This window comes from Vanellus vanellus (genome assembly GCF_965231255.1).
Source record: "Vanellus vanellus genome assembly, chromosome: 2".
NCBI classification, from domain to species: domain Eukaryota; kingdom Metazoa; phylum Chordata; class Aves; order Charadriiformes; family Charadriidae; genus Vanellus; species Vanellus vanellus.
In genome coordinates this window covers 116,680,306-116,732,996 of record NC_138906.1, presented here as the reverse complement: position 1 = coordinate 116,732,996, position 52,691 = coordinate 116,680,306, and the positions used below count along the sequence as shown (strand labels likewise).

The 52,691-nt window shown below is 42.2% G+C and overlaps 1 protein-coding gene across 1 annotated transcript; it reads left to right on the top strand.

Annotated features, from left to right (window-relative positions):
- Positions 1-14,749: 14,749 nt before the first annotated feature.
- On the top strand, positions 14,750-52,401 carry EMILIN2 (elastin microfibril interfacer 2; the record flags this gene model as incomplete). The annotated part of the gene is made up of 8 exons (XM_082479450.1): positions 14,750-14,874; positions 15,041-15,163; positions 29,079-29,254; positions 33,693-35,627; positions 43,346-43,678; positions 44,260-44,298; positions 50,485-50,616; positions 51,467-52,401. 8 exons carry the CDS (start codon positions 14,750-14,752, stop codon positions 51,802-51,804), a joined length of 3,201 nt encoding a protein of 1,066 aa, XP_082335576.1. The 3' UTR covers positions 51,805-52,401.
- Between the last annotated feature and the right edge of the window lie 290 nt (positions 52,402-52,691).

The following is a 52,691-nucleotide window of genomic DNA, read 5'->3' as shown; positions in this document are numbered from 1 at the left end:
AATCCTCTGCAATATATACATTTAAGTAAAGGACTGAGAAAGATTTGTGAGTGGTAAATGTAAAATTTTCCTCTCAAAAGAAAAAAGGAAAAACGGAAATCTTTAGGATGAAAAAGAACTATCAGATTATCTCTGCCAAAGGGTCTGGAGGCTTTGAAGATGAAGTGCTGGATGTCACTCCACACAATTAATTTTTTCTTTCCTAAACTACAGGTTAAGTGTGCTGGTATAAATTCCTCCAGGATGGAAATAAAGATGATTAAATAGGATTCTTTCCTGTAGGCAGTGATGCTGTAGATTTCTGTGGGAACTGCTTCTGTACTACTGAAAATCAAGCCCTCAGAACACAATCTGGTGGCTCTCTTTCAGTACCCATTTGTGTACACGATGGAGATGACAAATAGACTTGATCTGTTATAGCTGCAAAATCTGGTTCTTTTGGATGATCTAAGTGTCATTTAGTAATCTACACTCAAGGTTTTAAACCCCTTCTTGTTTATTTAAAATATCAGAAAAAGAACCAAGGTTCTAACAATTATTAGAGAACAGCTGTGGGTGGGTCTTGTCTTTTTCAACTGTCTGGTCCTCTACTACACTGGATAAATGGGCTTGACTAGAGGTAGGCACCATCATTCATTTATGTGTGTATAATTTTGAATGTTCCAAAAGTCTGTATTTTCAGCAACAGCAGGTCCATGCGGCCACATCAGATGCTAACACCTTAAAGCACAGACGCAGGGGGACAGAATTCAGGCTTCCCATCTAAAAATGGTTCCCAGGATCTACCAGTACAAACTGATTCCCTGTATTGTACAATCAAATGCACTGTCCGGTAGGAAAATCAAATAAAAATGTGTTTTGTTGGTATTTTGCCTAGTTTCACAGCAATTGCCCACTTTTCTCAATACCCTGCAGACCAGTCTGCTAGTCATCTAAGAACCACAAACAGATATTGTGCATTATCAACCATCTCAGCTACAGCACCGAATGCCCGTGCACCGAGCAACTTTGTACTTACTGCTCTTGCTCTCTTTCACAGACAGTGCGTGCTTCTCACAGAGCGTGGAACCTGCAGAAGCCTCTCGCCTTCAAAAGGCCCAAGCCAACCTTGTCTGCAAGAGCAGTGAGGTTTTGTTGTCAGTGTAGTATCTTTTATAACCATTTTTTGCCAATTGCAAAACAGGATCAGACCCTAGAGACAGTCTGTAGAAAAGGATTGTTTTGTTTCCACCCCTGGATCTGTGTCCAACCTATGTTGCAATGTTTGGCTGTGGACCCTTTTTTTTTTTCCCCTTTTTTTTGTTAACTGCCTAAAAACAAAAGAGTGTACCCATACAAAGGATCTAGGCTTGAATTTTAAGCTGAGCTCCTCACACTTATAATCACTAAAGCCTGGAAGCAATTATGAAGCCTGAACACTTACTCATCTCAGAAGTGCAAGTCACCAAGCAATGAGTCAGGCATGAAGTGCTGTCTATACATTCAGGGGGCAGCTGGAATATAAATACCCAGTTACCACAGACTGAATTGAGGGAAAAGAAGGGAAAGTTTCATGCCAATAACTCAACCCAGATAAATGACCTGTACCAGAGAAATCTTACATGCAAGTAACATGGAATAAAGCAATTGTAAAGGAAGGCCGAACACTAAGATAGACGAGTGAAGAATTCTGATTCCATAATTGGATAGAGCAGTTAAAGTCTTTGTTGTCTTTTAATATGCCACATAGCAAATAGTGCTGTAAAATAATCTGCATTGCCAACTCCAGAACAGCAACTCCAGAGGACTCCTGAAAGTCAGAAGCGGTTTGATAAAGACAGTAAGTTACTGCAAAGCTCTAGCAAGAAAAAAAATCCGGAGACTGGCTTAAAAGACATGAGATTTTAAAAGTATACAATTCTTTGTACTTGCCTTTTTGTTTCTCAGTCTGTAGGATGGTTTTGAGTCAGGTTTTCAAATTACTCTCTGCAAAGGAATGCCAGAACTAACTTTTTCTTGCAATACAATCTGAAGTGCTCAAATCACACTGGAATTCCAGGAACTGGAGCTTGAATGAAAAAGCAAAATGTATGAGATGCTGCAATACTAAAGAAAAATGTAAAGACAAATGAAGCACAGTAGTTGCAGAGATTATTTTTTCTGCCTCGTTTTTTTTGAAGACTGATATAACAGAATACATCCCATAATATAAGAAAGATAAGACATTCCTCCTCCATCAGGGTTTCACTGTTTTAACTTGTAAAGTCCGTTGAACTGATCAGACCTCTCTAGGAATAAAGGTCTTGGGAGCATTCCCACTCTTTCAGGGTAAAAAGGACAACTCATGCATGAGGCAAAGTTTTGGCTGTCTCAGGATAGAGTCAGTGAAGTGGCTCTTCTGAGTTATCTAAAACTAATCTAAATCTCTTCAATTATACACAATGTTTCTAGACATTTGGCTTGCTTTATATGCTCTGGATACAAATGTCCTCTGTGAAAGAGAATTGTCCCCATAATTCTTGCTAATTTTCTACAGTATACTATTTGCAGTGAAATTGCAGTGTGTAAATTTGCAGTGAATTCCTTGACGTCCCATTAGCAAACATCCTAATGTGCTTCAGACAATTTATTTTCCCCTAGTGCAGTTTAAAAATATGTCTACAGCTACAGCTTCTGTGATGTTATTTCTTTATTAATGACCAACTTGAGGGAAACAGTAGGAATGAGCCGGTGTAACTTATTAATTGAATGTTTGCCTTCAAGTGGCCTATTGTTGGTAACATTGGAAAACTGTCCAAACTGAATGTGTAGACTGACATGAAGTAAGGCAGCATCTCACAGCAGAGATTGTCCTGTTTCTCCCCAATTCACTTTGAAAGGATAGAAACGATAGCCAATATATTTCTAAACAGCAATGACAAATATAAGCTTTTAATTTCTTTCAGGAAGAGCTATACAACATGAAAGAAAAGACAAAACCTCCCTACTCCTTTTCTGCTCCCTTCCCACTGCCTCCCCCTCCATCCCAACATCAGCTGGACTAGAGCACTTAGCATGGATGCTGTTATTACTGGAATATTTCATCTGGCACAGAGTTTAACCACTTCCCAAACTGCACTAGGCTATACCAGTTTATGCACGATAACCACATCTGTATCTAGAGATCTTTGTCTGGCTTCAACACTTAGTATAACTGAAGTGGCAAAATTCTCTGTAGACACCAGGCCTTGGCACAAAGCTTGTGACTGTATAATACTGAAGACAACAAAGCTCTGATTTTTTTCATCTTCTCCATCATCATTGCCAGCTACTTATAAAACAACAGGATTTCTTCCTTAATCATTTCTCATCCTAGAGCAGTAATGACCCCACTGCACTATTCTGTAAGTGGCTAAAAGGAATAAAAAGAGAAGCCTAACACCAACGGGGACAAAGAGTATCAACAATCCCCAACAGAGTTCATCCTAAAGTTTGAGTTCCATTTTAACTGTCATGAAAAAGTATTTTAAATAACACTCTAAGAGCCTGAGATTCTGTGCTCCTAAAAGTAAAAGCAAATGCTGTAAATAATGCCAGATGCCCTGAACGGAGTCCATGACTGAGTTCATTCTTGAACACATGCTGCTATACATAAATTCTTCATATCTTATGTTCTCTTAAGTAAATTCTGAAACCATGAGTTCATTTTACCACTACTGCATTCTGTCTTGTTGTTCAGAGAAAGTATCACAGTCATTTGATCCCCTGGTTTTCAATCCACCACACAGGAAACACACCAGCAACGTTCAAAATTTTTAACTTCTCCATCAACCATCATTCCTGTAGATGTTGCTCTTCCAAAATGATATAAAAGACACGCCCTCCTTTGGCAATGGATATTTCCTTTTAACAATAAAAGAAATTAAAGAGGATGCAAGTCCGTGGCTGATCAAAAACGCTCATCTGTACAGCCTGCAGCAGGAAGGGTGCTGAAGTGTAGGGTGTGTCTGAAAGAATCAGAGGAAATGGTGTCACCACGAAGTTTTGATCTCAGGTGGGAAAAAGGAAATTCAAGACTGAGCTGGACTCATTGCATAAATAACTTACAGATACTACTGAACTCTCTGAGATCTTCTAAAATCTAAAGATTTATCAATATCAATAAATACTTAGCTAAAGGATGTTATGATGCAGAATGAAAATTTCAGTGGTTAGCTATGAGACCGTTTAAATATATATTTAGATATTCCTCATTTTCTACTAATTGTAATTAACTACAAGGTCCACTACTTGTTAGGAGGCATGTATTCAAACCTTCCTACCCACCTTTCCCAGTACTGGGAAGAAACAATCAACAAGGCCATCGTATGTGGAAAACACTTCTGTACTTCCCTGTTCTCCACGGACTTCGCTAACCCAGTCATGGCATTGCTTTAACCCAGCATGTCTGAACAAAAGAATATTTGGTTTTGTTTAATTAAGCTATTGATTGTTGCCTGAGATTTTCAAGAGAAGGTGACAGAGTGAGGCATACAATGAATACAGATGGTATCCACTGATGTTACCCAGCAGAGGTTGGGTGGAAACAAATCTTGGGTTCTTAGCCTCTAGTTTTCATGGAGATGCACAATTTTAACTGCCATCAAAATCGGTGGGAGTGAAGTACTTATCTACCTTAACAATGTTGCCCTCGGCTCATTTAGATTGCTTAACTGATCAAACCAGAGCGCTGCTATCACCAGTTTATTTAATTGCAGCCCTGGGAAATTCAACACAAATGGTTTGCACAGTCTAACACACAATTAGGACAAAATGAGAAACATTTCTTGAGAATAATTTCTAGAACAATATCTAGAGTAAACACATAATTTTTTGTAGACTGTGAACAACATAAGGTATAAACTTTCCTTTTTTCCAGTGCAATATGCTCCTTGGTATATCTGTCTTTACAACCTGCAGAAGGTATTCAGGGTTCAAAAGGGGAAAATTTACGGACAGCCTCTCCCAAGATACAGAGGGCCTGAAGAAGAACAAACACTTTCCCCTCAGCCTCAACTAATTGGAATTCATGTTACAGTACATGAAGTACAAGAAAGTACAATACAATAACGCAATTGTTTGAATAACAATGTTTCACAGGATTTGAACATACGATCACAGCAAGATGCTGCCCATTCTTACACCATGGAGCTCCTGACCTCCTCTTTCCACACCTTCTTGGCAAGGTAGACACGCTGGAGGGGAGGGATGCCATCCAGAGGAACCTGGACAGGCTGGAGAGGTGGGCCCAAACCAACCTCATGAAGTTAACAAGGTCAAGTGCAAGGTCTTACATCTGGGTCAGGGCAATCCCAAGCACAAATACAGGCTCGGTGGGGAATGGCTGGAGAGCAGCCATGAGGAGAAGGACCTGGGGGTGCTGATTGACGAGAAGCTCAACATGAGCCAGCAGTGTGCGATCGCAGCCCAGAAGGCCAACCGTATCCTGGGCTGCATCAAAAGAAGTGTGGCCAGCAGGTCAAAGGAGGTGATTCTGCCCCTCTACTCCACTCTCGTGAGACCCCACCTGGAGTACTGCATCCAGCTCTGGAGTGCCCAACAGAAGAAGGACATGGACCTGCTGGAGCGTGTCCAGAGGAGAGCCTCAAGGATGATCCGAGGGCAGGAGCACCTCTCCTATGAGGAGAGGCTGAGAGAGTTGGGGCTGTTCAGCGTGGAGAAGAGAAGGCTCCGGGGAGATCTTATTGCAGCCTTCCAGTACCTAAAGGGGGCCTACAGGAGAGCTGGGGAAGGACTTTTTACTAGGGCATGTAGCGATAGGACAAGGGGGAATGGCTTTAAACTGGAAGAGGGCAGGTTCAGATTAAACATTAGGAAGAAGTTTTTCACTTTAAGGGTGGTAAGGCACTGGCACAGGTTGCCCAGAGAGGTTGTTGAGGCCCCATCCCTGGAGGTGTTCAAGGCCAGGCTGGATGTGGCCTTGGGCAGCCTGGTCTAGTGGGAGGTGTCCCTGCCTACGGCAAGGGGGCTGGAACTTGATGATCTTCAAGGTCCTTTCCAACCTAAACCATTCTATGATTCTATGATTCTTACCTCTAACAGCTTTTTGTGTTTTATCCCCAGTTACACTCTTGTGCAGCCTCTTACATTTTCTTCCTTCTTTTGTTTAACTTCTCATCTTCTAAAATTGCCATCTCCTTTGATACTCTTGAATGATAAACAGAGAATCAAAAGCAACTTCAGAAAATGATCAGACAGTTTCCTTTGCATTTCCTGTTATGACTAAACAAGCTATGATTTGCCACAATACAATACTGGAGCTTACAGTTGTGCTGAGAAACAGGCAGCATATAATTTGCTCCCTGAGTCTGATTTGACAGTAAACACTTTTGGGTAGCAGCTGCAAGTTCATTTTGATGAACTGGATTGTGATAGCCTTACTAGTATATAGGAAGTCCTGCTCCTTTAATAGGCCTGTGCACATAAAAGTACTATAGCCTCATCTTGTATTTGTAGGAGGTTGCCAGTGTCATTCTACACGAAAGCACCACGGGGTACTGCGCAGGGGGGAGGAAATTGCCTTGGGGAAGGGTGACAAGAGTGATCTGCTTAAAGGAACTCTCCACCCCCCTTCCTCCCCACAGTTTTGCATTTCTGGTGAGCAATCTCACTGCCTGCAGGCACCAGGGCCTGGAGCTGTCATTTCGCTTTGTTCACTAGAAGCTGCAGTCATACATTTTGAGTTGTGGTTTTTGAGATTAAGGACAGCTAGATACCATCATTATGCTGTGAAAATATAAGATTGGAGAAAGCAGATGAAAAGAGGTTTTGGTTTTGTTCTTGTGTTTTATTTGGGTTTTTGTACCTGTGAGCTGCTATAACCTTAATGAGAATTTACAGGACAAATAATGAGCACCACCTTCTACCAGGGAGAAACTAGAGAAACTGAAGAAATTTGCTCAGTGTCCAAATGGGGGAATCAGAAAAATGAACTAGCCTATATAAATCCTCTTCTAAAAACACAATGTGACTGCAGAGAGGCATGAAATATTTGTGGCCATGGTCTTTACCTAATGAGGTCTTATTTAAAATATTCCTGGCATTTTTGTGTTTGGTTAGCTCACTTTGAGACACAATATTTCTTTAAGAACCCTAAATCTTCTTTACAGTGTGCAAATTGAGCAGAAGTTAAATTTAAGCTTCCTTTTTTTTTTTTTTTAATTTAACTAAAATAGATAAGAATCAGAAGTGTACAGAAGGCTTCCTAAAAAATAGTGGTCTTTTTTTTTTTTTTACTGGGACATGATTAGTCCAGGAGTTATTTTTTCCAAGGAAGCAAGAATGATGGTGTGAATTACAGTATTAGATCTTACCGACATCAAGAATTTCCGCCTCTTGTTTTGAGGGAGAGCTTCTTATTTTAATATTAAGTGGACTTACTGCATTTTTAATCAATTCCTTGAAATAAACCAACCCCTATTATACCTGAACTGAGATTATAATATCTGCATAGAAAGTTACACCTGTTGTGGTTAAACTCATGTAACGTTCTTGCTTAGTTAAAGCACTGGGAACTTCAGCAAGAGACTGGAAAAACTGATGAACAAGGAAATAAAGCTTCAGAATCATGTAATTTTCTATCAGGAACAATGTAATTGTTTAAAATTCTGTTGACAACTTTGTCCCAAACACTGTAAAATCATGTGCCACTCCCTTTCTCTCCTTTCCAGCTCATCTCTAAAAACTCGTGAAAGCTGAAATCTGACACATTCAGTCAGAGAGAAGCACATAAACAAGGGCAGTGCATGCTGTGAAACTCTGGAAGCTGCCCTGTATTGGAGGTAAAGACTGCACAATAATTAATGCCCTCAGTTTTATTCTTTATTCTGAAATATTGCATTACCATCACAGGTGAGATACCAAAACCTCATGATGTTCAATGAGGCCGAGTGCAAGGTCCTGCACATGGGTCAGGGCAATCCCAAACACAAATGCAGGCTGGGTGGAGAATGGATTGAGAGCAGCCCTGAGGAGAAGGACTTGGGGGTGTTGGTTGATGAGAAGCTCAACGCGAGCTGGCAATGTGTACTCACAGCCCAAAAGGCCAACCGCATCCTGGGCTGCATCAAAAGAAGTGTGGCCAGAAGGTCAAAGGAGGTGATTCTGCCCCTCTACTCCACTCTCATGAGACCCCACCTGGAATACTGCATCCAGCTCTGGACTCCCCAACATAAGAGGCACATGGACCTGTTGTAGCGAGTCCAGAGGAGAGCTATGATGATGATCACAGGGCAGGAGCACCTCTCCTATGAGGACAGGCTGAGACAGTTGAGGCTGTTCAGCCTGGAGAAGAGAAGGCTCCGGGGAGACCTTATTGTGGCCTTCCAGTACTTAAAGGGGGGCTACAGGAAAGATGGGGAGGGATTCTTTATGAGGGAGTGTAGTGATAGGACAAGGGGTAATGGTTTCAAACTGCAGGAGGGTAGATTTAGATTTGATATTAGGAAGAAATTCTTTACTGTGAGGTTGGTGAGGCTCTGTAACAGGTTGCCCAGAGAAGCTCTGGATACCCCATCCCTGGAAGTGTTCAAGGCCAGGCTGGATGAGGCTTTGAGCAACCTGGTCTAGTGGAAGGTGGGAGTCAGATCTAGATGATCTTTAAGGTCCCTTCCAACTCTAACCATTCTATGATTCTATGAAAACCAGAGTAACCAGTATGACTGTAACCAAACATGACAATTTTTGATTTCATAACAAGCAAGATTGGAAGAAACTCTTTACGGCAAGTGTAAACAATGCATGCAGTGTCAGACTCAGTCTTCAAGCACACTTCAGCAATTTGCCCACAGGTTTTTTGAAGGGTCTGTGTGCCGGTAGCTTTGTATGAACCATCTTTGTCCTACTGTATTTGCAGGTTAGAGCAGTAGTAGCTGTGGAAAGAAAAAGAGTATTATGCACCTTCTCCATTGAAGTCACTTGGCAATTCCACCACATCAAAGATAAGCAGACACAAAGGAAACCTCTTCCTCATACCTCCTCTACCCTCCCACCCCTAACCTGTCTGCCAGAAAATGTTGATCTCCTCTGATCTTTCCAATGCTTCTTTCACCTTTGTGCACGTGTCAGCCAGCCTCAGGCTCTTCACCCAAAAACCTTGTGGAGTATAAAAATGTTTTCTTCTGACTGTCGTCCTATATTCTGACGTCTTCTCTCTGCACAGGCTCCAGACTTGCTGTGCTTGGAAATCCATGGTAACAGTGGATGATACAACATTCAGTCTTCTCACATCATATAGCAAGTAATATGAGAGAGTGATTATCTTTCCTATGGAAGCAGTGTAGACCTTAATCACTATTTCTTTAGTTGTCATGACTATTCAACACAAAGTAGGTAGGACATTCCACAGACATGGCATACTTGTGGTTTACAATGCTCCAACACTCAGGCAGATTATTCTTCCTGGTGGAGAATAATGTATATTGATCTCTGCTGTCCTGCCTTGAATCCTTGAGCAAATTTTAATAGTGTACTCAGATAGCTGTTCCCAGGGACTAGCCTTTGCTTATTTTGTTCTCTAGCCAAAACCATAACTATGACAATAAAGAACATCAGTTTTGATACAAACACTTAATGCATGCCACAGCTGGGCAATGTTTGGGCTGTTTGTAATACACTGATTTGTTTTTTCTGTTTAAGTAAATAAACTTAGCACGTTTTCCCTCAAAAAGGAAATAACACCAAGGAGGAAAAGGCTGGAGTTGCCAGGTTGCCCACCCATGCACTGAAACATCCCCGAGCCTGTTCCATGGAGCTCACATGACATGACACCATCAGCACCTAGATAGGCAAATACAGCACTTCAGCTAGGTGAATATGTGGCCTGAGCACCCGTCAGGACCACATTGGCTTTTTCTCTGCATACTCCAAAGCTGCTAGAGTGTACCTCCACTACAGACCTTTTTTTGTGGAATTAACAAAATCTTCATAGTTGTGTAACTGCTATGGCCCTCCAAGGTGGCTCTCCAGTAAAAAGGAAACCAAAATCTTCTGATCTCCCTCCTCTACTTGGTTTACTTATTCACTGCTAACTAGGGCTTGGATTCTTCAAGTTAACATGTTTATAAATAGCAACTTTATTGACATCTTTTATTTACTTTTCATTCAGACATTAATTTTCATTAAACATTCACAGCTAAATATGTGTCTGGCTGACTTTAGAGAGGTGATTACATATAAAAATTTCCAAATTGAAACCTGACTCTTGCAGTGGGGAATAATTTTTTAAAAGATATTGCAAAAAAAGTTCATGATCTGATCTGAGAGGGGAGATGTTTGAGGACACCAATCCTAGACTTGAATTAGAAATGTTAATGTTAATATTAATGTTAAGATTACTATGTAGTGAAATATACACCAGGAAAAATGGTGATATGATACAGAGCTGTATCATGTCTCTGCAAAACAGTATTCAAACTCCTCTTTCCCCACGGAGTGCTTTTCCTGGTACATCCAAACCAGCATGCGTCATACAACTCAATCCAAGCCTTCCTCTGTTAGCTTGGAGTTTCCTACAGCTTCCTTTCAAACTTTTCTTTGTTCCCTAATACCAATTTCATCTTTCCAGAGGGACACTGTGACCTGCTTTGACTCATTGACGGAGTTAATACAGTGCCAAATTTAAAGCCAGACTACGCACAGCTGTAGGCTGGCTTCTCGCGTCTGACGGCCAGGTGAGGAGTACCTGAGAGATCTTCTGTGCCACAGACAATATTTCTAGATGAGAGAGCTTTTTTGTTAAAGAGAAGCATCAAGGGAGTACAAACAGCTCTCTAAAACCCACTCATCTCAGGTTATTACAGCAATTTTTTGAGGTAGTGAACTTGAAGAAAAGGAACCCAGAATTCACAAAGCATTTTATTGCTGAAATCTACAGGAAGAGCTGATACACAAGAGAGGTAAACTGCAGGGAGAACACCATTTCCTGTCTATACACCACACTATTAAAGACAAATTTCTCTTTTGGAGTTCTGCAGTAAATACTCTGATAATATTTTTGCTATTTATTCTGCCCATCCACTCTGTCCACCTTTCTTTCCTTGGCAGACCCTTACGCGTGGCCCTAGTTGTTTCCCTATCATTATCCTGTTATGAAGTATGAAAGTGCAGTTCATCTTGGTGCTGAAAACACAGCCAGACTGCTTGGTACAGAAACAAGAACTTTAAAATGATTTAAAAGGATTTATGGACTCACATCTCTGAGCTCCATCTCCAGAGAAAGCATGTACTGACTTCGCCAGTCATCGAAGTGCTCCTCAGTGCACTCGCAGACTACGCGCTCCATTTGGAGGGAGGGGTGGAGGGATGCTTTCCATGCACTGTAAGAATCATCTGCCTTGGGATTTCTGTGAATTTTAGGGATGAGAGGATATAGCACAGAAAAATAAAGCGTGAGCATTGCTGTCTCCTTGAGAGCACTATTAACCTTCATATTTACACTCTGAAATAAAACTAGTTACACCCATAGAAAAAATGCAGCCATGAGCAGAGCTTGGACCACATGTTCAGTGAGCACCTGAGCTGAAGATTCTCCTGGCAGAGCCCAGTTTCTGTTCTGGTTGTTGTTGAATCAGCTGATATCATAGGCCCAGTGTGAATATCAGAGGAGTTGAGGTCAACCCTATGCATCTGCCCAGATTCATCCATTTCTATTCAGCTCAATACTTCTCAGCACAAGTCATCCTCTGCTGTTACTCCTTACTGAGCCATCCCGCAGCCACGCATAAAACTTCACTCCCTGCAAGAGCGCCTACATTCAAGTTCCCACAGAGCTCTGGTTTCAACAAGGAGAAGCAAATGGTCCTGCAGGATTTTGGTTTTTATTGTTAATGGTTTATTTTAAATGAAACAAACTCAAAAATACACTGTGCTTTGCAGTGGAAGAAGTCTCACATACGCTTTTAAAGTAATGGCAGCAAAAGTCCTGTTTCATAATATTTACAAAGTAGTTGATCCAGTCAGTAAAGGGACAACTCTTCTATATCAGAAAACAGGCAAGACACTTTCTTGCACTGTTCTTGAATGAACAGACATTTTTCCAAGGACAGAGTCCTGAAGTTACAAGCAACTCCTGACTTATTATCTGCTGTATCCATAGTGTAAGCGAAAGGCTGTAATGACTCTCCTTCTAACAATGCCCTGAGTTGTGTTTGATCATGTGAGTCTGCGGATTGCGGGTTAGAAAGGTGCCCTCATGGCAAATCAGGTAACATCTGCTATACCTCCCTTCACCAAGGTATAAGCTCAGTGTTTTGTGCATGGAAACATACCAATGCTTCATGTTCATTTTGTTTAAATCAGCCTATTAATTTTTGTACTATGCAGTCATTCTCAAGTTGGGCATGACCTCAGTCTTTCATTACTTAATGACTTTCCCTTTGTGGGACAACGTACAGCTCTTCCATGTTGCTCATCACTTTTGGAAAAACGCCAGCTTCATAAGTTCCTTGACTGGATGAGGAGGGGAAAAAGGAAGAAAGAGCCTTCTTCGTTGCTTTTTAGGGACTGAATTGTAGTCTTGCTTTCTTCAGGCTGGAGAAACTCCAAATAATTGCTGCCGGCACAAATAATGATGCCTGAATGGCATGCTCCTACAAATGTAAACAGTGGAGCAGCAAATTGTTTAACCTTTGCCTGAAGCATAATTTCTTAGACAGTGAGGTGCTACCCTCTCCAAAGCAGCTGCAGAACTTTAGGAGGGTGCCGTTTTTTCAAGTGAAACGGGAACAGTAATAATCTCATATTTTCCCACCGCTACTTATCACCAGCAAAGTGTTCCTATGCATCTGTAACTGAACACATTTCTCTCGGGGGCAGAAACCTTTAGTGTATGTTTCCAGTGAAACAATTACTAAAAAGCAGTCTGAAAGAGTAATTTTGACCTCAGCAAGTAAAGCTTATTTCCCTGGCAGACTCGGATGCCGAGTGAAGTCGTTGGGCAAGACTGACTGCAAGGCTGGCCGATGAAACCTGCCTGTTTCAGCAGCTCAGGGCAGATGATGAGGTCCAGGTTCAGCTCAGGCAGGCCGCTGCCTATAGCAGAAAGAAAGATCCTGGCCCTGCTGCCTGCTTTGCCTGCATGTGAGACCTAGAAAGCCCGAGTGGCTGCTGTGGCCACGGGAGGCCTGGGAGCACGTGGGCAGGGTTGGGACTGGTCAGGTTCGGCAGCAGCAGCAGACACTGCTGCTGAATCTCCCGCCTGACCTCTTCTCCACGCAAGCACCGCTCTCTCTGGAGCGTGTCCAGAGAAGGGCAACAAAGCTGGTGAAAGGTCTAGAGAACAAGTCTTATGAGGAGTGGCTGAGGGAACTGGGGTTGTTTAATTTGGAGAAAAGGAGGCTGAGGGGAGACCTTATCGCTCCCTACAACTATCTGAAAGGAGGTTGTAGCCAGGTGGGGGTCCGTCTCTTCTCCCAACTAACAATTGATAGGACAAGAGGAAATGGCCTCAAGTTGTGCCAGGGTAGGTTTAGATTGGATATTAGGAAAACTTTTTTCACAGAAAGGGTTATCAAACATTGGAACAGGCTGCCCAGGGAAGTGGTAGAATTGCCATCCCTAGAGGTATTTAAAAGATGGGTAGACGTGGTGCTGAGGGACGTGGTTTAGTGGTGGTTTTGGCAGTGTTAGGTTAATAGTTGGACTCAATGATCTTAAAGGTCCCTTCCAACCTAGACAATTCTGATTCTATGATTCTCCCTTCCCTTCCTTCCCTCTGGCGGGAGCAGCCTGCCCTGGCCCAGCCTTGACGCTTTGTTCAGTTTTGCCTGAATCCAAAGCAACCATTTCAAAAGAGCAGGAGCTGAGGAGGATGGCGGGGCCTCCCTGTGCTCTGGACCACGGTGGGACCTACCACAGTTGGCCTCACAGGGGCAGGTCACCCACTCAACGTGCCCGAGTTAGATTTTAACACCTGAGTGACTCTGAATACCCGCTGCTCTCTCTGCCCAGCGAACGGTTCTCCTGACGAATAATGGCCTACTGTGCATTGCTAGCAGAGGCAGCTGCCAGCAGCCCTCCCAGGCCCAAGGGTCGGAATGAGCCACGTTGGCCCACGCAAGGGAGCATCGACCATGTCACAGCAGCAGTGTCCAGAGCGACCACAGGGCCGCCGCGTGGCAGCAAGCCCACCACGGCCTCCCTCACATGCACCACGAGTCCACCGGGCCTGCGCCAGCCCCACTTGCCCGCAGTTTGGGGGCTGCCCTCTGCCCCAGGACCCCAGGCCCCGGGAGGAGGCACAGCCCCCTGCCTGCCCCGCTCTTCCCCAGGGGCCCGACCCTCTCCCCCCATCAGCTTTCCAGTGGGAAAAACATGCTCGGGGGCGACCGCCAGCCAGCTCGGGCAGGGGACAGGGCGCGGGGGCTGCCCTCGGGGAGGGGGACTCCGCTCATGGCGGCCGGGCGCCATGTGGGGCCAGCGGCTGCCCCTCAGCCGGCGCGCAGCGCCGCTCCTCCTCGGCCGGGGGGCGAGAGGGGAGCGGGGGGCCGGCAGCGAGCGGGGCCGGGGCCGGGGCCGGCCGGGCGGGGGTGGAGGGGAGCGACGCCTCGGCCGGAGGGGGGTGCGGAGCCGCCGTGGAGGGCGGAAACGGGGTGGGGGGGGGATTTGCGTCAGTGAGGGAGCTGGGAGCGGGCGAGGGCGGGCGGGACGGACGGAGGGACAGACGGACGGAGGGAGCCCGCGGAGAGGGACCGGCCCTCCCCGCTCGCCCGCCGCCGCTGCCCGTCGTCGCCCCATGGAGTTGTGCCCGGGGTCCCCGGCGCCTTCGGGCTGGGCGCTGTCGCTCCTCCTCGCCCTGGGCGCCGGGCTCAGCCACGCCACCCCGCACCTGCGGTACACCCGACCGGGCTCCCGCAGCAAGTGAGTACCGCCCGCCCCGGAGGGGGTTGCGGAGTCGCTGCCGGCGGCGGGGCGAACCGGGGCGGGCTGAAGCGGGCGGGCTGGGGCAGCCGGGGCGGGCGGGCTGGGGCGGTGTGTGGGCTCCCTCATGCCCTGACGGCCGTTGTCTTCCTCCCCCTCCCTCCAGGAACTGGTGCGCCTACATAGTGAACAAGAACGTGAGCTGCTCGGTGCTGGACGGGACAGAGAGCTACGTCCAGGCCCAGTACAAGTGCGCCTGGAACCAGTTCCCCTGCCAGCCCACCCCAGTGTAAGTAGCTGAGGAGGCGACCACGGGAGGGGAAACACTCGGCCACCCCCTGCCAAATCCCGGTGGAGAAGTGGTTGCTGCCGCTTCGCTCGGGCTGTTCCCAGCACCCCAAAAAGCCTACAGGGCCTGGGGCAGGAGGGCGCGTACCGCTTTCTGGTCCCCAGCACGCCCCGAACAAAGCGCTCGCTCTCCTTGTGAACAGAAGGCTCTGCTGGAGCTAATTAGAGCCAGATTGAGCGTGTTGTTGGTCCGTACGGCCAGTCCGCTGCGCAGAGCTGAAAGGGAGCTGCGCTGGCGCGCCTCGTCCCCCGGCACTGGCGCGCCTCGTCCCCCGGCGCTGGCACACCTCGTCACCCCGTGGGGCGTGCAGAGGGGGCGGTGAGCGCACAGGCAGCTTTCCGTGGGCGGCGGGGGAGCATCAGCACCTGCCGAGAGTGCACTTACGCACCCTGGTCCAGATTTGCCAGGGTACTGCCGGCGCTCAAAACCGGTTTTATGGTTTGCTGTGTGTTGCTGGATGGGTGCGTAACAGCGAGGGAGAGCCAGGAACGTGAGCCAGCACATTCGCAATCTGTGGGTGCCTGTCGGTTGTCCAGCAAGGAGAGTGGCCAGTGCAGAGATTTTTACAGGAGGTCATACAAAGTTACTTGTTTGATTTTAAGCTTCATACGATTGAGTGTGACCACATGGTAGTCTGTAGAGTGAGCGCCTACAGCACAGTGTGCTGTAGCAAGGCTGTGTGAGCCTGCAGGTACAGCAGGAGTCAGACAACAGCTGCATCTTGCTTACCTTCAGGCTACTCTCAGGAGAATCCCCTTTCGTCAATTTCCCCACTTGAAAAGCAGTAATAGTTGCACTTTTATTTGAAAGCTGTAGGTGATAAGCACTCTGTGAAACCATTTCACCTCCTCCAGAAGTCAGCAGAAAGACACCCATAGATTTTCACAGGATTAGGCTCAGAGTTGGACTGAGGTGATGGTGAGGATGCTTTTACAACAAAGAATAAGTAGTTCTTATTTTGATGTGAAACAGTGAGGATGAGACTGGTACTGCAAGGTCCTGGGTTCTGCTGAAGTAGACTGCGGACATCAATGACGACAATGCTCTGGGGCCTGTGAAAATAGGTGTTGGGTGTTTGGCATTCAAATGCACTGTTTTCTGTTTGTTTAGGTTGTTATTTTTGTTAAAAAAAATAGCCTTTCTCTGTTGGAATATATAAACACTGGAATTTGAGGGAAATAACAAAGGCAGCGAACAGCTGAGTAACACTGTCTTGTGTAATTTCCCTTGTTTCTCTTTGGAGTGTCGAACTGGCCATTTTGGACTTCTGACTGAGCTTATGGGCTGTGTAATGGGGTGTGCCCTCTGTTGTGCAGAGTCTCTGTAGTGGAGCTATGAGGAGTGAGAAGGGGTTGAAACTGAGGTCTTTGAGCACATAAATCACCAGGCGTTAAGATAAGGAATTTCAGAGGCGGTACATTAGGATTTTCTTGGAATATCTGCTAGCAGATAATGAATAAAGTGCAAAGGTAGCGCTTCTAGCTCGGGAAATTCCTGAACCAAGAACTGCTTGAGCGGGTAAGATCTTTGGCAGGAGTCAGAAGGGGAAGCCCAACTTGAGCAGGGGGCTGGACTGGATGACCTCCAGAAGTCCCATCCATTCCAGATTACTCTGTGGTTCTTTGTCTGTCCTTGCGCGTCTTCTAAACATCTGGAGTTGGCTGCTGTCAGAGAGAGAATATAGGGCTAAACAGACATTTTTTCTCGCCTGCTGTGGCCAATCTCATGGGGTTTTTTTGTTCTTTTGAGAATGGAATTAGATACTTATCATAAGCCTTTGTTTCCTCAATTTGACTTTCTTTGGTGAACATAACTGTTATTTTCTTCATAACCATAATGGCAACTGCAAAATAATTCCTTATTCTTAACATAAAATATTTTAAGTACCTAACACTAAAAGCAGCTGGAATATCAAAATCCTGTAATGTTATTGTGTTCAAAATGCTGCTTATAGGCTGTGACTTTTATTTTTCTATCTGTTGCTGGTATATACATTCTTTTAGTGGCAGAGTAAGAAAGGAACTAATCCAAAGCATTTGAAATACACAGTTAAAATCCTGCAAACCCCTGCAAACAGGAGTAACTTCATTCCTCTGAAAAGTATTGTTTAATTCAGTAGGAGTAGTGGTCTGAATAACAAAATGTGTTTATATATGTTTGTTAGCTAATGTTGACAAAAATAGGACAGGAAAGAGCTACAAAAGAAACAAAGAAATTACTATGAGGGCTTTTCTGAAATTATTCTCTTTTTTCCTTTATACACTTACATAGAGAAGTTAAAAATGAACTAAATAGCAGATATTCATCGGAATGAACTACAGTCCCTGTGTAGTCTCCTTCTGATACCCGTGGTTCATCTAAGAGCTCATTCTGCTGCAGATAGTGGGGACAGTGAGATCCAAATCAAACAAAGAGTTTGTTAACTGTATCATAGATGCACGGGGTTTATTAGTACTTAAGTACTATTAGGGTTTTTTTTTTTGGTCAGTCAGTAGACTTACTATTAATTTAAATTAGTTTAAGACTAGGTTTAAAGAGCCATTCTAGTGTTTATTTACGGTCTAGGTTATGCATAACAATTACTTAAATAGCTCACTGCATTTTATATGGGAGTGTTTCACTGCCTTAAACATACAGTGTACTACTGAATTCCACATGTTCTTTACATACAAGAGAGTGTATTGCAGATACGGATTATTGTCAGCACTGTTTTGATTTTTTTTTTAATTTATTTTTGTTTTAGAAATAGAAAGCTTTGGTGATTAAGCCTAAAAATCATATGAATGCCTGAACCCTTTTTATCTACCCTCTAGACCCATTAAAATACTGTTTGTCTGAAAAAAAAACAACCCACTGTTGGACTGACCGCATTTCTAGGAGTCTTAACTGTAAATTCAGTTTGGCTACAAGGCTTATTTCCTGAAATGTTAAGTTGAAATTCAGGAAATCATTACAGTTCATTGTTTAAGTGTTTTATAGGTGTTTGGGCTTGATAGTGCATTTCCTCACTGAAAAGTTAGTGAATGCTTTGGCCGATTAAGGTGTCAAGGATAAATGTGAGTTGAAGTGTGGCTGCTTAAGAGATAGGAGGAGAGGGAGTAGAAAGAAAAAGCAGAAGGGCACTTTGAAGTATATTGCCTTTGAAGTGTGAGGGGCTCCTGATTTATTTTTCTTAAAACTGTAACTAGCAAAGGAGGGAGGAACTTTGTTATTAGTGGGTCATTGGACTGAAAGATACTTATACAAAAATATTAGTGTTTTTACCCACTAAAAAGAATTTGTATGTTTTGAAATTTAATAGTGCTTTATAAATAAGTGACCCCTTGCTACTTCTTCTGTTGTGAATTTCCTTTACTAGCTTTCTTATGAATGGTTTAGTAACTTATTAGCATTATTAGCAATTTGTAACTACAAGCATTGTCTGAATTTAAAAACAAAATGTATTGCCCTTCTGGCTAGATCCTACATGCTTTTTTGGGCTGTGGCTTCTCTTGGACATCCTCTGGTCAGTGTAGCTGTTTCAGGGTAGGATGTTGTTATACCAGTTATGTGTTTTGCCTCTTGTGCTGTAGGGTATGTTAGGACAGCTGGCTGTACCATAGGTGCTCCAATTTATGGCCCCGCACGTTTGGGCAAAGCCTCTTTCACTAGTAAGGTTTTAATTTTGAAGTTGGAAGTGAACTAAAGTAGAGGGATGTTTTCTGGCTTTCCATCTTTGCTACAGAACGGGCAAATGGGACCTCCCTGTACGAGGTAGTAAATCAAATAGGAAAAAATTTAGATTGGGGAGAACCTCTGGAGGTCATGTAATCCCCCTGTAGCCCCCAGCTAACAGCAGAGCCAGCTTCAAAGTTAGATCAGGTTGCTTAGAGACTTGAAGAAAGGATGTTTTATCAGATCCCTTAATTCAAGTACCGGCCCCCATTAATTCTGCTCATGTGAGTAAAGATGTTTGTGTGCTCGAGCGTGTAACAAGTCAGGTCACCTGTCCTTAGCTTGTGGGGAGTGGATTTAATGATTTAATGTGAACTTCTCGACAGTGTTGATAAATGTATAATAAGCAAACCCATTATTTCACTAGGTTGCGCATACTTAAAAAATGGTCAAGAAAATGATGAATGAATCAATAGGTAAATTAGCAAGCCTCTCCAAATCTCGCATTGAGCAATATTTTCCAACTTCTTGTCATTTAATGTTTTCAAATGACTGTAAATAAGCCCACTGCAAAACTAATCACGGTTTTAATCATTGCCAAGATGAAGATTTAAGGCAAAAGTTCGAAATAACTTTAGGGACTATTACTGCTAGTTTTTTGCAGTCATAAATATCAGGATAGATCACCATACTTAGGAGTAACACGCAGCTTTTAATAACCAGTATTCAGTGTTTATTAATAAAATAATGTTGAGTAAAAGTGGAAATTTTATTACTGAAAAGCAGCATATCAGACTTCCTGCTCAAGTTAAATGGCTCCATTGATTTACCATTTTCTAGCAACCCCAGAACAACCTGGGTTAAGCATGTCAGCCCCAGTCTAGAAACATTTAGGAAATCTACACGTAGTTTTCAACCCTTTGACAGTCCCAATGTATTTTTCTCTGAGACTGTTCAGTTGCTAGAAATTAAGCATACAAACCAGTGTCAGTGTTCAGCACCAGGCAGGTTAGATATACAAGTCAGCACAGATCATAGCCTGCGTTTGCCACTGGCGTCTAGCAGGGTATATGTCATAAGAAAAGCTTTCAGTATGCACAAAAACTTGAAGGGAAAGTGAGGGCTGTTTAATGTTTCCCCTCCAAATATCTAGAAAGGTCTTTAGGAGGGTTTTTTCGTACTTAGTGTATTTTGTATGAAGCAGAATTTCTTTGTACAGGCTCCAGCTAGCTGACTACATAGGGAGGTTAGCCTAAGGGGTTGTGCATTGAAAACAGCAAGGAAACTTAGAAAACTTCAGAACGTACTTCAGTTTCCTGGAGTGCTGCTTTGAAAATCTTTGAGTGCCTGCTGCGTGTGGTAAACTTTCCTGGCTGTCTCCCTGAGCTTGAAATTTTGCATCTCTGCGTCCACGCGTTGAACGCAACAGAGTCTTCTCTGTGAACCGGACAGGGAATTTTCATTTCACACATCATTCGAGTTTGTTGCAATAATTAAAAAAAAATCACAAACTGCTTCTCAGGTCTTGTTAATGTAAATAATTAGATTTTTTTATGCTTTTCTAGTTTGAGAAATGCGTGACTGGGAGGTCTGGGGCCTCTTCTGTTAAGCACCAAACTGTTGCCAAAACAACAAATCATTAATTTTAGGGAGCTGCTGACCTGTTTAAGGCCTATTTTGTCATAAATTGCCCAAATAATCAAGGAACATTCTGCTCTGTTAGAAAGTGGGCAGTGCCAGTTTTACATGTTGCAGATTGTTACTCCCACCTGACTTCTTTTTTGCATTCACATCTCCTCTTCCTTCTCCCCTCTGGTTCACTTTTGACCTGGTGTCTTGAAAAGTATCAGCTCTCAAAACAATACTGTATTTTATTCTGAAAGTTCGGGTCCCAGCTAATCCCACAGGTTAGTTCTTGCATTCATGGAAATATTGTTTATCTCTTCTATCTATGTTTTCAAGTAAGCTGTCAGCAGTAGCTCTTTCTTGGAATGATCCTAGAAATAAGCTTATTTCATGGGCAGAGAAGCAGAATAGATGCTACTGGAGCTCAGTTTCTCAGGCAGCTTTATCAGGAGCAGTGCTCTGCATCTTTACTTGACCCTTCTAGTAGCGTAAGGTGAGAAACTTGGTCTCTGCTCCTGCAAGAGGCAGGTGAGGATGTTGTTAAATCACTCCTGTTCCATCACTGTTAGACTATGTCACAGTGGTGCTCTACAAAATGTTTCTGAAATCCTTTTGAAAGGACTGATATTTTCCTGCCCCATTTTATTTAGTTGGTTTTTAGTAACTTACTGTTGGTCTGTCAGCATGTGGTTTACTGGCATAGGTTTATCTTGCGACAAAATGGAAGGAAGCAACCATGTAAGATAATTCAATATTGTAAATCCCAAGAACGAAGCTCTGCTTTGAGCCTTGCCACAGACTATCTGTCTGTAAATTACTTAAATGTGTCTTATGTCCTGGTTTCTTGGCTTATAAGAAGAGGATGCCTACCTTGCTTTCAGGAGTGGTAATTCATGAATGTTAAGAGTATTAAAATTTTAAACCTGAAACTTATTTTTGGGGCATTTCCTACTGGACTTCAGTGGTCAGCTTTTTCAAAATAAAATCCTTGCCAGCTGAGAGAGAGTGACTTAGACAGAGAACTAGATATGTGTGTGTGTATGGATATATATATACAACAACTAGAAATAACTAGTATGAGACAAGGGGGTGTGTGTTTCAGAGTGTGCAGTCCCTTGGTTATTTCTTCCCAAGAAGAAACATTTCTCTCCCAAGAGAGAAAATTCCATTTTGAATCTCAGTTTTTGGGATAGAATAATTCTAACAGAGATGTGTGGCATCAAAATTCACTGCACAAGTAATGAACACTGGCACTTCTGGAGATTTTGAATGGAGCTACAAATGAAAACCTGTGGTGTTGCCTGAGAAGAGTTGAGCATTTTTGTCTTCTAGCAGTTCCTGTAATCTTCTGCCCCTCTTGAAAAAACCCAGACTCTGCAGTAAAATTCAGCCACATTCTCTTGAATGTATTGAATGAATGTTCAGCATTAAAGAGAACCATGTAAGAGAGACCAGGCTGTAGTGAGCTGATTTGGGCACCGTGATTCTCTGCTCCTTCCCTGGCACCAATAGATGAGGACAGCATGTTCTTTAGGGGTAGAGGAAAGCAACTTTTCTCCCTCCATCCTGAGAGCTGATTTGCTGGGGATGTCGTAGGAGGGAGGAATACAAGTCACCTGTGCCAGGTCTCTGCCCCCTAGCAATTTCTTCCAGACAGAAGGTAATTTCTGCTCCCATCGTGCTTCCCATGTGGTGTGAAGGCACAGAATAAACAATAAACACTGGCAAAAGTACTTAGTCTTTAATGCTTTTGTAGTTTGATATTAAAGCACTCTTTGGAGTGATGTGGATGGGTGATTTCTTGGTTGCATACACAACAGGCAGTTGCGTTCCTGCAGATGCGTAGTGCTTTGACTTGTTCCCTTGCTTTCCTTCGGTTTCAGTTGCTGTTAACGCTCTCAGCCAGTAGCAATTTTTTACTCAGGACTTAGCTCAGAAGAAGTCTGGTGCAAATGTCAGCCATGCTATACATTAGTGCAAACTTTATTAAAAGCACCCTTATATGCCTGTGTGAGCCCAGAGAAACTGAGCCTCCTTGGTAATACGTGCTAGTGGAGGTCATCATAACTTTATGTATTCCACAGGGGTGCCTCAAGATTGTGGTTTTCCCAGCACAAACAATTTTGAAACACTCTCTGCTTGCTTTAGATAATGTATATTAGGGCCTGATTATGATGTTATATAAAGACCTGAACGTGGCCTTTTGGGAATTTCAGTTGAGATGGCTGAGACTGGGCCAGGCATTGGGCTAGTGGGTAAAGTCAGTGGTGTTTTTTTTTGAAGAAAAGTAATTCCCCAGACCCCAACGCCTGCAAACTCATGTACTGACCTTCTGTATATAAATTTTGGAAAGCAAAAATGCCAGCTAAAGGAAGAGTAGCAGTGGAAAGATGAGTCTTTCTTAAGTCCATCTGTAAGAATCAGCTTAGTGTCTCTAATGCCAGATCAAAATCAAAAAGTATTTTGGGGTTCACTAGGATTCTTTTTTAATAGATTTTTGCTGCAGCGTATAATTGGGATTTATTACCGACTCCACAACTTGCTTTCAATGAACACCTAGGCTAATTTATTTCACTGCTTGCCATAAATGCCTTGGGATAAACTCTTTGTAAAGACATATTTATCTCAAATTAAGCTCATCTGTGGGCTGGAACACAAGCTAGCTGCCAACGCTGCTGTGTAGTAGCAAGGTTATAAAAGAAAAAAATCCAGAGGTGGGATTTGACTCACCCTAACTTCACTTGTCAGCCATACCGCGGGATGAAAGGGAGCATGGGAGCTTAGACACTTGCAGGAGTGGTGACTCGCATGCAAGTCAGTGGTGTACACGTGCTCTTTAGGTAGTTGGATGTAAGTAATGACTTTAGGATGAGATGCAGCCCTGTTTTGACTCTACTGGCTGTATCGGCTATATTTCCATTGGCTGTAATGGAAATACAGACAACTAGCGCCTGTGCATTCCTAGGCAGTAGGCATCTGAAATTCAGGTGTGCTGAAACTCACTGTTACAGGCAATCGCTGAAATTCTCCGTGATTTCAGTGGAACTAGGATTTCTGCCACCACTTGTAGGGGTTGCAATTAGACCTGCACTCTTGGGAAACAGAAAACTTGGGATCAACTTGTTCTAGTTTAGTAACTGTGTAGTATAAATGGCCAATTTAGGTATAATTTCAGCGGAAGCCTTTGCAGCCTACAAAATAAAAAATGTTTGGTCAAAATATAATTGCATTTAATTATATCTTCTAGGTGGTATTTTTTTTGGGTGTCTATGTGCTTCAGTACTCCCACTGCAATATATTGGAGATTAGGATGACTGGGACATGCAAGAGCAGACTACATAATTTACAAAGAATGGTTCTACATTTAATAAAAGTGTTAAATAGTGAAGATTCACTATATTCTATTCAGTAAGGCCATGATTTGCAGGCTGCGAAAGTTATGGGACCTGTTCCAATGACTACAGGATTTTGGACCAATCTTGAAGTTTTGTGCTCTGAATAAACATTTTATATGTTGCTTATGTAGAAACATATGCTGATTCTGCAGTCCCTTCCTCACAGTGAGGATGTGGTGGCGCTTATCTCCTTGCATTTCCCAAAAGGTTGGATGTTAATATCTAGTTACAGAATGGAGCCATATGTTTTCCCACCATTTTCATCCAAATGTTTCTTATTTGTTTTATCGCTATTAGGTGACATTCCGAATATCAGTGCTAACGGCTTCCTTTTGTGGTTTAGCACCATGAGAAAATTATAACTCGTTCCCTAGTCAAAATGTCTAGCATTTGCAGCAAACATGTATTTTTAATTAAGCATTTTCCTAAGAAAACACTTCTCTCAAAGAGGAGGAATATTCGAATGCTATTGCCACGCTGTTTGACTTTGTTTCAGCTTCAGAATACTTAGATACGAAAAGTGGAGATTCTCATTACCATTCTGAATGTGTTTTCTCATTTGATCAGCATGTTGAATTCATGGTGAAGGTGTTGGTAGTTATAGGCCTGTTGTGGGAAGACTCCTAAAAACCAGCTGTTCTTATTTCCTCTGTTGGGAGGAAAGATTAGGGACTGTTGAAATCGCCCTCTATTCATGCATTCTAAAATAATGATTTCATTTGTAGTATTTAGCTCAATTCACCAAAAGGATATTACCGTCATCTTGGGCTGGAAGTCCACAAGATGATGGGGTGACTAGGCACATCTATTGCATGTACCTTTTAACCACATAAGAATATTTTTTTTAAATATGTTTGAGACACCTGTAAAAATAATTGTGTTTATTAACACTTACTTGAATAGCAGAAATACAGGTCAACTGAAGGAAGATTTAATGTTTTGCTATTTTTCAATTACATTCCAGCATATACAGGCATTAAAGTGGAGCCTCAATTCTTTAAGAGACTTACAAAACTTTTGTGAACACTTTTGACCAAATTGCCTCGCTAGGTATCTGTGTAAAGATTCACACATACAAGGTAAAAGATGTGAAACTTGGGCATGTTATGTTCAAACCATGTAACTGTAGCCAGCTGCACAGAGAGGAAATGTTTCATCTCTCTGGCTACACTGAGTGCATTTTGTATGTTTTGTATGTTTGTGTTTGTATGTTGTATGTTTGCTCTGACATTGAGTGAGCAGTTGGATTCAGAATATTGCATGTGTAAATAAAGACATGTCTGGTTTGTGTATTGTAGTAGCTCCCAGTCCTATGCCATTAAAATACATAGAATCACAAATTGTTCTCTGGATGCTGTCCTTAGCAAGAAGTTATGGTTCATTTTGTTAGAACTGTAACCAAGAATATAATTGTGTTCAGTGTTGTTACACTGTTATATCCTGGTAAAATCCTGGAAGTCTCCAGCTCCTTCACTGAAATCCACTAAGCAGCAAAGTTCTGGCTTTAAAAAACTTGTGTAATTGAGAATCTCCCTTCAGCTGGACGTGTGCCAGTGACTGTCATTTATCAGTGCCTCTGGACGGTGCTGGCATAGTGACACTATTCCTTGCATGGGCAACTTCCATAACTGTGTATGAAGCATACCATCGGCAGAGAAGCTGTAGCAATGAACTGTGATTTTTAAGAAACCTTTATGTGAAGGGATTCAAATTAGAAAAGTGTTAGGGTAAGTTCCTGTTTCCCAGCCTTATGTGACTAGCCTTGCTGCAGTAAGTGGGACTGGACTGGCAGTATAGAGGAGCAATAGTTCTTGGTAAGTAAATCCAAATTTAATTTCTGAGCTATCCATAACTGTCTTGTTACCATAATTCAAGATGTAAAACATGAAATCTGTCCTACACCCAGATTTTGAAGCATTTTTATTCTAGCTCTCAGAGAATTGTAGTTTAGGATTCAGGTTAGTTGGTATCTGATGTGCCATAGTTGAAATCAAAACAGATCCAATTCATGTATTTGTTTGAGCTCTCAGACTTGCAAGAATTTGTAAGGAATAGACTGCTATGACATTTTAAAAGTTTTAGATACGCAGTGTTTATATTTTGTAATTTAGAATGGGAGGATTCTTCTGCATGTTAAACAATTTTTGTATTAAATCATATTAAAATGTTTTATGCCTATTAGGATCATGAAACTGAAATAAAAAAGAACGCGAATGTCGAACTTGCTTTATTTTTAAGATGGAGTTCGGAAAATTTTTAAATTTGCCAATATGAAAAATACTAAGCTTGGTTTCTTTTGATTTGTTTATATTCTTTTGTGTTTGGTTTTGTCTTGTGATTTGTTTTTGTCTGAATGTTAAAGACAGCTGAAGGTGTCTACATTGATGAACATCATTACAGAGAAAGTATGCAAAGAGAAACTTGTCAAAAGTATGATAGGAATGGCAGAAACGGTACAAGGAAAATCCTCGTGCTGTAGTTTGAGCAAAGAAGTGCAGAATTTGCATAAATGTTCTTATTGTTTTATAAAATTTGTTTCAACTATATTCTTAAAACCTGTTAGGAAAAAATAGGGAAATGTAGCTTAATGGTGTTTGAAGATAGTAAAAATACTGCAATTTTCAGGAAGGAGTTTGGCCCTGAAAGCATAAAGAGGAACACACACAAAGTTTGGAGCAGTTAAGTGTTTTATGGAAATCAGAGAAAAGTATGTACAACCCTTTCCGGCATGTGAAAATTGATCTGGAAGTTCAAAGTTTGCATTTCAGTAATGTGGTGGTTGTGAGAGAGGTTGTAATGACTCTCAGACCACTTCAAAACACTAAAGCATCTAGCTAATCCTGTCATTCCTCTGACTCTGGCAGCTAGCTGGAAGGAAAGGAGTCAAACCCAAATTACCTACATGAGATGTAGTTTAATACTTTAGATAAGGGAGAAGGAAAAGGCAGTTCCTGGGTGGCCAGGATGTTGTCCTTTCCCAGTGGTGCGCTCTACATTGCACTCCTTTATTTAATTTTTAAAGCACTTGACCTTGGGGATGTCTGTACTTCACATTTGTAAACAGGATTCAGCAGATGTTTCAGTGAAAATTGTCAAAGAAATTTTGAGCTGGAGTGCAGTCTACAGCTGTTTCATATATGGTGTTGCAAAGGTAAAAAAGGATTGGAAACCCACTCTGAGTTTATGTGCTTCAAGTCAGAACCTGAAAATCTGATAACCACAGCAAACCACTTCCGTTACGGGCAGCTAAGAGACAGAGTTACAGCCCACCCTGCTCCTGCCTTCCTATGAAGATTCACATAAGAGAATCCAGAAAGGCTTATTAGAATAAACTCTTCTTTGGCCCAAAAATAGTTGGAAAAATATGACATTGCCTTGGGTCAAAGTAACTTCTTCTCCTTAAAAGAGAGGTTGTAGATAAAGTAATTATGCAAAAGAGTATGTCCTGAGTGCAAAAATTAGAATATATTGTGGCAGAATTGGGAAAGATATGGTTGGAAAAGAAACAAATTCGCAATTAGTAGTTAACACTGTGAAATCCTACCCCTCCCCCAAGCTGCTAAGCAGCTTACCAAAATGGCAAATGCCTATCAGATGTAGGACATAATATTAATATTGTGTCTCTGAAGGTGGAAGATGCTGAGTCAAAAAATACAGAATTATTTCAGCTGGTTTTTGCATGCATAGCAAGAGAAGTCTGGAAGAGTAACAGTTAAATTCTTATTTTGTGACTTTCGATAGCAACTGTTTCACAGTTGGTGTAAGATTTAACTCTTTCCATCTGGTAGCTGATTATTTTTAAACAATAATGATTTTTGCATATTAATACAAGAAAATGTTTAATGAAACATGTAGTTGATTTTTTTTTTTTCCTGTGATAGCATAACTGCTTCTGGTGCCCATTCTGCACTGTATCCTCTTTGTCCCCAAATACACTCCCTATGAACCCAGCCAGGTTATGAATGAAATCTGTTGCAGAGCTCCTGTTGAGTCCTTCGCTGCCCTCCTGTGTTTTTTTCTGCCAGTATTACTACTTTAGGGACACCTCAGCTGTGAAGTGAGTCTGTCATTCACTACTGAATGCAAACTGTTGTTCGCATCTGAAATAAGAAAAAAAGATCTGTGACAGGGAGGTTAATAGTATGATTCAGAGAGAGGAATTCACACGAGAAATTGCAGTAACTTTTGTTTCTATTGCAGTTATGTGTTCCAAGTATGCCAATTTATAGAGTTCAGGTGATGAATCCCTGTTTTATTTGTTCCTCATCTCTCAACCCAAAATGAACTGTAACTTAAATTGGTTTAGTTTTTAGAAAATAGCACAGCCTCTGCTTATGATCTGGTGGGACACCATAGTGTCTGACTGCAGCTTAACATGCAGTACGTGTCCTGATGGAAAGTTAAGGAAGAAGTCTGTGGTTAAAGAAAGTTGCACAACCAGAATTGGTTTGCCATTTATTAACTTTTGAGTGATTAATCATGGAAACTTAAGGTTGTATGTACATAACGTGTGCACTGGTTTGTCTGCAAGATCCTCTTCAACTTAACTGGGGCAGTGGAGTAGGAAAGAGTCGATTCCTTTGTTGGTCATAGCTTTTCTTCTGACTCCTTCTTTCATGTCCTTATCTGACTCATGCTTTCAGCATTTTGCCCGTCCCTGGAATATCCCTCCTAGCTTTGACTGCTCTGTACATACAGATTCTGAGGAATGGTTTAAGTGGAGCCTGTGGAAAGACAAGTAGGACAAAGCAGGCAGACAGAAACATTTTTTTGATGTCCAGAAGAGTTGCTGCCAGCACAGCCCTGTGGGTGGGTTTGTGAGGAAAAGCAGTTAGAGGAAAGAGGTTTTGAATTTATAGAGTAATACACTCGTGGTCACTGTTATACTCAGCAGTGTCTGATGAGACGAACCTTCACTTCCCACAACACATTATCCCTTTGCTCAGACATGAAAACCCCTGTTGCTATGGCCATATTTGCTCTCCGTGGTCTGACTATGATGAGTGCAAATAACTTTAAAACCTAGACAGAAACATTTGTTCATTTGATGTTTGAAGGAGAAAATGAAACATATATGAAATTAATTGATTTTCATTTTAAAAAACCCTGGTTAAATTCTAGATTTAATTTAAATAGCAGATTAGGTTATGGATTGTTTAAAATACTTTCTGTTTTGGCAGATACCGAACAAGTTTCAGACCTCGGTACACAATTGCATATAAGACAGTAACAGAGCTGGAATGGAGATGTTGTCCCGGGTACAAAGGGGAAGACTGCAAAGAAGGCCCAGCAGAAAAGCCAAACACTGCCCGTCGTCCTACACCACCAGCAAAAGCTGTCATGAAGAAAGGCTTGGGTAACTTTTTGAATTTTCGTATGCACGGTCACGTCTGGTTTTTTGTTTTGTCTTTTAAGTATAAGAACTGTTATGGTTTCTATTAAACTCAACTACTGGCAGGTACAAAATCCATATGGAAGACACTGTGTGGTGGGAAAATAATTGCAAGGCAATAACAGTCTTGAAACAGAGAATTTCCTGAAGAGTAACGCAGAGGTGGGTGTAGAACACTGGCCATAAATGCCAGCTGGCTACTCATGGTTCAGGAAAATCTTTGCATTAAGGTTGGGGTTTTTTGTAAGAATTTGCAGGGTTTTTTTGTGGTTTCTTCAGTGTTCAGAAAAAAAATAGTTGAGAGGAGCTATTATTAAAACAAAAAAGAGCACGTACTAATTTTAACAATATATAATGCTCTCGAGCAGCTTTACAGTGTTTTGTTTGTTCAAGGGCTTGTGCAGATTTTATAGATTCATGTTAGATTACCTGCCTTAATACTAAGGGGTAAGGTAAGGGAATGATAAGCCTCAATTGCTGAAAAAATACCTTAAAAAATGAGTTATGTTTGTTTGCATAAGATAGTGTCTTCTGAAAGGGTAGGAGGAGTGCTGTTACTGCAGTATTATGCCTTTTCTGCATTAGCAAAAAATGATAAACAGATGTTTCCTTCTGACAGACTTTTTCCCAACATCCTTGGAGATTAGTGTCATGTACAGTGATTAGTCAGATTTCCAATTGTGTTTTTTGTCCAGTGGAATGGATTGGGACTGAATACATGGTTTTAAACCGGTCCTATAGATTATATACCTGTTTTAAAAATAAGCTTTTTAAATATTTTATGAGCCCACCTAAAATATTATTTCCAAAAGATAATAATAAAACACAATATCTTTAAGTAACTTGCACAATGCTTATGTCTAGAGATTTTCTTTCTGCTCTGACCCTAAAAGAACTGTAATTCAGTGCAAAAAAAGACCATGCGTATGTAATAGCTACACTCTTTGTATGCATACCTTTTTATTATTAAATAACTACAACTATCTGAAAGGAGGTTGCAGAGAGGTGGGCGTCGACCTGTTCTGTCAAGTAACAGGTGACAGAACAAGAGGAAATGGCTTCAAGTTGCACCAGGGGAAGTTTAGATTGGATATTAGGAAGAATTTCTTTACTGAAAGGGTCATCAGGCAATGGAATGCATTACCCAGGGCAGTGGTGGAGTCCCCATCCCTGGAAGTATTTAAGGGTCGTGTAGCTATAGTGATTAGGGACATAGTTTAATGGTGGGCTTGTCAGTGTTAGGTTAATGATCGGACTAGATGATGTTACAGGTCTTTCCCAATCTAGGAGATTCTGTGATTCTGTGAATTGGTCACCCTGCCAGTCTTGAAGAGTACATCTGTGACTTCCTACCTTTGTAATGTCTTTAAGCTGAAATCCAATTTAAAACTAAAATAAAAATCCAACTGCATGTCCTTCAGACCCTATCTCAGTGTTGGTCTCCACTGTGTATCTAGCATGCATAGCTTGGAACCAGTGATAAAATTCTTTTGTCTGAAGATTTAACTATTAACACCGCTCCAACACAATATAGTCACAATTTGACAGGGAACTTTTCTTATCCTTAGTTCTTTACTTGTCATCTGAAAGAGTTATTCTAATGCTAACAACTTGTGTGTCTGTATTCTGTTGTATTTAAAGACGTGTATTTTCTTCTTCACTTCTGTTTGTTAACTTCATTGTTGTGTAGGATTTTTTTTTATGTCTATAATAACTGTGCAAAGGTCTTTGGATTATGAAGTGCATAAAAGATACCATGCAAAATCACATTGGGAATATTCATGATGTATTTATTAGCATTTATCCCACTGTGTCTAATGTCAAAGTTATATGTGAGTATGCAAATAAATATGGCCATGTGGATCTACACATTAAAGTAGTATTAAATGTTTGTTAAACTAAAACAATTGGTGGTCTGGCTGCAGGTTTGATTAATATTAGATGATTATTTGGGATCACACTCAGTATGTTGACCTCCTAGTGCCTTGTTGCTGAGAATCCCAGAAAATAGGACTAGAGGGATCTTAAGGGCTCTATTTATCCATCCTGTCCTGGTTTAAGCGATACGGGACTAATTTCTCTTCTAATGCCTGGGAAGACTGCACTTTTAGAAGACTCTAGTGTCTGGATTTCTGAAAACATTTTCTTTATAGACAGCTATGGTATGTGGGTTTCAAGGTCTCAGTGTTTTTGAGTCAGCCAGGTGCAGGGATGAGGAGGAACGAGACCTGGGCACTTCACAGTATCACAGTATGCTAGGGTTTGGAAGGGACCTCAAAAGATCATCTAGTCCAATCCCCCTGTCGGAGCAGGAACACCTAGACGAGGTTGCACAGGAAGGTGTCCAGGCGAGTTTTGAATGTCTCCAGAGAAGGAGACTCCACAACCTCCCTGGGCAGCCTGTTCCAGTGCTCTGTCACCCTCACTGAGAAGAAGTTTCTTCTCAAATTTAAGTGGAACCTCTTGTGTTCCAGCTTGAATCCATTACCCCTTGTCCTATCACTGGTCGCCACTGAGAAGAGCCTGGCTCCATCCTCATGACATTCCCCCTTTATATATTTATAAACGCTAATAAGATCACCCCTCAGTCTCCTCTTCTCCAAACTAAAGAGACCCAGCTCCCTCAGTCTTTCCTCATAAGGGAGATGCTCCACTCCCTTAATCATCTTAGTTGCCCTACGCTGGACTCTCTCCAGCAGCTCTCTGTCCTTCTTGAACTGAGGGGCCCAGAACTGGACACAATATTCCAGATGCGGTCTCACCAGGGCAGAGTAGAGGGGAAGGAGGACCTCTCTCGATCTGCTAACCACCCCCCTTCTAATACAGCCCACTTGACCCAAGCTGGCCAACAGGATTATTTCATACCATGAATGTCACATGCAATATACATTAGAAAGTTTGCTGAGGAGTTCTCTTTTCTGTGGCGGCTGCGATCCTGAGAACTTCTTGCCCCGGTGCTGGACCCCTGAGCACTTCTCTTCCTCCTGAATCCATAGCGTGTCCCACATTTGCTGTCCACTGCTGAGAGTGCACAGCTTCCTACTCATAGAATTGGCTGAGTATAATCCTTATATACTTTATATTGGTAGCAGGATCAGTATTGGTTCTTTAGTGTTATTAATGTTAATTATGTAGTCTTATTCTATTAAATCTGTTTCTACTTCAACCCTCGGGTTTCCTTTATTTTCCTGATTCTCTTTCCCGGGTGCAGAGGGGTCATCGGGCGATAGAATAATTGTCTGAATGCCAATAAATTGTTGTGGGTTCCTCAAACCAAAACACATCCCCTAAGGTAGGATCAGCTATGTCTGTCCAGCCTCCAGTGGTGGAAATTCTGCTGCTCGTGTGGACAGTGACTTCTGGCATTTCATTTTCTGTACCTTCACTTGCTCCAGTTGAAGCCGATTCTTCTTGTCCTGTCCTATCAGTAAGAGATACGGAAAATGGTTTATTCCGTATCAGTTTGCAGATATCTTTCAGAATATCACATGTCATTCTCCTCTCTTCTAGCCTAAATGACAAATTACTTTGGCTTTTCCTGCAGTTTATACTTTCTTGACCTCTGATAATATTTATTTATTTATTTCTTCTTGATTTTCTATAATTGTTGTAGAATTTTGCTTGAAAATGAACAACCAGAATTGTATGTGGCTCTGCAAATGACAGGTTGATTAGAAGGATGGTTTCAGGTTCATTAATTGATTTGTGCTAGGTAAAAAGTAGATTGTAGCTAGAAGTCTACTTTACTTTTTTCATTCAAAGAGGATAGTACTGGTGTTATTTTAATCTAACAATTTTGGATGCATAAAGCTTATGCTTTTATACAGATTTTTATTGCCTACTTAAATATGTATCAAATAATTAAATATTTTTGAAGGAAGTGTGATAACTGAGTATCTTGCAGAAACCAATCCAGTATATGCATTTGGACCCCAGTTCAGCAAAGTACTGGAGCACAAACCCACTTTAGGCACATAAATTATTGCCACTTAAGTTTTCAATGGGAATTCAGAAGCAGCACCTCCCAAATTATTGTTATAGGAGATGCAGTGGCTCTAAGGTGATTGTGTTGTAATGTATATGGATCTATAATGGTCTGTTATATATGCTGTAGCTTGGATTAATTTCTGAACAAGAAGGGGGGTTCTGCTTGCTAATTTATTTATTTATTGCCATTGTAGTATCATGGCAGGAATTGGTCAGTGTGCTAAAACTTATAGTTTGGAGGGTTTTGATAACATTTTAATTATAAACTACTGAAAGCAAGAATAGAAAAGGGAACAAGCATTATGCATTTTAAAGCATTTTTTGGCTTTAAAGAAAAGTGAAATTAGCCTGAGCTGATTAAAACAGATACCACTGGCAATTTTTACATCCAGACTTTGTTATTTCCATGAAACAGATGCAGAACCAACAGAAGTGCCGGAACCTCCACCGTATGAGAAGAAAATGCAGTTTCTTGAGGATGAATTGTTTAGACTTACACGATCAGTGCTTGAACTTCAGTCCTCCGTGGCAGGTGTGAATGAAAACCTAAAGTTGACTGTCCAAGAAGATGCTAGTAAGATGTTGGTCACTTGGCTGAACAACCTTTATGACCGCCCAGAGCCTGATAGTGCGGTTGGTGGTGAAACAGACACTATTCATCTGCCTGGACTCCTCAGCAATAAAGATCAAAAAGACCCTTTTATTGATTTTGAAATGGAAGATATAAAGTCTGAGCTAGCTGAGGTCAAAGAAGCCTTGAAGATGAGGAATGACGAGCTGGAGGAACTGAATGGAAAAGTAAAAGGCTATGAAGGACAATTAAAACAACTGCAGGAGGCTGCACAAGGACCTACAATAACAATGCCCAGTGACAATATATATCAGGAGTATATAGACTCAAAATTTGAGTCCCTCAGACAGGAAATTCTGGAAGGATTTGAAAAGAAAATGGCAGATCTGAAGAACTCCTGTGAATACAAACTACAGGATATCCAGCAGCAGTGTGATGACAATGACAATAACTGTTTAGGAATAATTGATGTTATAAAAGGAAAAGAGAATGACTTGAGGAAAGAAATAAATACTCTCCGAACTCAGATTCCATCAAACAAGTCCAGTTGTTGCAAGGAAGGTGAGAGAAATGACTTTGACCAACAGATAAAAGAATTAGATAAGAAGATTGACAGAATTGTGGAAGCACACAGGATCTTGAATGTTAGAATAGATAATGAAATCAGTCGATTGTCAACTCCAGATCTAGAAGACATGTTCGGTGAGAGGTTGGAAGAGCTAGATGCGAGGATGAATGTTACGGAACGAAATGCTGAAGAACATTGCTTTTACGTTGAGGAAACTCTCCGTGGTGCTATTGCTGCTGAGGTAGATGAATTGAGAGACTTGTTTGACCAAAAGCTACGTTCCCTAGAAGACAGGCTAGGTGGCACTATTTTAGAGATCGCTAATACCACAGACCCAGATGGAATGTATATTAATCCTGGGCCCCTCTTGCCCAGTGATGCAGGAATTGCAAATGAGCAATTTACAGCTGAAATGAATTTCCTGAAGAACAAACTACTGTCGCTCGAACACCTCTGTGGGCAGAAATGTCAGTCTGCACCACAAGGTACGGACGGTCTTCAGAAGGAGCTAGAAAATTGTAACAACAAATACAACCACTTGCTTTTGAAAACAGAGAACAACTCTGTTCTCCTGCAGTCTCTAAATAGCTCTCTTAATGAGAAAGTCAACTTAATTAAGGGTAACCAACGTGACATCCAGAAAATGCAGAGAGACATACGTGTATTCCGGTATACTCTAAATGTCATGGATAAAGATGTGAAGAATCTTCAAGATGGCTTGAACAGCTGCAAGGAGCAGCTTCTGGGTGTCAATTCTACCTGTAGAAAAACACAACGAGGTGTCTTCCGAAAAATCGATCAAATGCAGAGGACATTTGCAAATCAAACTGCACACCCCAGTGATAATTGCTGTGGTGAAGTGAAAGAGAGACTAGAACAATTGAATGACCATATCCTGAATGATCTTAGCAAGTGCAAAGAAAAGACCCAAGGTATCCAGGAGGGTGTTTCGGATGTTGAGAGCAGAGTCTCGCATGTTGAAAAGGTTTGCGGCAAGCTAGACTCTGTCTCAGGTAGTTTGCAGAACATAAAAGAAGGTCTGAATAAGCATGTGAGCAGCTTATGGAACTGCATCCGTGAAATGAATGGAACTATAGCATCTCATTCCACTGATATTTCTGGCCTCAAAAATTCTGTCCAACAGTTTTATAGTCAGGTCTCCAAAATCGCCACGGACATTGAAGGCATGATGAAATCTCAGTCTGACACAAGTAAGTTTTTTTTCTTTTCTTTTTTTAAATGCTTTTTTGTTTGTTTTTCTGCTGGCTTTCTTTTCTGAATCATTTATAAAGGATCTAAACAAGGGAGGAAAAATTTAATATTACAATGTCTACTTTGTTTTTACAGTGACTCTGATTTTGGCTCTTTGCTCTAGAACACCATAGAGGACTTTGAGTGCTTTTAAAAATATTCTCTCTTAAAAAAAAAAAAAAAAAGAAAGAAAAAAAAAAAAGGCCTTACACACTTTCATGTTTACTTTGAGTCAGAATAAAGGGAGTGGGAAAACTAATATTTTTGGATAGTGAGTTTAAAGTGAGTTTTAAGTAATAATTATCAGTGGATATTATGTGGTCCCTCTCCAGAAGGATATGCAAGAACTGGTTACCCGGGACAGAGACAGAGCTGAGGTACTCAATGACTTTTTTGCCTCAGTCTTCACTGGCAAGGACTGCAGCCATGCTGCCCATAACACAGAATGCAAAGACGAGGATTGGGAAAATGGAGAACCGCCCACTGTAGGTGAAGATCAAGTGTGAGACCACCTGAGGAACCTGAAGGTGCACAAGTCCATGGGACCAGATGAGATACATCCATGGGTCCTGAGGGAACTGGCAGATGAAGTTGCTAAGCCACTAGCCATCATATTTGAGAAGCTGTGGTGATCTGGCGAGGTTCCTGCTGACTGGAAAAGGGGAAATATAACCCCTATTTTCAAAAAGGGAAACAAGGAAGATGCAAGGAACTACAGGCCAGTCAGTCTCACCTCTGTGCCTGGCAAGATCATGGAGCAGATCCTCCTGGAAACTCTGCTGAGGCACACAGAAAACAAGGAGGTGATTGGTGACAGCCAGCATGGCTTCACCAAGGGCAAGTCATGCCTGACAAATTTGGTGGCCTTCTATGAAGGGGTTACAGCGGCAGTGGATAAGGGAAGATCAACTGATGTCATCTACCTGGACTTGTGCAAAGCATTTGACACCATCCCACATGATATCCTGGTCCCTAAATTGAAGAGACATGGATTCAACAAATGGACCACTCGGTGGATAAAGAACTGGCTGGATGTTCACACTCAAAGAGTTGCGATCAATGGCTCAATGTCCAAATGGAGACAAGTGATGAGTGGCATTCCTCAGGGGTCGGTACTGGGACCTGTACTGTTCAACATCTTTGTTGGCGACGTGGACAGTGGGGTCGAGTGCACCCTCAGCAAGTTTGCCAATGACACCAAGCTGTTTGGCGAGGTAGACACACTGGAGGGGAGGGATGCCATCTAGAGGGACCTGAACAGGCTGGAGAGGTGTGCCCAAGCCAACCTCATGAAGTTCAGCAAGGCCAAGAGCAAGGTCCTACATCTGGGTTGGGGCAATCCCAAGCACAAATACAGGCTAGGCGGGGAATGGCTGGAGACCAGCCATGAGGAGAAGGACCTGGGTGTGCTGATTGATGAGAAGCTCAACGTGAGCCAGCAATGTGCAATCACAGCCCATCCTGGGCTGCATCAAAAGAAGTGTGGCCAGCAGGTCAAAAGAGGTGATTCTGCCCCTCTGCTCCACTCTCGTGAGACCCCACCTGGAGTACTGCATCCAGCTCTGGAGTCCCCAACATAAGAAGGACATGGACCTGCTGGAGCGTGTCCAGAGGAGAGCCTCAAGGATGATCTGAGGGCAGGAGCGCCTCTCCTATAAGGAGAGGCTGAGAGAGTTGGGGCTGTTCAGCGTGGAGAAGAGAAGGCTCCAGGGAGATCTTATTGCAGCCTTCCAGTACCTAAAGGGGGCCTACAGGAGAGCTGGGGAAGGACGTTTACTAGGGCATGTAGTGATAGGACGAGGGGGAATGGCTTTAAAGTGGAAGAGGGCAGGTTCAGATTAAACACTAGGAGAAAGTTTTTCACTTTGCAGGTGGTAAGGCACTGGCACAGGTTGCCCAGAGAGGTTGTTGAGGCCCCATCCCTGGAGGTGTTCAAGGCCAGACTGGATGTGGCCTTGGGCAGCCTGGTCTAGTGAGAGGTGTCCCTGCCTATGGCAGGAGGGTTGGAATTCGATGATCTTCAAGGTCGTTTCAAACTCTAAACAATTCTATGATTCTATGATATTATTCCACTTCATTTGATTTGATTTTTTTGGTTTGGTTTGTTATATTTTTTTTGTGTGAGATTATTCTTGATTCCTCCGGGGAAATTGAAAAGTAAATGGAGAAAAATGAAGTCAAGGAATTCAAATTTATGATAAGAAAGATTCCCTCTAAGTTTTGTACTTAGCATGAGTTAATTATTATAATTCAGCACCAACTCTTTGATATAGGACTTTTGCAAACAAGCTCTGGCATATCTTGGTGTGGCAATATAAGACTTCTGCTTCATAGCTCTCCCAGAAGTTTGCATTCCCACAACATACTTGGCAAGTTGGCAATAAGTGCGCACCCCAGCTGGCAGTATTTTCACACCACAGCCACTTCTGTTGGTAGTCCAACATGTTAGCTCAAATTTACCTTCATAGGTGGTTTAAAGTTTGCATTTGAGTGGCTGAGAAGCCAGAGGCGTATTCCCTTTGGCTCAAAACACTATGAAATGGTAACCTCAACATGTTGGTGAACCTCTGCAGTTCTTCCTCCAAATTTCAGCAACGGGTTTTTTGTCTGAGGGAGTCAAAGTTTACAGAAGGAAGCTAAGTTCCTATTTCTGTTAGCATGATGCAAAAATGTAGGAATTGGAGACTGTTTTGAAACTGCACTCTTCAGTTGGTTGATGTTTCTGGTTTTAATTCTGTGCACATGTGAGATATGTAAGAGGCTGATTTCTGTGACTGGCCCTAAACCAGAAGAGGTGCTGAGGGAAGAGCCTGTGGGCTGTTGCAGCTGATGGTGGCTGGGATGATGTGGGACTGTGAGTGCTTTTGCTTGAATGAACAAGTTGTACTTCATGAAAGGTCTGAAAGTAATCTCTGCAGGGAAGAGTATCCTTCTTACTCCAAGGCGGAGACTTGAAATCCTGCAATAGATGCGTTTGCTCTGTGTTTAATTGTTTAAAACCAAATGTATTGCAGTATTTGACACATAAGTCCTCCTGAGACGAGAAGCTCTTGTCTGAAATAAAATAAAAAAAAAAGTTTCTCTTCCTTTAAAGGAAGAAGTGAAGAATAATGCAGGGGATCTGTAATTCTCAGATATTTCTTTTGCTGAAATCCTGACTTAAATTCCACAGGGTTAGGAGCTTCACCCCTCTATCTTGCAAAAGCAAACCCAGTCTCTTAGCTTATGATATAGCTAAGTAATCCTAGTTCTCATCCATCTTGCCCAAAATAAATTTACACTAGGAACCAGCACTGGAGAAAGGTCCAAGATACACACAGTAATCTTCCTCCTGCTATTTAAAGCAGGTGTTGAAGTGGGTTGTATTTATCAGCCCCTATTACAACATTGTAAAGCATTAAAAAAGCCTCAGGGCACCTGGGTTTCTGTAGCATAATGCTGTTTCAGGGCAGAGCTTTCCCTCCACCACTGGGTGTTAAGAGCCTGGGGAAGGATGCTGCTGCGGGTGCCGGGGTGCAGGTACGCTGAGCATCCCTCACTGCCATGGGGTGCCTCTGAAGGATTTGTGAAGCAATCCCCAAATGTTTCCAATTACAATAACACGGTCTGGCACAGCAGTCTGAGTAAGTTTTGACGGCTGGAGTTGCAGAAAGATTTTGGCAAAAGAGCCTTTTTTGGAAGTAGTTTGGGAACCCCATTACATGAATTGGGTATGACTTTAACTGTTTTTACGTCCGTGATCTGCAGCATTGTCTCTGATACCAACATCATTTGAAAAGACGACCTTCAGTCCTGGCTGTAGATTGGTGTTGAGTTTCTTGTTGCGCTATTTGCCAGCGTATCGTAGCATTCAAATGATGTCATTTGACTTTGGAAGGGCCGAAACAGAAACAAGTTGTTACTAATAACAGTTGTTGAGGGCAGTAAGGCAAGGATACGTTGCAAGAAGTATGATATAAAATCTTATCAAGCAGTGTAAGCACAGCACACTGTAAACCTGAGTGAAGTCAAATGACCCCAATCTTAGGAATATGGCTGTGTTTTCTTCCGAATTTTTTATTAGGAGGTTTGAAGTGCCTCAGTCCAAACTAACAAGCCAGGTGAGTGAATGATTATATGTCAGATACAGACCCAGAGACAGGACCCATATTTTATTTGTTACAATTTCTGGTGAAGTAGCACAGTGTCCTGCAGTTCGCCGTACACAAGGCAGTGGTGAGGGCAGGCAGTGGTCTGCTCAAAACTCATGGGGGTCCACACACGATGTGCTTGCCAAGGTAATGTAATCCAGCAGCAGTTCGTTCACCTTAAACAGTGACTGCCCCCAGCTTCACATCTTGTACAGTAATTTGTTATTCTCATTGCACTCTGTGTATCACTGCAGGTACGTTTGCTCTTCAAATGACACAAAACTGAAAGTGATGTTAGTTAGCGGTCTCTTTTAACTTACTGCCTATTCATATAGATTTGTGAAGTTTTCCGGAAGTCAGAAGTGTGGTCTTGGAGCTAGATACCACACCGGGAGTGCAGTTTGCTTTGGTTACGGTTATTTGACCTGAACTGCAATTCCTCTGGTAATTGTCTCTGTAGCAGGATTTCAAAAGCGACAGCTAAATGTTGTCTGCTGAAGTTACAGTCTAAGAAACCAAATGTATGCTCTCCATTACAGCATCAATAAAGGGCAACATAAAATCTTAGTGTTGTAGCGCAAATAAGAGAGAGTCATATAGTTGATTCCTCTAGGATTCCTACGAGCTTGTGCAAAATATAACTTAAATTGTCAAATCCCTTTAGTATCTATATAAGAAAATTCAAGTCGGGTCTTTCTGGCTCCTTGTGAGTGCAGTCACAGATTCCTTTACTCAGTAGTTTGTTTTATGCACTTTGTTTCTGTGTGTTTTGGGAGCTGAGGTCAGGGCAGATACTAGAAACAGATGCACCCCAAAGATCCACCTGCCTCATGTATTCAGGTTGCTGCTCATCTTTCCCAGCAAATCATTCCTCCTTCAGTGAACTAAATTGCAGGTTAAACCTGCCTAGCTGAACAGACTGAATAAACAAAAAGAATTTTTAGAGGAGGAGGTTAACAAAAGCATTCTTATTTTCAACCAAGGAGGGAAACCTTTCCTTCTGTTTCAGTTGCAGATGGGCATCTGAGCGCAGAAGCTGTTGTCTGACATGGTAACCGAGTTGTCGCTTACACCAGTGATGACAACTGGAGCAGCAAGGATGCTGCTGCTGAGGGCAGTGTTAGTGTTCTCAGCTGTGTAATGATCTGAGCTCTGCTCTTTGCCTTCCCAGATAGATAGGAAGATGATGGGGAAAGTTTCTGTTTTGTCTGCTGCTCAGCAAAGCTGAAGCAGGTCCCGCTAGATTCACCCCAGCCTTTTCGGGGGGTTCATTTTCTCATTGTCTTGTGAACTGAAAACAGGTGTTATGGAATTCAACATCAGGATAGGGCGGCTCCAGTGTTATCATCTTTATCTAGTGATTTATTGGTCCTTTGTCTTGCTACGATGCATCTCAGTAGAAGAGGCCTTTAAAAAGGTTAGCAAAGGTTGCAGACCAGACCCATCTCAACCCACACATCTCTGATTACTGGCACTTTAAGTTGAGCTTTAGGCAGGTAATTCTGGATTTAGCTTTATGGAGATGTAATTGGATAATTCTGAATACTGCAGTGTTGCTGTTGCATGCAAGGAAGCAGTTTGCACAGGATACAGGATTTGAGTAGTTGTTTGTTATTTAAAGGTTTAGAAAAGCAAGCAGAGAAATGTATTAATTTTCCCTGTGTCATCCCAAGTCATTGTCTTAATAAAGGTCAACTTAATTACCTAGAGAAATGACAAGTACGTGCATCCCAAAGTAAAGTATTTTGTCAATTTGTGTTTTGAATGAGATTAATCTGAAGATTTTAGTTGAAGGTCTAAACCCATGCCATGTGGACAGAAGATATCTCACTTAAACAGTTCACTTTGATACTTTAAGCCTTTTTTTTGAAATTTTTTATAAGATTTTTTTAATCTTGTTTTTTTTTTTTTTTATGAAGATAATTTTAATCTGTATAAAGTGAACATTTCACTCCTTAGTCCTCTGCCTTGTGGATAGAGTTACCGAGTGGGCTTCAGTCCAGCTTTGTGGTGCATTGCTTATATAAGTTTCAATTCTCGTGACAGTTAAAGTCAGCCAGCAAAGCTCAGGAAGACTTTTTTCTAGCAGGCGTATGTAGCAAATGAATGCAGGTGGTGCAAGACTATGACTTCAGACAGCCTCTCGGTATTCTGGAAGGCTTATGTGGACTTTTTATGATACTGAAAGCAAGAAACAAGATTTACCTAGTCACGAAACAGCACGTGGGTTGCCAGTGACACCGTCTGGACCACAGCCATGCATCATGGCCAATACCTGCATGACTTGGGTGTAAGCTCTCCCCTAAAGGCTCAGTGTAAGGCCCTCCTGGGGTCCCCAGCTGTGTAGCAGAGCCAGAGGAAGCCTCACACCACATCTGCTTCTAAGCATAGCCATTTGGTTTAGCCCTAGACACTGATGAATTTACCCAGGCTGATTTTGCACTGTGATGAATTGAAGTGTTTTGATCTGACCACTGAGACCTCAGAGCGGTGGTCACAACCATCTCCAGCATGACAAGTTGCATCAGATAAATTTGCAAGGGGATGTTTGTCCACTTCCCCAGAAACTCACTTCCATCCCTGCACCTAAAGCCATGCTTTAGTCCCAAAACACAACCAAAATAACCAATGCTAATGTTTAATTTCGAATGAAATTCTAATTATTCTGTATAAAAGCTGTCATTGCATCTGCTGAAATCTACATAGTTGTAGATTCATGTTCTTAATGTAGATGTAATTCATCTTAATTCTTGTCATCTAGGACTTCATTTTTATGAATAAGCCATAATTCCTATGAAGGGCTTAGAACTGGACCAGATACACAAACGTAGCCATATCAGCGCTGTTCAACCCTGATGTCATATGTGTTGGCTGCCCTACTGGAAAAGTCTTTTAATGGTATCTCTTCTCTTCAAACAATAAAGGCTTTTCTGGTAGATTATATCCTAGGGTTCTGCCTGCCTTGTCAGAAAATATTAGTAATGGAAGTACTTGGAATTTTAAGTTTGTTGCTTTTCAAAGTAGGGGAAAAAAAATCTGTAAGTCAGTGTTCATTTACTGAAGTTTTTTGCTGTGGATACTTTTCTTTATGGTATCGCTAAAGGGTCAGCCTTGTGCTAGGTGTTGTGTGAGTACAGAGTTAAAAGTAGGAGTGATGGGTGGGAAGGAGAACTGAAGTGAAGGCAGAGAGAGAGCACGCGATGGAGATGAAGGCACCAGTGGGAATAGGTGTGATACACACCCCGCTTGGTGCAGAAAGTCAAAGCTGAACTCACGGCTGAATGTTCACGGGTTATTTGACTGCTGCTTGTCATGTCTCCAGGCTGTCTTCATTCCTTTCCCTGTGTTACATGCTGGGAAAGAGGGGAGTCTGTAGTACTGCAAGAGTGGAATGGAGTTTTGCCAGTGCAGTCTTGGTTCTGAGGGGAGAGGTGGCCTCAAATTGAGTCCTGTTTTACTTTAAAGTTTTTTTCACAAAAATATGCAATTTTATATACTATTTTAGGTGAATAATTCTGTATCTTTCCTCTTCCTTCATCATTTCGAAGGGCGATCAGAAGTACCACGGCAGCCGTTGCCACCAAGACCACCCCTGCAGCCCCAACCTGGCATATCCCTGCTGCCATCAAGGCCGAGGATACAACCCCCACGACAGAGGATCCCCCTCCAGCCACCGCAGCCGAGACCTCCTCCGCGCCCAGCGCTGCCAGGGTCAGGAGTTGTGCCATTTCTGCCTGGAACAACCGGGATCATCTTGGAGACTGGAGAGGCAGGGCCTCCTGGCACTGTTTTAATGTCAGGAAGAGGGCGACTTAGAAGCGTGGATGGTCAGGCTGGTCAAAGTACCATGCCCATCGCTGAAGGGTATGCTGGAGCACCAGGTGAGAGAACCAAACTAATAGGGAATCACTTCCATCTTAAGTGCAATGGACGTGCCAGGTCTTGCTAGAGGGGTGACGCTGAGATCTGTTGCTCTTTACCAGCCGCCTTTCAGCCTTCTGTGGGTGCCCGTTATAGCTATTGCTGTTGGGAGTGGGTGTACGACAGAGACGATTTGTGAATGGGGACTTTGCAGCCTCCAGCTGGCTACAGAAGTAGGGGAAACACGCTCAGTGCCAGTTTTGTTGCCTTTGCCAACAAGCACAAAGCACGAGGTAAACAGCGCTGATGTAAGATCCTTGGTAACTGCAGCAGTCTATGCCACTAGGGAAACTTAAATTATTTTTTTCTTGCCACAGTGCTTGCCAGTAGATTTAGTACATTATAGTAAGAAATTGGTTTTCTTTGTCATGACCACCTCAGTTTAACGATAATTGAACATTTCATAGGAGATGCTATTTGCTAGCTATTTTGGTGAGTTGCTGTTCAGTAACAAAGGATGCTTTTTAGAAGACTGCAGTGATACTTTGTCATAACGGACTCCATTATGTACTATGTCACACATACTACTTTTCCTTTGTAGGATATCCAAAGTTATCTCCTCCTACCACGGACTCGCAAGGTAAGGCTGTTGTTTCCTAAAATTCTTTATGCAGGTACTTAATTTTTACTTCCATCCCTGGAAAGTCACGGCTGAGAGAACAAAATGTTGATTTTTAGTATTTAAGTTTAGCATTCAGGAAAATCTGACAGATTTTTGCAATACCTAAGCATTGAAACATAAGCTAAATCCTTTGAAAATATGAGGTTTGTTAGGTTTTGAAAAATAATTAATTTTAGGTTATTGTTACTTACTTTGGTGGGTTTTTTTAAATACAAAGGGTTTCTATTTCCTAACAAATGTCAGTGCTGACCTTTTTTTCTTTTTAAATGAAAAAAAGATGTATTTCTTTCTGACAATTTTAATATTTCTTTAATAAGATATGAATAAGGCCAAGACTAAGATCTTGAAGCATGGTTAGTATCTGAGCTAGTGCACGAGTTGTGGGGGAGTTTCTGGGTTTGATAGAATCAGAAGGGCTTGTGTTCTTGACTTCAGTGAATAAACAGGTATAAATCTGGTGTGGGACGTGCCAGTTGGCCTTGATAAATATATTGATTGGGTGCTACCTGCCTTACAACCTCATACTAAAGATATTATCAAACCCCAGGGAATAGTATCCAGGATCAAAGTGAATATTCCCACACCCTCTTCAGGAAGAATGATTTCATCTAAATTTGTTTGAGGAAATATAAGAAATAAATGAAAATAAAACATTAGGGCTTTATGGCATACAAAATCCTACCCTTGGGACTTAGTTTGATGGCCCTAACAAAATCACAGATGCACATCCTGACGACTGGTCTGGGGACTGACAAAAAGAGTTGTGAAGAGATCAAACCGTAATTCTGATATTTATACTTTCTAATTAAAAATCTGTTGTAGCCTTAAAGCAATCTTCCTGCATTTGAGAATTGTGGTTGCAAGAACAAGCAGCAATAGATGAGGTTTCTGGAAGAGGATGAGAAGTAAAGAAATGTTCGTTTATGTTGATGCCAGCAAAGCCAATATAGATGTCTAGATTTCTGTGATAAATGGATTTCCTGGGGGTTTTCTTCCACTTTGTACAGCCTATTGCCTTTTATAGACAGCAGTATTTTAATAAGTTTATGCTAAAACTGTGTGAAACAGTAGGTGGATATTAAAGTATTGAAAAGGCAGGGTGTGGCAGGCAGTGGGCCTGTTTGCTGCTTGGTGGAACATGTTGCAAAGAAACATTATCACCCTGGGATCCACAGAAAGGTGGGCTTGAGCAAGGAGTTCCTTTTGCTGATCCATACCCTTAAGGACCTATCTAAATATAAGGTATACCTGCTGATCTGTCCTATAACTTCCCCCCAAATGCTTTGCAAACCCCAGTGGCAGGTACAGTCATAGAAAACGGAGATGTAAGGATGGTGCAAATAGCTATTAGACTTCTGTGGAGTTAAAGCAATTACATCTACTGTCCCTAATAGTCAGTGTCTGCTTATTAACAACAAAGAAAGAAAGCATTCTGGGGCAGAATTTCAGCATTTAACAGTGTTGTAGAAATTAACAGCTGGGGAAGGGAAGATTTTTGGCTTATTGGAGGAGGAACTTAAATAAGGCATCAAGGAATCCTTAATATCTAATTCATGCAGGACCACAGTTTATGATGTCTTTGCCAGTCTTCATCCAGTACATTTTGTGATACCAAAATTCAAATTTGAAAGAAGATCAGACCTTCTTGTACTATAATTCCTAAAATAGGAAGCTTGTACTATTAAATTGGCCTTCTGAGTACTCCCTTTCATTTCTGTTTCTGAATAGCTTTTGTTATATAAAAGCACTGCTCAGGAAGAAGTTGAGGGCTCCAACTCTGTCCTCTGGGATTAAACTAGCCCACTTTAGTACTCTTCTTGAATACTGAGACACAATGTGCATACTTTCCATACCAAAGTATTTGGTATGATTTTTTTCAGATTCATTAGCTATCTGTTTGTATGCATCTCACAATATAACACTGTAGGTAAAGATCTTCAAGGACTTACAAGTATTAGTGAGAGAACGTAAGGCACAATATTACACGTTAGCTCTATCTTCACAAGCAAGGAGTTTATGACAAAGATGAGTTAAGTGTCAGGACCTAAGTGCATCCACCTAATCTCTTCTAATACAGAAAGAGTTGAACCAATTGTTATTTAAAGAAACATCAGCAGCAAATGCTATTGAAGCATGGCAATTTTACAGTTATGACAAATTTTGTTTGTTGGAGCAAAGAAAATTGCAAAGGCAGAAGTAATGAGCTGGCTGATGAACTGGTCTGGGAACTGATGAGAAAATGCTGGTTTGTGTTGTGTGATCCCAGGTCACACAACTAGGCGAGGAGAGAGCCAAGAAGAGGATTTGGATGTTCTGATCAGCATACAGAGGGTCACAGTGAAAAAAATTCACTGAAAGAACAAATTACCTTCCCCACCCTCCCCATTTGTGCAGTTTGCAGTGTTGCTTGTGTCCTTAACCCTGCAGCTCCAACGGAGGGTGGTCACTCCTCTCTAAGAGAAACAGTGTAATAAAGAAAGCAGCTGAGCTAGTGAGCCCTAACACTGTGCCAACTGCTGTATGTATCCATGCAGATAAAGGGCTAATTTTAGTTTGGACTTTTTAATTCTTCTTATTTGTCTGATACTCAACCATCTTTACTTTTCCATGTGACTCCAGGCAGCAAGTCTGTAGGACCCGTTTCAAATTTAAAGGCATGAAGTTTATTGCAATGTAAGATTTATGTTGTGGTAGGTGGTCCTTGATTTGAAGAAAGAGTTTACTGAATACATAAATTACCCTGCCGTGCTTGTGACAGGTTCTGCTGCGTGTTTAGCTCTTTCTTTTGATTATTGGACAAGGAGCAGTATTCTTGTTAGTACACATCACAGAGGAAATTGTGTTTGCTAACTTTGAGGTAAAGAACATGTGATCACCTGCAGTTGCACCAGTGGTTGTGTTTTGCTGCTGTTCGCATGGAAGAACAGCGCAATTCATAGAAGCATGCTGAAGGATGGGGTAGGAGATGGTTGTTTGTGCAAGGAGTGGTAGGCAAGTGCTAGGGCAAACCTTCTCTTGCTGCGATGTGAAAGGTAGAAATCGCAAGAGCAGAAAGAGCTGTTGCTAACAGACTCGGAAGAAAAGTAGCTGTGTCTTCATAATGCACCGAGTGAGTTATGATCCGCATCAGAAACACTGTGACTTAGCAAATCAGAGCTAATGGGCCCAGCTGTGTTGAGCACTGGCTCATGGAAGTCAGTGCAGTGCTGTGCTGCATGGCCATCCCATAAGCAGAGGGAATGTTCGGAAAATGAGATGTGTTAGGGTCCAACTAAGGAATTAAAAAAAAAAAAGTCAGGGATGTGATAAATTGCTGATATTTTTGTCCCATTTGCTTTAACTTCGTACTCATTTAGATTTAGGAGTATTGGCCAAGCAGAGGAGGTCTGACATATCCTCCTTACTCCTGCCATACGCAAAGGAGTCATAAGTGCATACTGACAAATGAATTGCATACTTATGGTCTCCCGTCTGTGTAAATTCTTGAAGAGTCCTCATTCCAGTTGCTGAGCAGCTGTCAGCAGCACTGTCACACTTTTTTTTTTCTCCTTTTATTTTGATAGAAAATACTTATGCTGTGCACTGGTTTTTGCTTGATTTTTTGTCATCGTCTTCTTTTTCTCCTTATGGCTTTTGGGCTCTGTGGGAGGCTTGAACTGTGCTGACAAGTCAAAAGAGAGGTGGAGAACCAGAAACACCAACTAGCAGATGGGTGGAAGTAGATGTGACCTAACAAAGGCCATCCATGTATCTTCTGTGGTCTTTCGACTCCTCAGAATGCATTATATTAGCTTAGATTGCCGTGAACATGCATACCTGATCCTGCTTACATATATATCTCTCTCAAGTGAAACCTCCTTGAATACATCTGAAGTCAAAGAGTTTTTTTCCTTCCCCAGAAGCTGTGAAACTGTGGTTGAATCTTTTGTGAATCTTTCTGTCTGCCTAGCGGTTTCTTCATCAGAGCTGTGCATGTGGTTCCCAGCTTTGAAATGCTTTAAAACTTTTCTTCCTGATTTTTATAATTCCACAACACTAACTCTTTAAGTGAAAGCAGTTTCCAAGCCTGGACCTTGCCTAGAGAAGCTGAACTTTGGTCTTTGCATGAAGAAGAGTGTTTGCAAGTGGGGACATGTAAGAGGTGGTGATTCACCTCTCTGTAAGGTTCTGCAAAAGCACTGCTGAGAGCTGTCGGTAGGACTTGTGAAAGCCTCAAACAGGCACAGTTCCAGCTGGAAGCAGCGAGGAGTGTAAAAGCATAGACACGTTGCATCTTTCCTGCGCCTCCTTATATTGCCCACTAAACTGATCTACAGGATATTTAGAGGAGTTCAAGATTTCTACTTTGGACAAACACAGATGGTGTGCTAAACTAGGCTGCAGATCGGAAGCAATTTCAGCCACAAACTCTAATAACTATTCTAGCAATTAGTGCAGGAAAATCTTGAAGGAGGCGTGGTGAGTCAGGGCAGGAGTTGCTCCCTTATCCACATGACACCAACCCGAACAGAATTGTAGCTACTGCAGAGGGAGAGGACAGAGTTTCTGGACAGGCAGCAAATAGTTTTTGCCATCTGTGCAGTATGACTGCAGGGGAGAGAAACCTTTCCAAGTCAGCCAACAAGAAGTTAGTTGAGGTGCGTTTTCAGTTGATTTGAGTCTCAGGGTAAGCTGAGAATACAAAGAGATGCTTTCTGTAAGTAGTGTGGTGTTAAGCAGCTCCACCACCTTAAGTAAGTAGACTTCCTGCAATTAATTTTGGTCCTTTCAAATAACTTCAGCTTAGCTCACAGGAGCATCTGCAGGTGCACTGGCAGGTAGGAGTAATGAAAAAGGGCTTCTGTCTGTTTTCTGAGCGTGAGACTAAATGCTGAATAAGGAGATTTCCAGAGATACATAAGGAAGCTGGTTACTAGCCCCTGAGGGAAATCAAGGTAGTTATTTACCATTTATTTACCATTTCTGAAGCTGCAGGCATGCCTTCCCCTCCCACCCCCTGCATGCCAAGCTGTTCAGGAAAAAAAAAATAGCAGAACATTTGTATATCCGCATTTTAGATGAAGTTTTGTCACTTTTTAACGTCAATTTTTAAGGGATATAATCTGAATTGAATATTGGTTGCTGATGGGCATCTCAGATTAAGAGGAAGAGAAAACCAAACGTACATTTTAAGGAAGGCAGAAGAAGGAGCAGGGGTGAAACAGCATGGAGGAGACATGGATCCTAACCCAAACAGGGTAGAACAGAAAGAGCAACTGAGGACAACATTGTGTTTGTTGTTTACCTAATTGCCCGACCAAAGCAAGAAGACTTGACTACTTCTAGCAGTGTTCCTGCCTTAGGGGAAATGTTCAGAGGGAAGGGAACTAAAGTGGGACTAACAGGTTGATCACTAAACGCTTGCCATTAAGTCGGTCTGTTAAAAGTAAAAATTTGTCTTAATTGTCCAAATTGTATTTCGTCTAACAGCAGTGTTTAGCTAGTAAGCAGATAGCCACAATAAAATACTTAGGTGTCTGTTTGATCTGCTGAGAAAAGAAGAAAAAATTGTGGAGCGAGAAGTCCCCCAAAAGAGAAGTGCAGGAGAGAAAAGCCCCAGTGATGGTTCTCTTTGCTTTAATACCAAAATGTTACTTCTTGTAGCTATTTTCACTGCCTTCAGCAGTGAAGGTAAGAGATCTAAGCTGTGTACAGCTTCTCAGCGTGACTAGGAAAGCTGGCATAAGCTATACACCTTATCACTCCTGTTGCTGTTGTGATAGGGACGGAGAGCGGACAAGTCCAAGGGCAGCCTCAATTCTGAAGAAGGTCTGTGGCAGAGGTGTTGTTGAATTGAGGGGTGGCAGGGTTTCCACTGCCAGCGTTTACAAGCCATGTACCTTTTCCTTAGAAGGGAAGAAAAAAAAAAAAAAAAGGAGGCTGTGGCCAAGGGGGAATTTTATGGTGCTCAGTAAATTTTATGGTAAGACACCTGGGACCTGGGCCAGCAATACATATTCTGCTAATTCTGGCATCCCTCAAGTAACAGAGTTAGTCCAAGTGGAGTATGTGCAGGAACAAAGAGACTTGGATTATAAACCATCACAGGGAGAGGCTGTGTTGTCATCCTGATGCGACTCTGACTCATGTTGTTATCCATTTTAGGACCTGCTGCTGCGGCCTCTCTGGTGTCGTTTTCTGCTGGGCTCACACAGAAGCCTTTCTCTAGTGATGTCGGCGTGGTTCACTTTAACAAAGTGCTTGTGAATGATGGGGACTATTATAACCCAAATACAGGTAACAGCCAAAGAACGGACCCACAGAGATGCCAGATGGGCATAGCATGGGTTACCAGTGTTTGATGCTATCTCACGCCTTGCTGGTGCATTGAACAAACAAAATAAGCCCATCTAAATCAGACACACCAGGGTAGAAGTTTCCTGTGGATGTGGAGAGGCCCGCACTTTGCCACTGCTGGTTTTCCACAACTGCCCAGTAATACTGAAGCCCAACTCACCACTACCTCTGCTCTGTCAGCACAGCTGGATATGCTCCTCAGCCCATCTCAGGCCAGCTGAGCCCAGGTAGCAGAGGTGAGGTTCTTTGCTAACCCACTTCACTGCAGCTCAGCCAGCTGGGTCACCCAGGGGGGTTGGACTAGATGATCTCCAGAGGTCCCTTCCAACCCTGTCCTTTCTGTGATTCTGTGACCCCGGGGAGAGGAGAGAGGGAGGCGATACATACTGCCTCTCCAGTAACGGTAACTGCCGGCTGCTTCCTTCTCAAGCAGAGTATCATGTCAGTTGAGGGTGTTCAGCATGCCTTAACCTACTGGGTACAGCGTGGTAGTGCCTCTCGCCTCTTCACCCAGCCCTGAGTCATGGCAACTGCTTAGGCCAGGAGCTTTCTAAATGTGGACAGGATCTGCTTATGTCCTGAAGGACCGGTGGGCTCTAACACAGCAGCAGCAACCCTTTGCCTTCATGACTGCTGTCAGTTGGTCAGCTGCCCAGGCTGACCTTGTCACAGTTACCTGTACGTAGCAATGGGTAACCCATGTCGCTTTATGTTTGTCATCATGCTTAGAGCGGTCAGGTCTCTCCATTTTGAATAACTCTGAAAAGCTCAGTCTGTCTCTCTTCTATAGGCATTTTCACATCACCCTATGAAGGGCGCTACCTGATCACCGCTGTGCTGGCCCCGGAGAGGGATGAGTATGTAGAAGCAGTGCTGTCCGTCTCCAACGCAAGCGTGGCTCAGCTCCACACAGCTGGCTACAGAAGGGAACTGCTGGAGTATCACAAACCCTACTCGGGGAAACGGACCTGTGGTGGTCCTGGGACGTTCCACCTTGTTCTTCACCTCAAAGCAGGAGATGAAGTAAACGTCGTCGTAACAGGAGGCAAACTGGCCTACACAGACTCTGATGAAATGTACTCCACGTTTAGTGGAGTTCTCCTTTATCCTTCCATTTCTCATGTTTAGGTTTACCTTGAACAGGAGAGAAGGGTAAGATATTCAGAAGAAATTAAGTGTAATAAAATTCAAAGCTTTAATATATTCAGTTTATATATTTGATTTCAGTGATGGGTTTATAGTCTATACTGAGACCTTTTCCTTGTCCCCTGTTTCCAGAGGTAGCTACAAAAGACATGTTTCTGTAGCTAAATTAACTCCTTCCCAAGCCCTTGTTTACCCGTACAAGCAGAACAAATATTAAACAACAAATATGTTCTCAATAGATACTTTTCCACTGTGCTCTTGCTATTCTCTATTAAATTGCCTTTGCAGTCTTCTCCCTAGTTTATCACATTGTCCCTAGTGTATCAAAGTTTACATCTTCACTGAAGTTTACAGTTGTGGTCAGCTATTCTCATGTTCAGTAAAGCAGGGGCAAGAAGGTGAGGTTGTATTGGACATGGTTGATGACTTCTTAGTCATTGTGTTATTTAATAATAATGGGTCAAGTGCATTCGCATAAACAATTTGTCGCATAAACAATTTGTTCAAAGCAATTGCTAACCATGGTGGTGCAAAGCAAAATGATACTTATCTGCATCAGTTTTCTTTTTTACCTTAAGGGCCAACCACAGTGCTAAGAGATGAGTGACTCATTCCAGTCAAATGGAAGCAGCTGCACAGGTAGAAACTTACCTTGCCTCAGCCTTCCACTGGGCAGACGTGAACATGAGGTGCAGTTGCTACTACTGAAAGATTTAGAACAGTTATTTTCAATTGATATAGTAAAAAAGATGATCAGTTAAGCATGATGCTCGAGACTAAAGCTTGGTGTTTGAATGAATAAAACAGGTCAGAAAACGCTAAATTGTGCTTAGCGTAGGAAAATGGTAATTTTGAAAAGTTTAAAAAAA